The 72089-nt window shown below is 38.3% G+C and overlaps 4 protein-coding genes across 14 annotated transcripts in view; 1 reads left to right on the top strand and 3 right to left on the bottom strand.

The window, feature by feature from the left end:
- The window catches only part of LOC103706618 (succinate--CoA ligase [ADP-forming] subunit alpha, mitochondrial), an 11880-nt gene extending 4404 nt beyond the window's left edge, over window positions 1–7476 (bottom strand). Inside the window, exons 1-4 of the mRNA XM_008790770.3 lie at window positions 7122–7476; window positions 5356–5565; window positions 4177–4347; window positions 3970–4093 (exon numbers count right to left, since the gene is read on the bottom strand). Of these exons, the coding sequence (XP_008788992.2) occupies window positions 3970–4093; window positions 4177–4347; window positions 5356–5565; window positions 7122–7364 (748 nt within the window). The 5' untranslated portion in view covers window positions 7365–7476. The remainder of the gene's footprint in view (window positions 1–3969; window positions 4094–4176; window positions 4348–5355; window positions 5566–7121) is intronic.
- A 12462-nt stretch (window positions 7477–19938) lies between these two features.
- On the bottom strand, window positions 19939–28923 carry LOC103706627 (acyl-coenzyme A oxidase 4, peroxisomal-like). 2 transcript variants are annotated; one of them, XM_008790792.4, is made up of 13 exons: window positions 28702–28915; window positions 27129–27233; window positions 26196–26302; window positions 24732–24809; window positions 24534–24657; window positions 24334–24407; window positions 24198–24257; window positions 23939–24048; window positions 23579–23738; window positions 22600–22676; window positions 22363–22534; window positions 22170–22262; window positions 19939–20718 (listed from the first exon to the last, which is right to left on the bottom strand). In XM_008790792.4, exons 1-13 carry the CDS (start codon window positions 28724–28726, stop codon window positions 20587–20589), a joined length of 1317 nt encoding a protein of 438 aa, XP_008789014.2. In that variant the 5' UTR covers window positions 28727–28915; the 3' UTR covers window positions 19939–20586. The 2 variants fall into 2 exon arrangements, with proteins under 2 accessions (XP_008789014.2, XP_026660477.2); XM_026804676.2 differs by lacking the exon at window positions 19939–20718 and adding an exon at window positions 20726–21266 and having other exon boundaries at window positions 28702–28923.
- Window positions 28924–38046: 9123 nt separating this feature from the next.
- Window positions 38047–61349, bottom strand: LOC103706638 (arginine--tRNA ligase, cytoplasmic-like). 9 transcript variants are annotated; one of them, XM_039116222.1, is made up of 21 exons: window positions 60987–61349; window positions 60863–60919; window positions 59719–59762; window positions 58761–58842; window positions 54722–54841; window positions 52310–52446; window positions 51977–52052; window positions 51711–51812; window positions 51406–51621; window positions 50501–50581; window positions 48235–48318; window positions 47931–48035; window positions 46363–46541; window positions 44378–44462; window positions 43918–44119; window positions 43651–43720; window positions 43094–43163; window positions 42406–42495; window positions 42206–42274; window positions 39152–39250; window positions 38047–38325 (listed from the first exon to the last, which is right to left on the bottom strand). In XM_039116222.1, exons 1-21 carry the CDS (start codon window positions 61332–61334, stop codon window positions 38215–38217), a joined length of 2427 nt encoding a protein of 808 aa, XP_038972150.1. In that variant the 5' UTR covers window positions 61335–61349; the 3' UTR covers window positions 38047–38214. The 9 variants fall into 9 exon arrangements, with proteins under 9 accessions (XP_038972150.1, XP_038972156.1, XP_038972158.1 ...); XM_039116228.1 differs by having other exon boundaries at window positions 54722–54837; window positions 60987–61193; XM_039116230.1 differs by lacking the exon at window positions 60987–61349 and adding an exon at window positions 60615–60682 and having other exon boundaries at window positions 60863–60952.
- A 5307-nt stretch (window positions 61350–66656) lies between these two features.
- The window catches only part of LOC103706674 (serine/threonine-protein phosphatase PP2A-2 catalytic subunit-like), an 11521-nt gene continuing 6088 nt past the window's right edge, over window positions 66657–72089 (top strand). The window contains exons 1-4 of one of the 2 annotated variants that reach the window (XM_039116220.1): window positions 66658–66998; window positions 70244–70300; window positions 71778–71861; window positions 72034–72089. The exon at window positions 72034–72089 is cut by the window's right edge and continues 16 nt beyond it. In XM_039116220.1, coding sequence (XP_038972148.1) covers window positions 66906–66998; window positions 70244–70300; window positions 71778–71861; window positions 72034–72089 — 290 coding nt within the window. In that variant the 5' untranslated portion in view covers window positions 66658–66905. Of the gene's footprint in view, window positions 66999–70243; window positions 70301–71777; window positions 71862–72033 lie in introns of both variants that reach the window. The other variant, XM_039116221.1, reaches the window with a different exon arrangement.

Below are 72089 nucleotides of genomic sequence, written 5' to 3'. Positions count from 1 at the left end.
TTGTTCAGATGTTGGCAATACATCATCAAGCACATGCTGGGAAAAAAAGCTTAGCAAATAGGGCAGAAAATTCATTGAAACAATAATGTTTTAGCAATCTTTTATAAAACTATGGCAGCACAATGATCGAGCAGGATTAAAACCAGTAGAACGCAAAGGCATGTAAATGAACATTTGTTTCTGTGTCCATGTCCATAATTAAGAAAGTCATTACAAGTGCAAGAATAAAGAAACCCATACCATTAAACATTAATCACTGGAGGGCTTAAAACATAGAGGAAAATAAGACGACAACATTGATATATTATCATTCTTTGTAAGGGAAGTTAGCATGTTCTTATGATGACAGCTTAATAAATCAAACTAGCAGAAGCCTCTGGACACATTCAAACTCCAGAACTTCATGAAGTGCGAAAGCCATATTAGCCTTCATATCCACCTCGATGTAACAAGACTTGCAATATCATCAGTCAAGAACATCGAAAAATGAAACAATGATGACAAACATTCTCTTTAAGGGCAAATTAAAATCCAGCATGCAGTGCAAAAACAAGTTGATCAAGCATTGTGCTTGGATGGATAGGTTCTGTAGTCCAATAAACATTGCAAAAAGCAAACGTAGTTGAAGTTGGATATGATGGCCATTTAGCATAAACATAAACAATGACTCCTACAATTATGTAGATAGGCCAGATGTTGGAAATGAAGGAAAAAAATTGGAGTTGTTCAAGCAACTTATAGTAAGTAGAGCAATCATGCAGGTCATTTCTAGTCAGTGTGGTTTAAGAAAATGCTCAGCCTTGAATTCAATTTGAATTCAAATACATCAATAAACATACAAACCCATGCCAACCAGTTTAGTTCCAGCTCAAGTCTAGGTCAACTTGGACAGGGTTAAAAGACTCAGGCTCTGTTTGGTTCCCATATAGACTAGAATAAAGTTTACAGTTGAAGCTTTATTCAATAACTAAAATATATCCTGCGAGATGTGCGAGATGCAGCTTTTTTTTCTTTTTTCCAAGTATTCTTGAAAATATAGAATAGATATAATAGAATAGATAATAGAATACAATAGATATAAGAGCCAAGTTATTTTCTAAAATAAATTTTTAATATTAGTATTATGATATGTTATCGTTATACAAAATTCTAATAGTATATGTATCTCTATCAATATAGTAAAATAAACCCGCATGATGCATGGGATGTAGTTTTTTCTACTTCTTCCAACTATTCTTGAAATGCAATATATAATAGATATAATAGAATATATAATAGAAATAGAATACAATATAATAGATAAAAAGCCAAGTTATTCTATAAAATAATTTTTTGATATTAGTATTAGATAATAGTATATTATAAAATAATAAGAACATGATCCAACTTGCATATAATAAGAAACAGAAAAGTATTGCATCTAGGGGATATGTAAATGCAATATTGCAGGGTCATTAGTGTTTGTACTTTCACTTAAAATCCTGATCATAAAAATGCCATAGAAATTTATAAAACATTAGTGTAATCTCATGACCTACATGGGATATGGCAGGGTACATTTAATAAATATGGTTGCTAATAATACAATTAATTTCTATATTTAATATTATTGATGAAAAGCTTTTATTTAAAATGATTTAATATGATATTATATTGTTATATTGTGACAGAAAAAATGTATTAAATAAAAGCTCTATTTATTATCCAAAATAAAGAGCTTTGTTAATAACGCTATTGATATGGACGTACACGTGGCGAATGGAAAACTTTGCATAAGTAGAGCATCCATTTTAGTATATATATATTAGATGAGGGACATTTTTGGATTTTAAAAAAAATAAGATGCACCTTTTCAGTACTTATTTGGCTTTACCAATGTTAAAACTTCTCTTTATTCTTGCCGGGGTGAGGGGTTGGGGGTAGGGTGGGTGCAGGTGGGGGGAAAGGGCTGAACAGTTTTACCTAGTTAACGAGAAATGAGTACCTTTTTGGGAAAAAGTTATTCAAATATCCTAGTTAAAATTATTTGGGAACCAAATGGGGCCTTAAACTATCATAAAATAATTGGAAAAAATTTATAATAGTAATAACTATGTCCACCTAAACTGTAGCACCTTCACAACCGCCTTAGTCCCCAGTTCTCTCCCTTCTAAATAGGAGATGTATCCCTAAAATAATGGAATAAGCATCTCAAATACTCTTGAACTGACTAAATAAGATATAAGGAAAAAGATCATTTGCGAAAACAAAGCCAAATGAAGAACAATTAAATGGTTTAGAAAAAAGGACCTCAGTGCAATAAGCAGGCCCTTCACTACCATTAATATGAAAGCCCGAACTACACAAAAGCTTCTTTTACTGGAACAACCACTAGCTACAGACCATATCAATTCTCTAGGCTACATAGGAAAGCGTCCTTCAGTTTAAAACTTCACGCATATTTTCTTTTTGAACCTATTTGAATGAGATGCAGCTCCCTTAGTTCTCTAATAGGTTTTCAACTCATATATAAGGGGCAATGTTCTATAAGGCGGACAGTGGACACAAAGCAACCAGGGGTATTCATGGCATGAAGTTGATGATTGGCACCATATACCCAAGGCAGGCTACTGAGACATTAACATTTGTTATCCTACTAAGTACCTAATAGTCAATATGTCACATGATCTTCATGCATAAAGATAACAAAAAGAACCATCAATGACAAACCTATGAAACATGACAGGAATGAACAATGAACATATAGGTGCATGATTTGATGCAACATCATCGACCTGACATTATAACATCATCTCAACATCCCACAAACTAATATATCACCATCCACCAAACATAACAACATTATTTACAAAATAATGATGTGCATAATCATACAAAAATGACAGAATAAAAATTCAACAGTCACATAAGACCAACTACAGAATTTAAAAAAAAAAAATCCATGATCAGATAACATTGTCCACCAAATGGGGATAACTAGATGGTGTTGATTCCAACTAGTTATCTTTTTATTTCTGATGCATATTTGCATTCTTTATCTTAGCTTTTAGATAGTCTCCCCTTGCGTTCTTTGCTTCAGCCCTTGCTAAAGCCCATCAAAGCCAGATTATCAAATGATACCTCAAACCATCACTTCTTGCACAGAACCCCCAATGACAGTCACTTTGTAGCTCACTTTAAATCAAAAATTGGATCTACCTAGAAAATAATGACAAAATTCCATTTCAGTCCAGCAAACAAAAAACCCAAGAAACCTTGTATTCAAAACCTTTTGCTATCCCTGCATGCAACCAAGACCCAAAGGTGGAGACTGAAACATGCAATGCCTCACTAACAATTCAGAACCTCACCAGAACTAAAACAAAAACAAATACCAGTCTACTCCCATCCAAATCAAGCAAAGACTAGCCTGGTTAATCCAGAATTCCAGATGATCCACTAAAATCATTTCTAACCTAATTTGCCGCTAATCTGGGTTGAACATCCGAAGATATTATGATTAGAAAAGCAAGTGTACAGTATACTGTTCAGGAAGCATCAGGTACTGATGGACACAATGGTGTATCCTGTTAAAGATAAATATAATGTCCCAAACTACCTGTTCACACCCACCCATACAGATAACGGCAGCACTACCTGTTCAACCATCAGATGTAGGTCGAGTGGTTTTGAGGACCCAGCCAGCTCTCACCTGGACTGAACTATTCAGTTGCTATTTCAGCTTGAAGCCAGTTCATCAGCCAGTCCAATGATAACTTTTAAATGAAGGAACATAACCCTTTTATGTATTTAATATTAAGCAGGCACCTTCCCATCAATGTGATGAAAGAAGCATCATTTTAATATGCAAACAAAGGGAAATAATGTAAATATGATGGACAGCTTAACCAAACAACAGTATGGTGCTCGGATGGTTGAAAAAATAGATAGATGTATACAGGATAAACTTCAGAGTTGCAAATAGATAACCTTCGGTTTGAGGATCTTCAAGGAACCTAGTTATGCAATCAACAAAATTTGTCCCATTGAAAGGGTCGCCCCCAATACCTACACAAGTTGACTGTCCTAGACCAACAACAGTTGTTTGAAAAACCTGTCATCGAAATATAAAAAAATAATTAGCTCATATAAACCTATCCTAGATGTTTAACATATTGAGATAAGCAAAGGTCATACCGCTTCATAGGTTAGGGTACCAGATCGAGATACAATCCCTACACGCCCTGGCTTGTGGATATACCCAGGCATTATTCCAATTTTGCATTCTCCAGGCTTGATAATGCCAGGGCAGTTTGGCCCGATAAGTCGCGTTTTTGATTGCTTGTTAAGAGCAGCCTTCACCCGAACCTGATACCCAAAAGGTCACTATACAGGCTATATACAAGAAACAGAAACTTGCAATACATATAATTTATGCACATCTTAATGTGCAGAGGCTGCAATGCTCATGTTATCGAGTTTTACATCTTAATGTGATTGCAGTTGGATTAATTTGATCATTAATTAAATTAAGAGATCTGAGTCATCATATATCCCTCAAATTAGCTACATATATAAGAACAGATCTTGTAACTAAAAAGGAAAAAGGTGTAAAAATTATATAGAGTTAATGACAAGTACAAAACCCATGTGCACAAGTGTGCTGATACAACATATGTGCACACCAATGCAGTAAAACTAAATATCTGCAACATGTTGTGTTTACGTTCACGCACTTGTAACAGACCAATCATATGAAGTGATTATTTGCCAATGATATATTTCTGAACTATATGGCCTGAGAAAAAAAACAGCATAAACATGCACTAGAAAATTAAAATTTCCACTCAAGTACTGTCTTAGTTTGACTATATCGTTATCCATCCCAGTCATGAAGTAAAAATGCTAACATCTATGATTTATGAAAATGCAATAGGACATCATGCAGTAATCTTTGGAATGCAGATAAGATCAAGCTCTTATCATCAAAGAAACTCAAAATAAAGAACACGTCATAATTGGAGCTGATTGTGGTGTGACAAATGAAGGAAAAGATAAAAATGGAAAATTGTTTATTCAGGAGGAACGTTTTCCATTCAGTTAAAAGGACGTCAGCAGGTGCTCATTTGAAAACTCCAAAAAGGTTGCATGAAAATTTTCATGATATTGCAAATTAATTCTCCCATGTATGCCTCCCATATATGTAAAAACCTCTTGCAGATTTATATACTTCATGTATTATGCATGTTTCCTCTTACTTTTTGGGAAAAAAAGAAAAAAGTATGAACCATAGTAAAATAGAAAACGTGAAAAACATTCCTCCTGATTCTGTTAGACAAAAAAAAAAGAAAGAAGGTAAGAAGAATGCTCCCTTACCATGTCATGCTGTGGAATTCCTTCGGTGATGCACACAACGAGATCTAATTCAGCTTCCATCGCCTCCAATATTGCAGCAGCAGCAAAAGGCGGAGGAACATAAATAACTGATGCATTAGCTTTTGTCTCAGCCTTTGCTTCTGCTACTGTGTTGAACACTGGAAGACCCAAGTGTTCAGTTCCACCTTTCTTAGGTGTCACTCCACCAACCTGTTATAAGTATATAGAAAAATATCTCAAACTGAACTATACTACCATCCCAGCAATCAAACAAGGACTTTATAAACTATTATCTATGGTGCAAATGTTTTGGAATTTTATAATAAATACACAGAGCAAAAAATCGTTGGTACTGAGCTACTAAAACAGCAGCAAAAAAAGGATGGAGTGCACAAAGATCAATTTCTTCAATCATCTTAAAGTTCACCTCTTTTCAGCCAATCAGGATCCTTTGCTAAGTGCACATTAACTTAGAATTCATTAGTAAGATGAATTGAAAACTTATGCTACCATGCACAAATTCTAACCAGTAAAAGAAGTAATGCAGCGACTGGGTTACAGGGGAATTCCTAAAGGAGTTCTTGTCTCATGAGAATATAAATCAGGACCTTGGAGAAGAAGAGCTCAACCTACAGCAGAATGTAAACATTTAGGGGCTGTTTGGATGCCAAAGCGGATTATCCACAGATTACCCATCACATGATGGAATTGTTCACCTGAAATGTGGCACAAAAAAGAGGAAGTCTCAAAGAATCTTCCCGCGATCCTTCAATCCTGATTTTTCTCAGATAAAATAAATCACTTCTCAAATGGTTTGCTTGGGATAAAAAAATCTGAATAAATGTTTCCATTGGAAGGACTGACCCCTCCAGCTGCCACTCTCCCCTTCTTCTTTCTTATCTGCAAAAGTGTCTCCAACTTAATCTCTGCCAGAAGATCTTATGGGTCTGATAAGATCTTCCAGCATTTAAACAGGCAAGCAGAATTTGATACATTGTGAGGCGCAAAGGAGGCCAGGGATGGAGACTAGAATTATGGACCTCTCTCCTAATTCAAATAACCTTCCTTGATATCATTGATTTTTTTTTCTTTCCTTAATTATGATATCTAAATATAAAGCATGGAGAAGAACAGTTTTGTTGACTTCCATGACATTAATAAAGAGGAATTGGAAATGTGACGCTGCTACTGGAGGTCCCAAGCCCAGATGAAAGGGAGGAACGGTGAAGTTAAGCTGACCTATTCTGTTGCATCATGTAACTTAATACAAATGAATATGAGAATGAAGGATTTGAGCCAACTCCAAAACCATTGGGAAAGGGCTTGATTACTATGATTATCGTGACAACCCATCCCATCTGTAACCAACTGAAAAAAATAACATTGTATTCTTACTCTCACTAGCAGCCTAAATTCCTATACACAAAAGATAAACAGTAAAATCACTGCCAGACATCATTTATCAACTGCAAAATAAATCAATAGAGAGATTCAACGGCGAGCAGCTGCAATGTCGGAATGCTCCCCACGTTGATCTACAGCGAAAATTACCAAAATATTATGACATCCACCTCTAAACAAATAAATCACAACAACCCATCTCGGAAATAAAATTGGAGAGGAAATCATATGAAGCAAATCACTGAAACTTTGAAACCAACCCGCGATCGGACCCATCAAAAAAGGCAAGAACCATTAAAGAAGATTTATAGGTAAAATAACTTCCACGAATCGACGAGGAAATAGAGGGAGAGGAAGGGGCGAACCATCTTGGTGCCATACTCGATGGCCTGCTCGGTGTGGAAGGTGCCGTTCTTGCCGGTAATCCCCTGGCATATGACGCGGGTGTTCTTGTCCACAAAAACGGCGGGCGGCGGGGGCGCCGCCGCCGCCGCCGCCGCCAAGTGGCGGCGGGACTGGGAGGAGAGAGAAGAGGAGACGGAGGGCTTGGGCTGGGAAACGAGCTTGGAGGCGAGGGATCCGACCAGCTTCACGGCCTGGCGAGACATGGCTGGGTGCTGTTTCGCCCCCGTAAAGCGCCGCTAAGCCCCCCTCTTCTTTGGAGTTCTCACTTCTTTTCTCGAGATCAAAATTTGTAACGCGTACCGGTCGCAAGGAACATAGTTGCCGTTGTGTACTCATATTAGCGTTATATAGGGTCTTATATGTAAGTATGCATGGTTTGCCGGCACGAGACTTGTTCTTCACATTTTTACAACCGACTCCTCTCCCATTTTTATTATTACAAAGATACCGCCACCAGGGGACGTTTACCGGCTTGGCGGCTTCTGATTTCCGAAACTCTTTTTGATACGTACATTTAACCATAAACCCCTATCTTAGTATAAATATCACATAAATCCCTTTTTTAAAACCACCGCTACGACCAATGCTGTTAATAATTTTATCTTCCAGTAATTTGATCAGATTCGAATTGTCCATGTTGCAATTGCAGAGCAGAACACCTTACAGACTGCTGATTCCGTTGAAAGCTTTTCTCTCAACGTTGAAGGAGAACTATAATAATTCTACGCTCAGTCATATGCTAATCCTCTACACTTACATTGCTTATGAGATTTGGAGGGCTATAAATAAATGTGTCCAAGGTTGTTCTGTTACCTGTTTAACAGATTTAACTCAAGCAAAAGGATATACTGCTGCAATTAGTTCATCCGTAAACCAAGGGCCAACGGGGATATGGGTTTCTCACTATGCCACCCATTCTTTGAAGATTAATTTCACATGAAAACCCCCGACTGATGGTGTCTTTGATATCAACTTTGATGGCAGCATATCTGAGAAGGACAGGAGCAGAGGTGCTTCGTCGACCGGAACATGCAATTAATTGCTTTCGGTGCGAAGCTTGCGACGGAGCTCAGAGCAGCACGGGAGAGATTAGTATTTTTTTTTATTCATCTTCAAGATTAGCTAGAATGCTGTGGCACTAATATCCCTTCTTGGTATCTATAGTTTGACCATTCAGGCCGATCTCTTCAGTACCCCACATTTTTTTCTGAAAAGGCAATAGTGTTTTGATCGTGTGATCTCACACATCACTCATCCTACTTGTAATCATGCAACGTTTTATGGAAGTCTTGTAAAAACTCAGGCCTCGCCCAAAATACCTAGCCGGAAGGTATTATTTAGGTTAAGGATTTAATTCCATTCAAATTTAATCACAAACACCACAATCGACCCATGGTCAACCCTAATAGATCCGTGCTGCAGTGTCTCTTAGTCCACATAAATTATGAGTCGAATCTGCTCTGATACTATTTGTAACAACTCAAGATCTTATCCAAAATAGCTAGTCGGAAGATATTATTTGGATTCTTTAATCTTGTATAAGTACTCAAGATCTACTCAGCAAATAACCGATATGGGATTAAATACACGCTCGCACGATCCTCATAAGTCTCTTGCTAGTTGTCCTCCTAGTTTTAAGGATAGCCGATGATTTTGGGTGTAGCTACACCAGGACTATATAATGTGTGGTTGTCATCTACATCAAGAGACCAATACTAGCTTGTTATGTGATCATTCATCTGTGGGAAATATAAACTATGGTGCGAGAAATTACTAAATAAAACACATAGGGGGTGGAAGATGTCAACCAAGGCAGAATCTTGGGCCTCCTCAATCATTGTGTTGAAGCATCACTTGTCTTGTCATTCCAAGACTATGAGGACAGGATGATGGCATCATGGAAAGAGGAAAATCATGGTTAGATCGCTTTATGCAAGATTAAGGTGGTTAGAGCATTGAATGTTAAAAAAGCATTGCAACCTTATATTGTAATTGTCCTGCATGGTCTAAATGACTAGCAAACATATGGTCATGGGGCTAATAAAGCAACATGAAAGAGATAGGCCCTAGGTATTTTAGACTAACATAAGACAAATACATAGCATGCTCCTATAGCTACTTTCTCTAGCATGGAATGGACAGGAAAAACCTAATGTTATTTTACAATTCAATTATTGATCTCCTTTTCATGAAAAAGGAAAGAAAAACCGACATTTTGATATGTGATGGATAAATAGCATGGCAAAAATTCACCCAACTAGAAAACCCAACCCGACCCTGCCCTATTTGGGCTGGGGTTCGGTCAAGTTTTATATTATTATTATTACTACTACTACTACTTAGGCCCTGTTTGGGGGAGCTTTTGGAGGGTCAGAAAGCACTTTCTGGCCCTCCAAAAATACTTTTAAATTAAAAACTGTGTTTGGTAAATTTTTCAAAAAGCTGTTTCAGCTTTTGCGGGAAGCTGAAAACAGCTTTTGGGAGGAAGCTCCAATTTGGAGCTTTTGGGAGGAAGCTGTTTCAGCTTTTTTGGAAAGCTGTATTTTTGACAAAAATGCCAATATTAAAATAACATAATTACATAGTTTGTCCCTTTATAAACCTAAAAATCTGCTGGAGCCAAGAACCCTAGCCGTCAGACTCCCTTTCGTAAGAAAATGTATTTTTCTTTTCAATTTTTGTATGCATCTCTTCAACCACATTTTAGAAGAAAAAAATTTTAATCTTTTTCCATACCTTCCAAAATCAATCTATTGTTTTTTTTTATCATCAACCTCGCGGCCCACGCTGAGATCCTCCTCGAGCGTGGACCACGAAGAAGAGCCCTTGGACCGCGGAAAATTATTTTATGAGAAATTATAAAAAATTATTATGGGAAATTATTTTATACTAATAATTATAATATTTTATACCTTTATTTTTGTGTGATACTATAAATATAATATCATATTATATTATATCATAATACATTAATATGCTATGTTAAATAATTTAATATTATGTTATATTATGAAAAATTAATTTATACTAATAATTATAATATTTTATACCTTTATTTTTGTATTATACTATAAATATAATATCATATTATATTATATCATAATACATTAATATGTTATGTTAAATAATTTAATATTATGTTATATTATGGAAAAATTAATTTATACTAATAATTATAATATTTTATAACTTAATTATTATATTATACTATAAATATTATATTATATTACATTACATTATAATACATTAATATGTTATTTTAAATAATTTAATATTATGTTATATTATGAAAAATTAATTTATAATAATAATTATAATTTTTATACCTTTATTATTGTATTATACTATAAATATTGTATTATATTACATTACATTATAATACATTAATATGTTATTTTAAATAATTTAATATTATGTTATATTATGAGAAATTAATTTATACTAATAATTATAATATTTTATACTTTTATTATTGTATTATATTATAAATATAATATATATTACATTATATCATAATACATTAATATGTTATGTTAAATAATTTAATATTATGTTATATTACCAAATATTAATTTACTCTAATAATTATATTACTATTATGCTATATTAACATAATATTATTTTATATTACAATAATATTATACTATATCGTATATTTATGTATTAATTTATGTTATGTTTTATTATGTTGTGTTGTATAATACTATGCAATGTCCTTTATGGTAATTTTGTCATATAAAAGTACTTTCTCAGTTTGTTTACCAAACACAAAATAAAGTACCACAGCACTTTACGAATGTAGTTATCAAACAGCAAACAGCTTTTTATAACAGCTCTACTTCCGACAGCTCTACTTCCAACAGCTCTACTGCCAACAGCTCCCCCAAACAGGGCCTTAGAGTGGAGAATGATCAATATTTTATAATCTAAAAACTCTTAATTGATCAATTATGGATAAAAGCTTTGACTTGACTCTCGTTGTGAGGATAAAATTCTTTCTAGATTGAAATAATTTAGGTTGGGCTACATCATGATTTGGATTTTTTTCTGGTGACTCGTCTTTGTGGATGCTAATTGTTCAAATCATTTTACAAATTAGTTAGTAAGAATTGTAGATAACAGATTTGGTAGGCTATTTTAAGTTTATTAAGCACTGAATATTGTAGAATAAATTAGGTTAGGGTTGAATGGATGGACTAAAATGACCCATGAGTGAGTATGAATTGAGAGGTTTTGACCTAATATTGGTTCTGCTTATATATGGTTCAAGGTTTTATATATCAATTATCCTTACTTTTGATAAGACATAACCTATTGCCATCTATACCGATAAATAAACAAAAAGAATTGTTGAACCATTCCCATCATATTGCTGGAGGTGAAAAGTGCATGAAGATGATCGAGATACTGCTCATACTTATGCTTGCATGTACTATTTTTGGCTTTGTAACTAAGCATATTGTTCTCCATATTTAGCGTACAATGTGTGTTAGCTTTTTTCCCTGCACATGTAGCATAATATATGATGGGAGGCAAAATGGATCGTCCTACTCTGGTATGGAGTCACCCAATTCCGGCCGAGCAGACCTCAGAGCCGAGCAGGCCAAAGAGGCTCCCTTGACCAAAGGTACAACAACATTCCGGTCCAAGGTTTGGGGCGCCCTGCAGTGTCGACCGCGAGCTGAAGAGGCTCCCGCGACTGCAAGCAACGACGCCTCACCAAGAGTCGAGCAGACCTCAGTCCCGCCAATAGCCAGGCCGACCTCAGCCTGCCAAAGGCTGAATCGATCTTAAGGAGGAGGTCAGGCCGACCTCAGCCCGCCAAAGGCCGAACCGACCTTAAGGAGGAGGCCAGGCCAACCTCAGCTCACCAAATGCCGAGCTGACCTCCACTAGAGGCCAAAGTCGACCTCGCCAAGCACACGTCGCGGCCTCCAAGCCTATCCGACCTCGCTCGCAATCGAACCTGAGCGCACGCCCACGCCCGCATACATAGCCGAACATTCCAGCCTGGCCAGCCCCTTACTTGCTGGCCACGCCATGACGTGCCAACCAAGGGCTACACCTACCAAGGGTCACATTCCACCGCATCTGCCAACACGCTATCTCTAGCTATTGGCCAGCTGATCACATCTCAGCCCGAGATTTCAGATAACAGAAGGCACCGTCAGCCTAAAAAAAGAGGGTAGGGAAGGCCCTTAGTAAGCTTGACAAGTTTTTACAGGCCATTATAAGCTATTTTAAGGTACAAAAGGCCATCTAAGCCACTCAGAAACTTCTCCAAAAGTTCGGCTAACTTAGCCATCAGAGGGCTTTCACCGAAATCCCTGGACAAGGCTTTGTGCAGGTACCCCGGCATGCGGAAGGTGGCCTTCTTTCTCCATCCTGGCCGACGTCTTCTCGTCTTCTTCCGGCATGGTCACCCTTAGGCCAGTTTTCAACCACAACATTTGGTGCTAGAGGAAGGGCCTGAGTCGTGATCATGATGCTAAGGAGTCGAGGAGCTTCTAACGCATCGAGGCACCAGGTACCAACTCCCAAAAACTCACTCCAAAGCCCGCCCCCTGCGGCACCGGCAGATCAAACCCCTCAAGTCCCGCCAAAGCAGTTCAGTCTGCTCGTCCAACAAGTCCAGTCACTCACTGTGGCCATCCAAGACCTGCAGCAGGCAAGAGCCCAGCCTGCGCCCCCTCCTTACAGGCGCGAGTCCATAGGACGGCACTCGCGATGCCATTCCCCTGCCAAGCAGCACGATGGCCGACGAAGGGGAGCGTTGCCACTACCGAAACTTCCGCCGAGCTCGATCCCCAAGCTCGGAGGGCTTATCACATAGCCATTGCCCAAGAGCCTGTGCCGAAGTTTAAAGCCCTAAGCTCGGGAACAACCATCAAAGATGGGGTCCGCCCCAATCCGAGCTCGATCCAAAAAAAGAAGAGGCTTCTGGATAGTCTCAGATCTTACATCTCGATAGCTCCTCGACCTCGGGGGGCAGCAGCGTAGGCCACTCCCTTGCCAACCGAGAAGGAATCTACAGGAGCCACCAAGCCAACAATGACGCCCCGGAGCCAAGTTCGGGGCGCCTAGCAGTGTCGACCACAAACCCAAGGGATTCCTCGACCACAGGTATCTACAACGATGGAATCAACAATGCGCCCCAGAGCTGAGCTCGGGGCACCCTGTAGTGTCGACCACAAGCCCAAGGGTTCCCTCGACCATAGGTATCTACGGCGACAGAATCTACAATGACGCCCCTAAGCCGAGCTCAGGGCGCCCTACAGTGTCGACCGTGAGCCCAAGAGGCTTCCTCGTCTGCAGGTATCTACGACAATAAAATCTACAATGATGCCCCTGAGCCGAGCTCGGGGCGCCCTGCAGTATCGACCACGAGCCCAAGGACTCCCTCGACCGTCGGTATCTACGACGACAGAATTTACAGTGACGTCCCGGAGCCGAGCTTAGGGCACTCTGCAGTGTCAACCGCAAGCCGAAGAGGCTCCCTCAACTGCAGATATTTACGACGACGAAATCTACAATGACACCCCAGAGCCAAGCTCGGGGCGCCCTGCAGTGTTGACCGCGAGCCCAAGAGGCTCCTTCGACCGTGGGTATCTACGACAATGGAATCTACAATGACTCCCCTTAGCCGAGCTCGGGGAGCCCTGCAGTGTCAACTACAAGCCCAAGGGCTCCCTCAACTGTAGGTATCTACAACGATGAAATCTGCAATGACGCCTTGGAGCCGAGCTCGGGACACCCTGCAGTGCCGACTGCGAGCTCAAAAGCCTCCCTCGACCGCAGGTATCTACGACGACATAAACTACAATGACACTCCGGAGCCGAGCTCGGGGCACCCTGCAATGTCGACCGCGAGCCCAAGAGCCTCCCTCGACCGCAGGTATCTACGACAACATAAACTACAATGACACTCCGGAGCTGAGCTCGGGGCGCCCTGTAGTGTCGACCGCGAGCCTAAGAAGCTCACTCGACTGTAGATATCTATGACGACTGAATCTACAATGATGTCCCAAAGCTGAGCTCGGAACGCCCTACGATGTCGACCGCACGCCCAAGGGCTCACTCGACTGCAGGTATCTATGATGACTGAATCTACAATGACGCCCCAAAGCCAAGCTCGGAGCGCCCTGCAATGTCGACTACGCGCCTAAAGGCTTCCTCGACCGCAGGTATCTACGACAACGGAATCTACAATGATGCACTTGAGCCAAGCTCAGGGCGCCCTGCAATGTCGACCATGAGCCCAAGAGGCTCCCTCGACCACATGTATCTACGACGACAGAATCTACAATGACGTGCCTGAGGCGAGCTCAGCATGCCCTATAGTGTCGACCACGAGCCCAAGAGGCTCCTTCGACCGTAGGTATCTACAACGACGGAATCTACAATGACACCCCTGAGCCGAGCTCGAGCCCTGCAGTGCCGACCATGAGCCTAAGGGCTTCCTCGACCGCAGGTATCTACGATGACAGATTCTACAATGACACCCCAAAGCCGAGCTTGGGGTGCCCTGCAATGTCGACCGCGAGCCCAAGAGGCACCCTCGACCGTAGGGTCTATGACAACGGAATCTACAATGACGCCCCGGAGCCGAGCTCAGGGTGCTCTGCAATGTCGACCGCGAGCCCAAGGGCTCCCTCGACCGCAGGTATCTACAATGATGGAATCTACAATGACGCCCCTGAGCCGAGCTTGGGGCGCCTTGCAGTGTCGACCGTGAGCCTAAGGGCTCCCTCGACCGCAGGTATCTACAACGACGGAATCTACAATGATGCCCCCAGCCTGAGCTCGGGGCGCTCTGCTGCACCGACCGCAAGCCGAAGAGTCTCCCTCGACCCCAAAAAAACTTAAGAGCACCTCGACCTTAATCCGCACGCGCCAAATTAAAGCCTAAAAAGATCTACAAGGTCAAAAGACATCAAAATCTACGACGACCCTCTACTGAAAAGATACCCTGGTAAACTACAATGAAAGTTAAATAGGGTTCCGAGCTCAGAAGCCCGAAGCAGACCTGATGTCCGACCTCAGCGCCTAAAGTGCGCGAACGAACGAACTTGGAAGCAGTGAGCTCTTTATCGACTTGCAAGACTATTCTAAATCCAAGTTGGAAGCAAATGCCAAGCGCAAAAATCCAAGACATGAAGCAAGACAAGCTCAAGCACACAGAGAAAAAGTGTACTTGGAGAAAAAGTATGCTTTATTGACGTTAAAAGGCCAAGTACAAAAGATACAAACCTTGAGGTCGGTTTGAATAAAAAACAGGTCAACTACAAAAAGACCTAAGTAGCCTGCTTTACAAAAATGGCAAAAAAAGGAAAAGAAAGTAGGAGGTAAAGCTCAGGCGACATGCGTAGTCTAGGGCCCGACCTCTGCAGTAGCCCCAACTCCTACCTCAGCAGAGGCCTCAGGAGCATCCCCGTCCACGTCGGTGATGAGCTCGCGCAACTCAGCAAGCTCGCCCACTTCAGCCGTGATCGCAGACTTGGCGGCTCCAGCCAGAAGCGGACGAAGGCCGCTGAAGTCGACTAGCAGAGTCGCTGTGCTTGATCGCGTCAGTTCTCGAAACTCCGGATCAGGCCATCAGTGGCCTCCTCCACCAGCTTTTCCAGATATGCCTTGGATTGGCAGTAATTCTGAATGGCCTCCCAGACCTGCTCCTCGGTCAACCTAGCGAGCTGCTTGGCTTTGTACTTCTGGCCGGCTAGTGCAGCCTCAAGCTCAGAAATCGACCTTCGACGGTTTGAAGCGCCGAACGAGCTTGGTCGCGCTCAAGCTCCACCTCCTAAATCCGGGTGAGCCCGACCACGATCTGAGCTTCGGTTGTCTTCACCCTCTCCTTGGCCTCTTGCTGTCGTTGCTTGGCAGCCGTCGCCTGGGCCTCGACCTCCTGCTTCTATCGCTCGATGGCCTCAACCTTTGACCGAGACGACCTCTCCCAGTCCCGGTAGTTGGACGCGGCGGTTACCAACATGCCAATCACATGAAGGTGCTGACACAAGAAACAAAACATTAGCCGAGGTCGAGCATTTGGAAAAATATAAAAGTAAGAGTATGACATTACTCACCAGGACGCTAGTAGAATATGCTTGAGCAACGAAGCCCTCGAACCCCAGTTGCTCCAGCTGTTCTCGGTCGGCTAGAAGCGTGGCACCACGAAAGACCTCGCGAGCAACGTCGCTAGATTCGAGGGCCAAATCGCCCTTGAATAGTTGATTCCTAGGTAGGAATGGTGTCCTCCCGGGCTCGGAGGGAGCGGGGATAGCTCTCAAGGAGCTCGAGGCCCCAGAAGAAGTTGGGACCCTAGAAGGAGCCGGGACCCCAAGTCAACTCCTAGGCTCAAGACACGATCTCCGCAATCGGATGACCTTACGGGCCCTCTGAATATCGCCGCCAGGCGCTGCGATTGCTTGTTCCATCGCAGCCCCCCTTGAGCCACTTCTTCAATCGGCGGGAGCAGCTCGGCTTCAGGAGCGGGCTCACCCCACATGGCACCAAAGGAAGAATCGACTCTTCGACCTCGGCTCAGGCCGAGCTCCACCCAAGGCGGCCGCCCTCTTATTATATTTGGCCATCATGGTCTCGTCGCTAAAGATCATTCCAGCAATTTCTGACAGTAGGAACCTCAATGAAAATCAAGTATGAGAAAAAGAAAAAGAAAGAAAAATGACTTCGTCATCCTTACCCTCGAGATGAGCCGAACACAGGCCGATGTTTACTAAGGCCTCCTCAGTGAGCAACTCGAAAAGCTTCAGATTTCCTCCCAGCCTAAGCAGCCTGTCCAGAATCCCCTGCTCGGACTATGATAACTTGGGGGCTTTATTGTTCGCCGTGGTCAATGGCGAGCCCCAGGTCGGATCAAACTCTCACGACCGTTCGGAAGTCAAGAAGAAAAATTTATCTTCCACCCATGAATAGAGGAAGGAGCACCTCGAAAGAGTATGCGGCCTCTTCGAAAAGAAAAGTACCACCACCCTTTGTCTGCAGGGCTAGCTTTCAACACAAAGCAAGCCCGAAAGACATTTACCGAGGTGGGAAAATCGTGAGCGAGGCAAAGAGAAAGGAAGCCGATGATCATTCTACAAGAATTCGAAGCGAGGCGATAAGTCGCTAGAAGCTCGTTCATGAACCCGTGAAGAGAAAACCTCAGTCCGGCTCGGAGTGCCTCCACATACACCCCGATCTGACCTTAAGGAGGATCAGTGAGTCGATCCCCAGGCCCCAAAAGCTCAAGAGTGAACTCAAGCAGAAAGAAAAACTGGGCCCGAACCAAGCCTAGCTGCTCTTCGGTCAAAGTTGAGCTAATTTCGCTCGGACTGTGGTCCACTCCGAGCTCGGCCTCCCCCGCACCCGAAGAAGCCCGAACCTGGGATGGACCCACACTAAGCACAGGAGCTCTCACAGGCGAGCCCATTGCAATCAAGGACTTCGGCTTGCTTAAGGAGAACCAAAGGAAAGAAAAGAAAAGGAGGAGAAGGCAAAGGAAAAGAAGAAGATAGAAAAAGGTAATAACCCTCCGAACGACTGAAAGGAAAAAAAGGCACCTATCCGAGACTTCACCAGAAAAGACAACCAGAAAAGGGGCACTGATAATTGATCCTTTGCATACCAGCTCTGCAGATCCATCAACAGCTCTGCAGATCCAGAGGTCATCATGATGGCCGCCTTGGAGAACGGGGCATTGATAATTGATTCTTCGCATACCATCAAATAACGCCTTGAATGGGAGCACGCACACAACGCATTGAAGAGCTCCCCCAATCACTTCTGCTAGAAATGACGTGACAGCTTGAAGCTCGGCTCAAGAAGCTCGGCCTAAAATCGATTAGCTCTAAAGATAAGAGAGGTGCACCCCACACGGCATATAAACCTTCACAGACATGTGGCTGTAGCACAAGACGATCCACAGCTCGGTTACTTTCTTCGCTCAAGCCAAAGAACGACTCGAACTCGAAAGTCGAAGGGCAAATGATGGGAAGCAAAATGGATCGTCCCACACCGGCATGGAGTCACCCAATTCCGGCCAAGCAGACCTTAGAGCCGAGCGGACCAAAGAGGCTCCCTCGACCAAAGGTACAATGACATCTCGGTCCGAGCTCCGGGGCACCCTGCAGTGTCAACCACGAGCCGATGAGGCTCCCTCGACTGCAGGCAACGACGCCCCATCAAGTGTCGAGCAGACCTCGATCTCGCCAAGAGCCAGGCCGACCTCGATCAGAGGCCAGGCCGACCTCAGCCCGCCAAAGGCCAAACCGACCTCAAGGGGGAGGCCAGGCCGACCTCAGCTCACCAAACGCTGAGCCGGCCTCCACTAGAGGCCAGAGCCGACCTTGCCAAGCACACGTCGCAGCCTCTAAGCCTGCCCGACTTTGCCTGCAGTCGAACCTGCGCGCACGCCCACGCCGGCACACATGGCCGAACACTCTAGCTTGGCCAGCTCCTTGCTTGTTGGCCATGCCATGACGCACCAACCAAAGGCCATACCCTGCCACACCTGCCAAGGGTCACATTCCACCGCATCTGCCAACACGCTATCTCCAACTATTGGCCAGCCGATCACATCTCAGCCCGAGATTTCAGGTAACAGCCGTCACTCTCGCCTTATAAAAAGGGGGTAGGAAAGGCCCTCGGTAAGCTTGACAAGTTTTTACAGGCCGTTATAAGCTATTTTAAGCTACAAGAGGCCATCTAAGCTACTCAGAAACCTCTACAAAAATTCGGCTAACTTAGCCATCGGAGGGCCTTCGCCGGAATCCCCAGACAAGGATTCGTGCAGGTACCCCGACACGCGGGGGGTGACCTTCTTTCTCCATCCCAGCCGGCGTCTCCTCGACTTCTTCCGACGTGGTCACCCTCAGGCCAGATTTCAACCACAACAATTTATATTTCATTTTTCAAACGAAAAAAAAAATATATGCAGCCTTTCATGAAGGAAAAACTTGTTTGCAATGATTTTGTCAAATTACTATATGTGTGTTCGGATCAATACAATTAACCATATCATATTAGTCACCTAGTATTTTATGGCATTGGAAAAAGGCCACATTCTCCGGTGGCAAATCCAATAGAGTAGACAAACATAGAGAGAGATAGATGCATAGATAGATGGATAAATAGAGGAAGAGGGGGGGCGGGGTGGGCGGGCGGAGAGGATAACACTATATCATGTAGTATTTACCATGTTCACCTAGATCAATTAGGTTGCAGACACTAGTATTGAGGTTTTCCTCTATTGTGCATGTCATACATAAATGCTTTATAGAGAAAAATGGACTTACATTCACTTTTAGATTTGTGGGACTCAATCTTAAAATTAAAAATCAATATGCCCATGTGTACATCGGTGCATCATCCACCTTCCATCTAATGGTTGATGATGAAGTAGATCTCATTCTTGTTTAAATGCGATATTCAAAGTTTCAAGCATTCATGGCTATGGAGGCGTCCATCTCGAAAATTTTGTGCTGTCACAATAGATATAAGCTAGTAATTTGACTGTAAATCACTGTAAAGACAAAGTAAAAGTTAGAAGAGGGCAAAAGTACCAATACATTGGCAAAGACTCCTGATAATTGCGTGGAAGGATGGAGGGGCGAGTGAGGTTTAGATGCATCTGGACTAATAACACAAATTGCACTTGTATGTGGGCTATAAACGTGCGTTTCATGATCTCAATTCACCGATCATTTATATCTTATAAAAATTTAATCAAACAGATAAGAATGAACTAATTGGTACCCAGGCATGTCTAGTAGTCAACGGTTGTAGAATAAAAAAAACACTATAATATCATTATTTACGTTGCATTATGTTACATTCCTTAGAAAAGGCACTCCTCGTCATGACCCCTAATCGCCTACAAATCCAGCAGAAAAAAAACCAACTCTTCGACCCTGGAAAGTGCTCGCCTATCTGGAGATCCGTTTACCAAGACCTGGAGTACTTCTCCAGTCAATTTATCTCGACGTCGGGGAACGGTAATTCCATTTCACTGGTTGATGATCCTTTTGAAGCCAACTGGGATAAGGCAGCTCCAAAGGCTTTAGATTTATGGCCTCGCAGAAAAAATTGGAACACGGAGGTGCTATCCCAGCCAAATATTACAATTCCGTGCTGTCCATTTTGAGCTTTATTTACATTTCATAGCCAAATATTATGCAGTCTTAAACCATTACAAACGATATGTGACACCCATCAGAATCACCCATTGATACAATAAATTCTAACATAACATAGGTTTTGGGCTGATCTTATTCACGCAACACTATCCTGTTGTTGTTGAACCCAGTTGCACTTAGAATCTTTCAGTAGCCATCATCAATTCTATGGTCCATGCCCCATATTATATCCAGTATGCTCTGATCGCAGGATTTTAACTGAAATTAAGGCTTGTATGCGCTTATTCCACTGAAATTAAAGGCGACTTGCCTTTCCCAACACAGCAGGTTTGAAGCTTGCAATCCCTGTGATTTCTCTAGCTGTCACCAAACTGTTGATATCATAGGTGCCTTCATATGAGAAAACGGGCTCCATATCACAGAATGCCTGAAATCACAAGATTATAGGAATCGGACAACGTTCAGACTTCAGGTATCATGCACCTTCGCCCTATCTTGATTAATAACATAGTGTCGATGAAAGAACAATTTCTAGACAGCAAATGTTGAACACAAACTGTCAAGAATCACTCTCTCCTTGGGGCACTTGAGGTTCCACATAAAAGACTACATGGCTTGTTAATTTTGTTCAATTCACCGCAAACCTGAAACTAACACTAAAATGCAGCACAGATGCAAAGACATAATCTTACTACTAATGAATTTGACAAATCAAATTGCTTGGTACCACATGAAGATTCATTGAAGTCTGCAAGCAGATGTTTACCAGACTTCACAGACCTGAGTAAATTCCATAATTTGGATTTCAATACCTGAAGTTTTATCTCCCCGTAGACATTGGAAGAAGAAAGATCAGGATCGTTGTGGCAACAAAAGGAGTTGCACATGTGTTGTTGGATAGATGGCCAGGAACCAACTAAAATTTTAAGAGAGTAGTCCATGTATAGATTTAAAAAGCCTCCACATGTGAAATTCCTTCCCATGAATTTATCCTCAACTGCTTTGCTAAAGGCTTAATCAACCACAAGGACAATAAAAAAACCATGCATAGCAAGATTCTATGAGTTGACGAGAAAGCTGGGACTTCACACAAAGAATAACTAACTAGAACATGATGAACTTGATCTCAATTAGACTTGTAGTCTGCCCATACAACTGGTCCATTTGTCACAAAACTCCATTCCTATCTCTTTTATCCAATGATTAGTCCATATCATCTGATAATGAGTGCTATATGGTATGGATTCATAAACAATCATCCCTTCAAAGGAGAACAATATGTAGCTTAGTAATTTGACCCGGTATAATTTCTGCACTATTTTCCTTTAAGTTGTTTTTTGTAAAAGAAAAATGAAAGGATCATATTTCATTGAGCACCGCCCTAAGGAACTAAACAGCAAACAAAAGAATGGATAAACATAATTCCAAATCATATCTTTAAAATGGAATGCCAATACGTCGTAGGAGCAAATGGAGAGAAAGAATCATTAAGATGTTTATGTATATGGGACAAGACTTACTGGTTATGAAATTTTTGCAATTAAAAAACTACGTTCCTCAGAAGAAGAAAAAAATATAGATAATTATATCTAATTTAGAATATTTTTGTTTTCCAAAAAGTATGTGCCATCCTAGGATAAGGGGATAACAGGATAAGAAGGCACTTAATGGGTAAGTTTATATAATGTTAAAAAGGTTTCGTGATGTTCAAAATTTTCCCAGATTACTCCTTCAACTTAAGGGATTTCATGCACTTAATTTCCCTGAGCATGCAGATATCGAAAGTAGAAGCTATATTAATTGGTGCAAACCAATGATGACATAAGATTCAGAATTGGAGGGGGGGAAAAGAAAACTATAGACAAGAATCTGCTGTACCTTTGCCACTAGAAAATCAGTCAAGATTCCATTGCCACCAAGTAATTCTCGACCAAGAGAGACAGTCTCCCTCGCCTTCAAGGAAGTCCATGCCTGAAGAACAAAAGTGCATGATTGCAGTGACCGATTGCTATGGAAATTGGTCCTATTAACAAAATGACAACCAAAAAGAAGTGCCTTGATCATACGCAACCTTTCCCAAGCTAGCATGACCTGGAGTCATCTTTCCAGATTCGTACAATTTGCATAAGCGCCAACCAACGAGAAGCATTGCTTGAATATTACCTAGCATGCGCACAAGCTTCTCTTGGTTAATCTGAAATGCCGCCAATGGAACTCCGAATTGCTTCCTCTCCTTTAGGTACCTATGCCATCTGATCTCTTAGAACATGCATACAAGATATGCAGATAGCAATTGAATTTGTTATACCTGTGGCACATGTCAAATACACCCATTGATATGCCAATAGGTTGCCATGCGACCATAACACGTGAAACAGCAAGGACCTGCTTCAAGCAGGCAGAAATATAAGTGCTCCACGTAGTGAAAATTATGTGTTCGTATTGAAAGTGCAATTGCTATTTTTGAGCATATAAAAAGGAGCACAAGGGTGACATACATGGAGAGCAAGAGAAAATGTTATGTAAGGAAAAGGTGGGGACAAGCAATTTCAGCACAGACAACATTGATGTTGACCAGCTCTAAATCATAAAATACATCACCTACTAAAATTCTTGATTTTCCGCCATATATATTCGGTAGCTCGTGCCCCTTTTTTGTAGATATGAAGTTCACCTTCCTAGAGTGCAAATCATTTGATCATTTTGATTAAAAGCGAAAACAAGAATACTGGTATGTCAGAGCAGATTCTGATCAGTCATCATGCAAAACTCATCCATATTTGGTTTAATGTTGATAGCAGAATCCAGTTTGTCTTGAAGCCTATCCTATGACTACCAAATCTCACTCCATGAAATTGGAAAAGAGCTAGCAAAGAACTCAACTCCACCCAGATTTGTTACAAAAGGCAAATCTGCTGCTTTGATCAACTCAGGCATCAAAGCTTACTACCTATTACCTGAAAGTTCTGAATAAGGCCTCATTTATATGTAAAAAAAAAAATGAGTAATGAAGGAGAAGCAAATAGATTTTTTTTTTTTTAACAAGTCTATGAAGAACAAGAATTTATTTTCAATTCAGGTATGAGTTAAATCATAATACTCAACTCAACTCAACTAAGCGTTACCCCCAAACTAGTTAGGGCTAGCTACATGAATCCTTTTCCTCCATTCCACTTGATTTAGGACCATATTTTCTGAGAGGCATTAAGATACTCAGTCTATTCTTACTCCTCCATACCATTATTGATCAACCAAAACAAGCCAAAAGATAAAACATGGACCAGTACCTTGTTTGTATCCTGGAAAGAATTAACACCTGGCAACCTGTCTTCATCAGGAACAAAAACTTTCTTAAAGAGAATATCACAATTCTGAACAATCCTCAGACCAATTTTATTTTCCATTTTTGTAGCCCTCAATCCAGGGGCATCTTTCTTCACAATGAACCTGGAAACAATAAAAAAAAGCTAGAAGCATTTCGCCAAAATAAATCTGGCATCTTAAAGTGTTTCAGTTTCTTAATACCAGGATAATGAGTTTGCACTCCAAATTTTTTTTGCACAAGCACTAATTCAAAAGCTCCATAATTGCACTGCAAATGCACTCACATACAATTAAGAATATAGAGAAAGTACAGTACAATTTACCCATTTATCTGGTATGTGCTTGTGTTTCTAGCAAAAACAACTAACACATCAGCAAAAGTACTGTTTGCTATCCAACGCTTTTGGCCATCTATTATCCAACCTCCTGCAACCTGTTCCACCACAATATTTGACATACCATAAATACCATGCAAGTGAAACTGAGCGCTTAAGGAACGATAGCAATTTGCAAGTATTTAGTAAACGATCATATGTGGTATAAGATGGTATAACTAATTGATACAATACTTAAGTAGCAAACCTTTGTTGCCATGGTTCTTAAAGAGCCTGCATCACTTCCATAGTCTGGCTCAGTCAAAGCCTGTGATATATAACTTGATTAATGAAAAACCATACTGATTCTCACTGAACATATCAAATATGTATTTTACACTTACCCAACAAGCAACAGTATGCAACTGAGCTAGTGATGGTAAGTATTTCTGTTTTTGTGCCTCCGACCCACACAGTGCTATTCTTGACAAAAAGGAACAAGATATGCAAAGAAAAAACTCAGTTTTCAAAAATCTGTTTCTCAGCATTCTCATGAAATTAACAAGTGGCCATAAAATCTGGACATATCAACTGGAATTTTTACCAATTGTAAGCATGGCCGTGCAAGAATGCACCAAAATAAAGGTTGAACAGCTTGCATCTACTCTGGCAATTTCTGCTGTAGCAATAGCACTTCCAGTAATAGAGAGCCCCGGGCATCCATAGCCCTGTTAAGAACAATGTCTAAAATGCCTCTTTGCACGGTTTTAAACCTCAGTCAAGGATGAATATGGAACAGTACCTTTATAGTTCCTCCAGCAACACTCAAGGCAGCAAGCTTAGGAATTACATGAAAAGGAAACTCTGCCTTCTCCCAATACTAAGGAACAAAGTTTGTACCAATCACATATATGGAAGCACCAACTCCAGAAACAGGTGTCTTACATTGAAGAGCTTAGATATTGAGATAAACAAATAAGCAAGAAATACTAATATAGCAAACAACAAAAGTAAACTAGCACTCATAGTTGATCTAGTCTACATCACCTGAAACTGAAGCTTGCATAAAGGTGTCAAAGCGGCAAATTTTAGGTTACTTTAATATGCATAATACATCAAGAGCTCCATTCAATAAACTAAGCAAAGTGCTAATGAAGTGAAAAGTTAGGCAAATTTTAGGTGTAGGAAGAAGAATGCCAAGACCACATAACTTATGTTTGGGCTTATTATGCATACCTGGAAAAAAAAAAAAAGCATTACATAAGTTTTACATATAAAGTAGAAAACCCTCATGATATAACTTAACAGAGTGAAATACCCTTCTCTACAAGATACAAGATAAAACTAAACTAAGCGAAATAATACATGTCAAAAGAATTTAAACAGACAACCAGTTGCACCCAATTCAAGAATTCTCAACTACACTTGGTAGCATCTTTTCATAGTAGTCATCAGTATCATTCTTGGTCTCCTACTGATCTTTTAAGCTCTTCTAGAAGATATCATTATAATTTTCGCAACTCATGGACTAACTGAATGTTTACAAGAAAATTATGTTCACAACCTGGCGACCACCTTAGTTGGATGAGGAAGGAAAAAAAGCAATCAGCATCAGCAAAATATGATTGTTGATGCATCACTACATGTCTACAAGCTGAATTCAGTGATCTTGCAAAACACTATATCACAATCTTTTTCCTGTTTGATGTTTGGAGCACCAAGGTTATTAAAATGACAGTTAACATTTGACGCACTAACAGCTTGAGGTAGTTCAGAGTGCTGGATATTTTTTTCTTTTTTGCAGATTTTCCATGGGAATGGCTATGATATTTGAGATAATGGGAATTCCTTCAATGAGGTGCTTTCAGTTATTCACAGAATGAATAACCTAATAGAATCACTTTTGAACTGTTCTTGAAAGTTCACAGGCTAAATAAAGGAGTTTCAAAAAGATTGAACCGTGCTATAATTATATTTCAAACAATGCATGTGATTTGAGCAGATTGATTTACAGAAACAACAAAAATTCTGTATCTTAATACTACCATGAATTACTATATCTGGATTCAGAAAAGCAGGTTGTATGGATGACATTCAAATCTGTGTGCATATGCACTTATGTAGATAGTGTGAAAGCAATAGCCTTGCTGAAGGAAGAAAACATTAGAAATTGAAATATCTCCAGCATATAAGTTATGATGAATGGTGTCCAAGGCAAAAAGCATTTGGTATTTAGAAAAAAAATGCATGAAAAGAAAAAATCTACCGGCGCTATTATGGGAGCTACTTCTTTTTCCATGACCTCTCGGACTTTTCTTTGCAAAGCCTTTTCTTCAGGGCTTAACAGATCATCAAATTGGTAATAATCTGATGCTGCAAATGACAGAATGAAAATTCAATATGCTAGCAGAAGTTAAATAAGAAAGGGTTGGGGGGGGGGGGGGGTGCAGGGGGGAGATTTTTTTAACAGATTCAATCTGTTTCAGGTCCAATAACAACAAACATTTCGCCCAATTTAATAGGGCTTTATTCCGACCAAAATAGGATGTCCACGACAGGTCATAGCATGGTATTTAATTTGGAATCTCCAACAATATACATATGTAGGATAACTAGTTCTTTTCTGAAAGTGATCTCCAGTAATTTGAGAATCTTGGTAGTGCAGGTTATGCAGCCTCCTTCAATTCCCCCTCCATCCCTCTCAAATGAGTTGAAGGCTCAAATTGCATTTCTTATATACAGATAAGAGTTTGTACAAATATATAACAGAATCCAGACAGGCCTTCTTAATGGATCAGCTAAATAACACAATGGACCCCTACATGCAATTGTCAATATTGATGCATTATTAAATCTCATGGAATCTTCATCAATAGTCCGAAACATTGCTAGAGGCAAGGCAGACAATATTGTAGGTAACAACACCTACACAAAAAAAGACCCTATGCCTACCATTTCATAGGGTAAAGATATTCACAAAAAAGTTTCAACTTTTGAACTTGACCATGAAATGCACTTTGAATTTCATGGGAGCATCTTAAGCAATAGGACTTAACTTTCATGTAGGATTCACAAAGAAATACTGAACAGCAGAACGAGAGTCATGCGAAAGCCCATATATCAATTATTTTGTGCTGATGATGGAGCAGATCTTAATTGTCAGTAATTAGCGTAAGCTATTGATAATTACAAATCTTACCCGATGGAGGAAAAATTGATGCAGGTGTTGCCTGAGGAAATGCAGCAGAGATGTCTAGTGCTGGCAATCCAATACGTGAACTCATAACTTCCTTCGAACAACTACCTGATGTGTGAGTGAAAAAACTCTTCATTTGACTGATTAAACATGGATCAGTAACTTGATCATTCAAATATTTATATCATGCAACAATATCATAGCTCTACCGCCAAATTGAGCATCATGGATTAGACTTTTCCATAAAAAGAAACATAGTGATACCAAACAAATAATCACATGACAGCTAGCTATAATGTTCTAAAATCTAACACGATGCAGCATGCATGATGTTATAACATTTTCTGTCAAAAGATTGAAAAGGTCATGTTCATGACCGCACACAGGAATCACTTGACGTTTGCACACAGGATAACCATGTGCATCAAGCAGCTTGTCCCATTTGTTTGTATCTCGAGAATAAATTTATAAAAAGTTGTCTCTTTGATAGGAAAGGTGAGCTAATTAAGGTTAAATTGAATTTAGATAAACAATGAAAGGGCAATTTCTTTAAATTTGAAAAGGCACAGATATATATTTGCGGTAGAGATGTGTCTACTATTTTCTCTTTCTTGTTCCCTCTCTAACAAGTATAACCGCCAACTCTATAGCATTCCTTTGAATGCCAATTAGTAGACACCACTCAATCACCTATTTCACTTTTATTGAAAGAAATCAAGCAATTCTCAGAAAACCAAGATACCTAGTGCCAAAGCAATCCCTTTCATAAGCAGTTTGAGCCTTCCATTAATAAACCTCAAATAAGAACACTTGCAGTCCTGCTTCGGACTTTCACCACATGACTTTCCCTTTAACTTGCCCCAGGATTTCTTCATAATAGGGTGAGGAATGCTATAACAGGATTTCTTTATAATGGGACAATTTAAGTAAGACAGCTGATGTGCAATGACTTTTGCATCAGCAGGATATTAGCTGGGTGGACAAAACTTACATTTTGATATCACGTACGAGCCTAGATAGTGCCATGCTGATGCAAGAAAAGTAACACCACATCCCAAAAAGTGTTCCACCAAGAATTCTCCTTTTCTTATCAATCATCTTTGCCAATGTTTTGGTGAAATCCATCTTAGTACTTGATAAACCAGGACACAAGAATACAAACGGTTCCTCAAGTCCATTTAGTTTTGCTTTGACTTGAAAAGCAAGAAGTTGTCACTGTTTTTTCATCATTGCGACGATGTTTCCCACATGAAGAAACTTTGTCTTCGATAAAAATCGATTCTTTTACATGTTTTTTCCTTCTCAAAAACCCATTAAGCTCGTCTCCTTCGACAAAGACCACTTTCCCCCAATTAAGTAACGTACTCTTATAATTCTAAAGTACAAAACTCTCAGAAATCACACTGTTTCTAAATACATCAAAGATGGAACTTCCATTTCCCTATTAAACGATCTGCACCTGCCGACTAAATTATTTACAGCATCGAATCAAAGTCACAAGCAAAATCGAAATGAAGGCCAACGCATCACGGGATGAACAGAGGAATACGTCATATGAAATTAAAGAACGCCAAACCTTGGTTTGAAGTAGAGGCGGCCATGACTGGAGCTCGGAGGATGGATCGAAGATCAAGATCTCCCCTGGGGCTTAGTTAGATAGGAGGAGGAGGAGAAGGGGGAGAGAGAGAGAGAGGCTCGTGGAAGGATTTAAGAAACGGTGGGGCTGGACGAGGCACAGAGTTTGTGGATGCGGGAGGGTGCGATGACGACACCAAACATGGGCGACGTCTCCACGGGCTCCAATTTCTCGCTAGATTCGATGAGACTCTAGTTTACATGTCAACAGACTCGGTCAATTGAAAAAAGAAAAAAAAAAAAGCTTCAACTTCATCTAAAGCTTGTTAAGTCAATTAATACGGGGCACTTTGTACTTCGTAATAATAAATATGAGATGCACCAGCTTCTATTTTTTAATTATATTTAAATTATAATATAACACTTTGATAAATTATAATAAATAAAAAAATTAAATAGATGTATATTGGTTGTACATCAAATAATTAACTTTAATTACAGCCGAGCAGAAACCTAAACATTAAAACTAGCATTCACATAAAAAAAAATCTGCATTAAAAAAATCTTAACAAAGAAATATATGTAAGATATGATTTTTTAATTATTTTTTATAATATATTATAGAGACATAATAAATTATAATAAATATAAAATTTTAATAGCTAAGATTTTATAAATGAATTTTGATGACGAAGTAGAAACTTCCATCATTGGTGCCAACTTGATTAATATCACCATCTATATGGAGAATGGAGAGCACAATCTTTCCTACAAAAATTATTGTTATTAATGTTGACACCAATAATATTGACCCATATAACGTGCTTTTTTTATTTAATATGCAATTCGTGCTAGTGACGTGCTCTTCCATTATTAAAGTTTATTGCATAATGTATATTAGAAATTTAGCTATTGAAGCAGAAAGGAGACAGCTGAGTTAAAAGACAGTGCTAATAGTATATAAATTTCTTGCCATTCCAACGCCCTTGGTTATACCACTCAGCAAAAACAAATCTACAGGCGTTCCATCTGAATGGTCGCATGACTGATGTTACACTCCCTCCTGATATATCCTGTCGCCTCATCAAGTATGCGATCAGCGCCTGCCTCTGGTGCGCTTGTTACATGGCAAGCTAGCAGGTCCTTTCCCATGGTGATGGCCCATATGTGAAGCTCGTGGATGGCAACCACACCATCCATCTTGCACAGCCCCTTCTCAATCCTTGTTGCATCAATCTCCCAGGGGGTGCTCTCCATAAGGACCTCCAGGATGTGCCCTAGCATCTTGACTGTAGTCAACAGTGTTAAACTCTTATCAGGTAGTTTCCATAATGGATATAAACTAATTAGAGATAAATCTTTAATAGTATTAAACTCTTATTAGGTGATTCCATGATAGATAGAAATTAATTAGAGATAAATCTTAAAGATAAAGATCCAAATCCCTAATCTAGGGCTATAAATAAGCATGTGGATTCATCATAGAAGCACTAGATCTCCTCTATCTTTCGTAGGTTTCTTTCTCTTCAGGTTAGTAAAAATTTATTTGTTTATTATTAATCCGCTGCATGGTATTCCTACTAGTGGTGTCAGAGCCTACCTCTGGCTCATGTTGTTTGGCATACCAATAGAACTGTGTTTCGGAAAAACTAGAAAAAACAACCACCGGCGGCTATTGTTTTTTTTTCAAAAAAAAGGCTATGTTATTTAAGCATGTGTAGATGTTCTGCGATCTGGGACTAAACCCACTTCTCTTAAAGCCCTTTACCCGCTTAGAATAGAAGAGGGGAGAGGAGGCAGCCATGGCCGCCGCCGCCCACGGCTGCCATGGCCACCGCCTCCCTGGCAGCCGCTGCGGCCCGCCCCCCCCCCCCCCCGGGCGAGCCGGCGGCTATGGTCGCCGCCGCCTACGTCTGCCATGGCCGACGGCGGAAGGGGAAAAGGGGAGAGAAGGCCACGGCCGCCGCCGAGGCGTCGTGGCCTCCTCTCCCGGTGGCCGGAATGCCCACTGGCCAGGCGCGACCATGGATCTCCATCGGGCCGTGCCACCACAAAAAAAAGGGGGAAAAGGAGGAAGGTACGGCGGCGGAAGCCAGCGTGTTCTGGGGAGAAGGCGGCCGCCACCACCGTAAGGGGAGAAAGGGGTTGCCGGTTTGGCCCTTCTCTTCCCTTTCGATCGGAAAGATGAAGAAGCGGGTTTGGGTTTCGGGTTTTGGAGTCCGACGCAAATTCCCAATCCGATTGCATAAAAAAAAAGGTTAAGAGGTTTCGGATTTCCAGGTTTCCCACCCGCAACCCGAATCTGTTTAGCTTAAATTGTGCCTTTTGCAGTGAACCCCTAACAGTATGTTAATTCAAAAAAGGGGCTTCCGAAATTTATAGTTAATCCGCAAAAGAAAATTGGATTACATAAAGGTCCGTAAAATATTTAATAGATCCCTGACAGTACGTTTTTTACAAAAAGGGTCTTCAACATTTGATCTCCAGAAGTAAGTTTATTACATACAGGTCCTTAAATATATTTATTTGGTCCCTGTACTCAAATTTCATAACAGAATAGTACACTAATAATTATATATTTCTCCCTATAATGAATTGTATTGCATAAATAACCAATTTAGATGTTTTTTTTGATAAATTATGATTATTTTAAATTGTTCATATTTTCATGATCAATGGTCATACATGCATAAGACAAGCTAAAGCATCTTCTATAAAAAAAGACATAAAGTTGATTAAATTTTTACATATTTGTGGTGACGAACCTAAGGCTGCAAATGGGTCGGGTCGATCTATAATCCGACCCGACGTGATCTGCGTAGACCCGATCCAACCTGAATTGTAGGACCACGGGTCCAAGTTGGGTTCTAAAATTGGATCCGAATTCTTTTTTGGGTCGGGTCAGGATTTACCGATCTGACCCGACCAGAATGGATCCAGAGAGAGAGAGAGAGAGAGAGAGAGGGGGGGGGAGCAAAAAAAGAGTTTTTTTTTTTATGTATGGGCCTTGGTACTGTTGCCTGTTGGTCGTTTTTAAGGGCTCGTTTGGTTCGCGGGAAAAGAAGGGGGGAAAGTGTGGTCAACGGGAAAGTAATGAAATGCCTCTTGTTTGGTTGGAGTTTTCAAAGGAGAGAGAAGGGAAAGTTGTATTCCCATGGGAATGTGATTCCCACATTTAATGGGAAAGTCTTTCCCATGAGAAACATGGGAAAGTTACTTTCCCATGAGGCGGGAATCGCTCCATTTTTACTTTTTTCCAAAAAGTCCCTTCAGCATTAAAGAAGCATTAAAGAGGCATTAAAAACCTAATTTTTATTAAGGGCATAATAGGAATTATATATAACTTTCCTAGGAAAGTGGATGGCCAACCAAACATAAGCATCTTGGAAATTTGTCACTTTCCCATGGTCAACCAAACATGCCAAAAGTACTTTCCTAGGCATCCTCTTCCTAGGAATTTGTTTTCCAGGAATCATATTCCTAGGAAGGAAAATGCTTCCCGCGAACCAAACGAGCCCTAAGTGAATTTATGGCGGGTTTTCAAGGCAGACAAGGAAGGAGATATGGGTTTCTTAGGAGGTTGTTAGCTTGCTCCCTAAGGGATGGGAAATTCTAGCCAACGAGGAGAGAAAGCTTTGCACCAAAAAAAAAAACAAGAAGAAGAAGGAGGAGGAGGAGGAGGAGGAGTAGGAGGAGGAGGAAAAGCCCTAAGGGGAGGAGGGTTCAAGCGTGGAAGGATAGCAACAAGCATAGGTTCACAGAATCCAAAGGAACCTCGGCCCGTCAGCATTCTCTCTCGATCTATTACATTGTTGATACCTCTGGTGTCTCCGTAGCTGGCTTTTTTTTTTCTGTTTTTTGGTTTTTGTTTCTTTTAACTTGTGAAGGAAGAAAGAGAGGGAACACTGAACTAAATATGGGTCATGTGCCAGTTTTCTGCAATGGAATTGGATTTTGGAAGGTCTGGGATTTTTTTTTGTCCTCCTGAGAGGGGAGCAGCGAGACACCAAGTTCCGTCCAATCGGTCGTATAGATAAAAAATAGTGTGATATGAAATTTGGCTTGTAGACCGACTTAGTTTGTAAGTCATGGGCCATCCGTTCTGCCCTGAAGGTCAATTGCAAGTCTTTCAAGTCATGGGATCAACCAGCACCCTATAATTATGACATGACCAAATTAGATTTGCCCAAATTCTTTCCCAAGAGCACAAAGAAAGTGGATCCGAGTCGGATCCGGATCCAACCCGATCCGACCCAGATCCGGACAAAAAACTGAATTGGGTCGAGGTCACTTAGGACCCGACCCGACCCAACCTGATTTTCAACTGGGTCAGGTCTGGGTCCAAAATTAGGACCCGAACAAAAAATCGGATCGGGGTCACTCAGGACCCGACCCGACCCATTTGCACCCCTAAACGAGCCAAAGCATTCCATAAATTTTTGAATGCATTAATTTAGTCAATAAAAGGTCTTTTATCACCATATCATGAAATTGAACACTTACATCATACATAATGAGCCGGCCCCAAAGGAGAGTCATTATACAAGATTAATAATAGGATAAAATAATGTTATTAGTATGATATTTATGATGAAATCTTGTTGTCTAAAGGTCTTGAATTCTTTATTAATATTGAACAATATCTAGTGAAATTATCCATTGAATAACGGTGTCTAAGAAAAACTTGTCAAAAAGGCCTACGTGCCTAAGAAAGGCTGATACTTAAATGAGCCTAGTACACCACCACCGATCTGGAGCTGATCTGACTGTTATTCTTTGGATTTTTCAACTAGACATCTAAAGTTCATTAACTATCATACTTAATGCATTAGTTTTATCATAAAGGGATAAATCATGTAAAGTTATTATTTGGGATAATTAAGATGAATTATAATAATTCATATAAAGTATTTATCTCATTAAAGCTTTATTTTGATACCATTTTTAAAGAAAAAGTCATGATAATTTGAGAGTAGCCACAACATCTTAAATTATTGTGACGTGTAATTTTGGATTACATTCAAAATGGTGGGACAAATTAAGAAATTAAACGGTATCTAATATTGCAATTAAGTTAATGAAATAATTATTATGCCCACAGAAAAAAAATTATTTTATTATCTTAATTGGAATAAGATAGTGAATTCATCACTAAAATGAAAATTTTCTATGTCCACAGATAATGAAAATTTCTTATTTTTAGTGTGTAATATTTACTAGTCTTATTAATAAAGTTTAAGTGAATTCAATGTATGTTACAACCTTTGCCCACAAGAAGGTTTGAATTTACTTTAATTTTGAAATGTTTTATAGCATAATATGTTCTTGGTTTTTACAGTTGTTCCTACTACGTTTTTAAGTACTGAATCATTTAGGGTTCCATTATTGAGTGGTGATAATTATTCTGACTGGAAAAATAAAATTTTGTTGACTTTGGGATGCATGGACCTTGATTTGGCGTTTCGTTGGATGAACCACCCGTCCTCATGGAATCAAGTTCGCCAATTGATAAGACTTCTTAAGAATGGTGGGAGTGATCTAATCGCTTAAGTTTGATGCTCATTAAGTCTCATATCAGTAAGGGCATCAGGGGTTCGATCCCTGATTGCCATAAAGCAAAGGATTTTATGAAGGCTATAGAAGAGCAGTTTATCAGCTCTGATAAGGCATTGGCTAGCACCCTGATGTAAAGACTTTCAGACATGAGGCATAATAGTTCTAAAAGTGTGCATGAACACATTATGGAGATACGTGACATTGCTGCTCGACTCAAAGATTTAGAGATAGAGATTTCAGAGTCATTTTTGGTACATTTCATTTTGAACTCCCTTCCTAAGGAATATGGTCCTTTTAAAATTTCCTATAGCACACATAAGGAAAAATGGTCAATCAATGAACTCCTGACCATGTGTGTTTAAGAGGAAAAGAGATTAAAACATAAGACTCTTGAAGTTGCTAATTTGGCATCTGAAGGCAAAGGAAAAGCTCATAAAGAACAAGGTGTTCTTAAAAGAAAGAATGCTAAAGTATCTTCCAAACATGAAGGCAATGAGGTTGAATGCTTCTTTTGCAAAAAAAATGGACACGTGAAGAAAGATTGTACCAAATACAGAATGTGGCTTGAAAAGAAAGGTAATCTATTATCTCTTGTATATTATGAGTCTAATTTTGTTAATATTTTCAATAATACATGGTGAATTGATTCTGGTACTACAATTCGCATTGCCGATATCATACAGGGCTTCCTCTCCCTAAGGAAACCAATGACAAATGAATGATGCATCTATTCGGAAAATAGGATGAGTTCACCAGTCGAAGGAGTTGAAACATTTAGATTAGTTTTGCATTCTGGTTATGTTTTGGATTTAAAAAGAACTTTTTATATTCCATCCTTTCCTAGAAATTTGATTTCTGTTTTAAGATTATTGCCATTTGGTTATGAATTCAATTTTAGTAATGAGAAATTTGTTTTGATAAAAAAACAATGATGTTGTTGGTGATGGTTTTCAGACGGATGGATTATTCAAAATTAATTTAGATCCTTCATATGAAACTAATTTTTCAAACATGCATGATGAAATTGGCATAAAGAGGAACATTATTAAGGAGAACTCCTCGTTATTGTGACATATCTTAATGGCAAGAATAAAGAAGTTAGTAAATAAAGGGGTACTAGATATTCTTGATTTTACCGACTTTGGTACTTGTGTGGATTGCATAAAGAGAGAGCAAACCAACAAGACCACTAAAGGAGCCAAAAGGAGTTCTGAGACTCTTCAGATAATATATACAGATTTTTGTGGACTATTTACCCCATCTTGCCTGGATGGTCAGAGATATTTTATCTCATTCATTAATAACCATACTCGGTATATGTATCTCTATCTTTTATATGATAAGGCTGAGGCACTTAATGCTTTCAAAACATATGAAGCAGAGGTAGAGGAACAAACCAAAAAGAAAATTAAAATTATAAGGTCAGACAGGGGTGGAGAGTATTATGGAAGGTACATGGAATTTGGACAGATGCCTGGGCCATTTGCTATATTTCTTAAAGAAGAGGGCATAATTGCTCAATATTTAATGCTAGAAACGTCACATGAAAATGGTGTGACAGAAAGAAGGAATCATACGCTGATGGACATGGTAAGGAGCATGCTTAGTCATTCGAATATCCCTATCAAGCTATGAAGTGAAGCTTTAAAAAGCACTATATATGTACTAAATAGGGTTCCATCTAAAGCTATTTCTAAGACTCTTTTTGAGTTGTGGAAAGGATGGAAACCAAGTTCACATATAGGGTTGTCCAGTTGAGATGAGGATTTATAATCCACACATAAAGAAATTAGACCCCAGAACGGTTAGCGATTTCTTTATTAGGTATGCTGAAAACTCCGAGAGATTCAAGTTCTATTGTCCCGCACACATATCTACAATCGTTGAAGCTAGAAATACTAAATTTCTTAAGGATCATGAGTCTAGTAACAGTAGTTTTTCTCGAACCATATTGTTTGAGAAAATAAAGAAACCAATTGATGAACCAAGTAGAGAATCAATTGAAAATATAGTTGTTGTTCAAAATCCAGTTCCAAATATAATTAAAAAACAACCAATTCAAGAGCAACCATACCTTGAGGAACAAACTCATACGGAACCTCTTATTGAACCAAGACGATCCTCAAGAATAAGGAGACCAGCAATATCTAATGACTACCTTGTATACCTTCAAGAATCTGACTTTAATGTTGGACCTCAAGTTGATCCTATTTCGTTTTCAGAAGCCATAACAGAGGATCATTCCTCTCTATGGCTTGATGCCATGAAGAAAGAAATGGAATCAATGGCAAAAATCAAGTCTGGGATCTCGTTGAGTTACCACAAGAAGCAAAAGCCAATTGTTGTAAATGGGTCTTTAAGACTAAAAAGGACTCCTCTGCAACAAGAGCTAAATTACCCAGGAAAACAATTTGACAGTGTTGGAGATAGCTCGGTTAAGTTCTCCAGGTATTTTTTATAAAGACAATCAGTTCGTTATCAATTTTTTTGCATATTTTTTGATTTAGTAAAAAAAAACTATTCTGAATTTGTTATGACCAAAGTACCACTCATCATGTCATCTAAGGGTGTGGATAGGAGAGGAGAGTGGGATGAAACTATATAACAACACATATCAAATAGAATACACAAAAAAGATGACTTAAAAGAGAATACACAAAAAAGATGGTGAAACTATATAACAACACATATCAAATAGAATACACAAAAAAGATGACTTAAAAGAGAATAATAGGAGAAAGACTACCTATTTAGCACCGCCAGTGACTTCCACCATCATCCATTACTGTTGACAACCTCCGCTACCATCCACCATCAGTTGCCGCCACCATCACTTACCATCGTTGGCAATCTCCACTAATATTCAGACCATCAATTTTTACTACCACCTATTACCACCAATAATCTTCATTACTACCCACTACCATCAACCAATCTCCACTATTGTCCTCCATCATCTATAATCTCTACCGCTTGTCATCATTATTTTCTCATAGATTAGCATTTACCAACTAAATAGAAGAAAAGTCTTATCCACCTAAAAGATGGATAAATCATTTTTCCATCAGCCAAAAAAAATAACTTTTTTATTTATACCCTTAATCCTATCATAATAATATAATATATGATATATAATATAATATAATTTAGATTATATATAATCATATTTATATAATAACAGGTATTATGAAAAATATGATTTGTCTGAACAACTCATCCAGTAAAATAGTAATATAAAAGAACAAGAATAATAAATTATGAAGCTATTTTTCAATCTATAAAATAATATAAATAAATATTTTTCTGTCTGAAATATTGTCCGAATATTTATCCAAAAAAAATATAAATTTCTGAATAATTTTTTTTCCTTAAGAACGGGCCTTCAAATTTTAGGGCATAACCCCTCTCTCTCTCTCTCTCTCTCTCTCTCTCTCTCTCTCTCATTCTCTTTGGTCTGTCCAAACTCCAGAAGTATGAAAGTATGAAGTATCAAACTTGGATCTCGTTAGGTTCAGCAGCTTCCTAAGCGAACTCCAGGAATAGTAAAAGCTAATTTGCTCACCCACCAAGCATTTGATCTCGGCTCCACGTCGAGTACTTTTACAGACAAACGAAAGGAAGCACTCTCTCTTTAGCTGCCAGCTCCGCATAGCAACATCGAGTCATCCCGAATCCCGCTGCCGAAAAAAAAAAAAAACTTTTTTTCTTTTCCCCTTTTTTTCCCGTGAGTTTTCTGATCCAACGTGCAAGAGGGAAACACAAGGAGGAACGGGCCAAGTCCTTGTGACACTTCAAAAGAACTGCACAACTACAAAATGATTGCAATTTCGAAAATAAAATACTTGTTATCTTGCATAAAATCACTCTTGTGGATGGCTACAAAAAATTGTATAGCCCATGGATATCAATATATTGAACTCGGACCTTTATCTAACTGACAGCCGATAAATAAACAATGTCATATTTTGTAAACAGGTGTAATTCCAAGAAGATAAAAGCACTTCCTCATGACCACAGCCGTTGCCTCACATAACAACAATCTGCTTGTTTCTTCGGCTGAACCAACCACCTGCCAATTACCACAACTCAGCTATTACGAAGAATACTTGTTAGCAACAAATAATATTCTTAACATGCACAATGAGTCTCACTTTTTATCCTAAAGTACACAATAGGGGGAACTAGGGCCTTACCAATAGAATCAGTTACTAGTACTCTTAATCTTTTTTTCTAAGAATTCTTTCTATTATAGGAAATAAAAAATATTCTAAAGAAACATTTTAGTTAATATTTTTTAGGCCAGCCAACGATACAATCTGAATCAATCTGACATAAATGTATGGATAACTTCATGACTTCTCCCTGTTTTTACCATCTTTCAGCTGCAATCAATCTTACATTCTCTTCACCATTGTCTCTGCTTAAGTTTCATTCTTACCGTTGATCACCTTCTTCCCATCCCGTTAAATCCCTACTCTGTCTGTAAAGAGATCATCAAGGTTTACAAGAGGGATGGTACCTTCCACAAATAGCTCACAGATAAAGCATTGTTCCTCCAAGTAGTCCTCGCACACCAAAAATATCTTCACTAATATTTTGATCACGAGTACAACGTTGCATCTAAACGAATGCTGAGGTGGATACTTTGGTTGGATAGAGGAATAGATGTATCATCATTTTAGATATACCTAGGGTGATCCTATTTTTTGCTTATATTCAACAAGAAAGATTTGTTCAAGTGCGACAGGAAAGCTGAAGCTTTCCTTTGCTATTTCATCAAAAAAATAAACAAATATGTTCTAATGACTTGAGGGGAAGTGAATTGCATGAATAAAAACAATAATTGGAATCATTACTGCATGCATGTTACAAACAGCAGACAGAAGTAAACATACCGGACATCTGCTATAAAATCCTGTGAATTTTTCAGATAAGTTGTACAGGTACTCGCACAAAATATTTGGTAGGAGATTGGTGCAAGCCTCTTCAACAACCTGCAATAAAGTAAATAATGGCATATTTGCAACCATCAGAAGCTGAAATATCATCCCATAGTCATAACAATGGAACATTGAAGAAGCAAGTTAAACAAGCACATTATGAAGGGCTAAATCCATGACTGCAGCATCAAATTTGGACATTATGGTATCATTTAATAAATATGGAGTACCATTTAAAAGATCGTATATACCAGCAGTAATAAGAAAATGGAATTCAAAAAAGATTTAATCATGGTAATGGTTTTAAGAGAGTTCATGAGAAAGGCTTTGTTTAAACATTGATTTACAAGATTTATCACCTCTATAATGAATAGACATTGGACATTATATGGTGTACTCCTTCAGCCAGAAAGGAAAAGAGTGCATGGGCAAGTGAAAGAAAGGTGATTTATGAACTCCACTGATCATGAACTGTTTCTAGTCTATAATTTCAAACAGTTCAAAAATGGTTAGAGAAAATGGCATCTTTCAATTTTCAAATTCCTGTGTAAATTTTAGCAAACTGAGACCAGCTATTGCACGATGGTAAATTTGGTGCAGTCAATATGTTTATCATACACAGACAGACAAGTGTACAGATACTCATTATAAAACAACCCTGACTGCATCGATGTTAGTCACGCATGCACAATCCGACACAAATGGCTCTGTTTTATGCAGAGGTGGAGCCCGCACTTTGCTTAAGGGAAATCAATAATTTTCCCTTTCTCCTCCCTGGAGGCCTCAAAGAATTAGACATTGTCACTAGGTTGTAGAAGAATTAGACATTGTCACTAGGTTGTAGAAGAATTTGTACAAATAACAGTATGGAGAGATGTTTTTAAATGAGAGGTCACTTCCACACAGATACCATTTGAAGTTTCTTTCTAGCTCCACAAGTGGTTGCCGGGCCTCAGTAGGGTTGCAACTTGGGCTGTTGGGTTGAATAGAAGGCTAACCCAAATCAACACAACCAAATCTGTGCTTGGGATTTCTCTAAGCCCAATCCAATCCCATGTAAGCTAAATTTAGGTCAGGTTGGGCTAGAGGATTTAGAGGATTTTTTAAGCTGGGAGCTCCGTCCGGTCTCCTATTCCCAAATGGAAGAGGCAAGAAATCCATTGCTGGCCAGAATTCCAGGATTTTTTTTAAGAAAAAATGGCACAATCTACCATGTAATCTAGAATTTTCCCAATATATTGTGCAAAGCTAGAAGCAAGATCTCTTTTCCCTATGGGATAATGGACGAAACAAGATCTCTCCATTTCCTCCTCAAGAACACCTACAAACTGGACCATTCTGTCTGCCTCATAAAACATATTTTTCTCTCTATATATGGATATATTCTTTCCTGTTCATATCATGCTCTTCAATGAGATTAATAGCCATCCATCTTCATACCATGTGCATTGTATGTGCCAAACATCACCATGAAGGGAAATATGATCTTATATCTGAAGCTTAAATATGCATACAAGTCCTACTCAGAGAGCCATGAAGGCTGGCTTCGCACGGCTGGCCTCCAAAGCGACCCCACCCACCACGAGAAAAAAAACATGGAAAGAACTCCAAAAAGGAAAATAACACATACTCTCCACTTCAGACACAAACAATGGGTTGGAATCAAATATCACGATTGCATGCGACGCATAGGCAACTAGGTAAAAATCTAAATTATAGTCAGTAAGATTGCAAGAGATTGATCTAGCCAACAGTATCATTGATCAGACTGGATTTGTAAAATAAAAATATATAAGAATTATCTATTTTATAGAGAATTTGTAAGAAAAATTATATATCGATGTAAGATTATGTTACATGTATTGATATTTTTAAATATTTTAAACAACAAAGTTTTGATAATATCCATAGAATAAACTGAAATATTTCTTTTCTATCATAGCAAAAAGATTGATTTTTACAAAGAATTAATAAAAAACATATAAAATACGTTGCTTTTATGATGTGAACAAGTTTTAAATATGTATAATAAAACATTATAACAAAAGAAATGAATGTTCTCTCAGCTGCTTGAAATAAAAATTTCTTGAAAGAGAATTTTAACTGGCAATGCTATTCCCTCAATCATGTAAAGTACAATAGTCATTGCATCAACTTTCGCCACAAATTATTAATCATGATTGCCTAACACAGGCTAGAACACTGCACATAATGAAACAAAGCCTGATGTTTTCCACTCCATCCTAGAAGTGTCCATGCTCATTTTCACCCTACCATAATATGGACAATTCACCCGTCATAAAGCCCCTTTTGTTTACTTATGTTGCTCATACTGCTCATGGACTAATTGAACTATTTCTCTCACCAAACTGTGTCGTAAAGGTATATCTCCAATCAATATAAGGCTTAAAAGCCACCTGTTCCTTTGCATCAGTGCAACCATAAAAACAGAGCTCCTTTTCTTTTGGTTGTAAACTACATTGGCCCTAAATAATACTCGAAAATATTTCCTGGCTTCAAAAATTATTAACCAATCATGTGAGATAAAATTTAGGTTTACTTATGCAAGGCTCAAATAGAGAGGGGGTCCCAATTCTTGAGGCTCCTGCCACAACAGGGTCTAGAAAAGGTGAAAAATACGCAGCCTAACCCATGTGTAGAAAGGTTATTTATGTGTTTCAAACCCATGACACGTAGGTCAATGGCGTCATCTTACTGTTGCACCAAGACCTGCACTCATATCTCAAATAAAAATGATATCTGATATTTTATTATATATCATCAACAAACAATATATCTAAAAAAGAAAAATAACTAAAAGTATATATACGACTTAAATATTATAATTACATGGAAAGGCACTTAATAGGTCAAAATTTAAGGTTCTCCCAACTATTTTGGTTCATTTAAAGATAAACAATGGCATCTAAAAAGACAATAAGAACTGATGAAATTATAGGGACTGAAAAACAATATATCATTTCATTCACACGTCCATACTATTTGTACCTCTGCAAATTTAATGAGATGAAGTCCCAAGATACGCTCATCTGGTTCACCCAGCACAATATTTCCTGTCTGCAAACACCAGTATACGCCTAAGAAAACATTGCAAGATATACGGCATATCAAAAGCATCTGCCGTTACAGTTTTAAAGGATGAGGGAGCAGCAATAGTTACTATTTCACAAGTTTAACAGAAGACTTACTTTCTTTAGCTCTTCTACATCTCTACCAGATTTCCTTATAATGGAACAAATGCGTGCATGTGCATACAAGAGATAAACAGCAGTATTTCCCTGCTCAAGGATGAAAATGGTAGGTAAACGATTAGTCAAGAAAGAAGAAGGTAATTTCCCACAAGCATTAAATTTAATAGTTATCTGCTTCATAAACCAAGGACCATATACTCATTGGAATACACAATAACAAAGAAATAGGCAAATTATTTATAAGATCAAAAAGCGGGAGCAAGTTCAGAGAAGCACAGGAATCCACAGAAAAGAATGTGGCGCTGGGTGGATGTTTGACAGTAAGATCGCATGCAACAGAGAGAGAGAGAGAGAGAGAGAGAGAGAGAGAGAGAGTGAGTGAGAGTGAGTGCCCACATGGCATTTCAGTATATTGGTATATTTTCAGAAGTTCTTAGTGTAGAAGATCATGAAGACAGCACATACACATGGACAAACTGCTTCTTGCCAGGAAACGAGTGTATATAGAATATTTTACACTGAAATACATTAGATCTTCTATGTAATGTAATGAGCACACAGCCACCACCCATAGGAATCAAATATAATAACCATCAACCGACAGATGAGAAAGTCGAGAAAAAAAAATCCAATGTTATCTAAATTACCTGCCCAAATGATCAAAAATATGAAGATAATACTGTACCTTATCATTTAGCATCTGATCAAAACTAAATGTATAATTAGTCAGCCGATTGTTCTTCAGATCTGCATATCTGTTTCGAGATGAAATTGCACTAATATCAAGATGTGAAGATAATTCAAGCCAACAGGAATTGAGATGCACTGTCTGTTAAACTTTGCTCATCAACCCAAAATACTATAGCCAACTGAAAAAAGAATTGGTAAAGCACTAGTTTCTAAATCTTGTTTTCCCAGCCAAAAAGAAATATCCTTTCATATCAAAAAAAATGGTAATAAGGAGAATCCGCATCTAGCATCATGACTGAAAAACAAGTCTGTGATATTTCCATTAACAAAGCAATTTGCTTACCAACTGAAGGTTTAAGATGCTTTATAGAGATTGTGTTCAAAGCTTAGAGACAACTTGCAAGAGTGCATATTCATATACTAAACAGGTATAAGTGCAGCAACTGAGAAAACACGTTGAGTAGCAACGTGTAAAACCTTTGCCAGCAGGATTATCTATCTATAGAGGACAATTGAAGCTAGATGTGCAAAGACAAGTTCTAGAGAGCATACTTGACAGCGCCATAGCCAATTGCTTCAGCAGTTTTCTCAAGCTCCTCGTCCGTCCATTCTGCAATTTTACCTGATCCAAGGTAATGAATTGTTATATACCACTCATATATAACTTGTAAAATAATTCCAACATGCTTTGATCGTACTTGATTAAGCATCCAAGAAAAGGATGGTTCATACTGGTAAGAACTAACTGAATTTCAAGGATTCGTAAAAAAAAGCCAAATAATAAGCCAAACTGAAGAATAAGCCAGGCTATCTTAATACCATTCTCCTTGAGACGCTTCTGAAGTTCAGTTTTACTGCGACTTTTAGCTTCATCGAGTAACTCTACCAATCGAACAACTTCTGAGCTGCGAGTTCGAAAGCGCTTGCCATCTGATCCAAGAACAAGACCAAACCCAACGTGGCTTGCTTTAGGATATAAATTTCCATTGGAATCTGGAAGCCAACCAGCTCGTCTAGCAGCCTGAAATACAGGATTACAGCATAAGCATTATGACAACCATTCATTTTAGTTTATCAGGAAAAAGTAATATAATCTTTACTACATAACTAAAATGAAACTTAAAGTTCATATCTAAGCATTAAAAGTAGACAGCTCACTGAGGATACTTACCAGTACTAAGCTGCAAGTGAGGAGAATAAAAAGATGATAAATTATATTACTAAGATGGATAAAAAGATATTATCATTGGCTACAGAATAATGAATTCATGATACTCACACTGAAAAACATATCAAAGTGCTGTGACTGACCAACATCTGTTACATATATTATCCAATTTGCTTTCTCAATGTTAAGACGATACCTTCAAAAGGTTAGAAAGCAATGTCAAATAGCCATCTTGACCATACATACAACTTCAGATGCACATCATGAATCAGATGAAAACTAGAAAGTTGAATGAAATAAAATAGACGTGTCATTTTCATGTAAAAGCATTAAAAAGATGGAGCATCAGTAGAATAAAAAAATGTCGATCCATGATAATTCAGCTAAAATGGACAAATCACAATTGAAATTCACCAAGGAATTAAAGCAATCCAGTCAGATATGTTACAATAATATCTGGCAGAAATTAACATGAATCAGCAAACAAACAGATGCACAAGTTAAAAAACAATCACAAGTACTCCACAAGTTATACTGCGCAAGAACTATCATTCTAGAAAGATAGTGGTTAACAAATAGACACATGCATTAGGTAGGAACCAAAAATAGTGCCAGAATCTAGATTATCACCAAAAGCTAAACACCTATGCATTTCAACTACCAAAAAACATCTATGCATCTATACTACAAAATATAAAGAGAGAATTATAGTACCTGGAAAAAGGATATGACCAGCAAATTACCAATTTAAAAATTCACCCTTCTCTTCCCCACCCCAAACAAAATAAACGGGACAAATAAGAAAAAGAAAGAACCTCACCAACCAAAATGTCTAAAATAACAAACACCCAGAAAGGCCAAATCCAGAGAAAAAAATCCTAAATGGACGTCAAAGGGTTGGCTGCACAAAAGTCCCTGTCTGAAAGCAAAAGGGGCCTTAATACAAATCAGTTTTGTGCACCATGGCTATTTAAAAGGATCATTAAGCACTACAATCTAAATAGGAGCCTTGAGATAAGGGAAAAAAATCCTTAGAATAACTTGAGTAAGATAAGAGTGGTGAGATTTGACTGAAATGGGATGACAAGAGCCCCAACAGAATATATGTCCAACAGGTACAAGTAAACTAAATTGAACTGAAGCAACGATGATGCTAATTTTCAACAACAGAGGAAATCCTGAGAGCCCTTCAAATCAGCTCGAGCACCACTGGTGGCTTGTGACCATGAGAGGCTAGAAATAGCAATCACAGTCACCATAGAGACAGGCAATGAACACTTTAAGTGCCAATAAAGCACTGATGACCAACACCATCATAAAATCATCCCCTAAACAACATTCAGAACCCTATAGTTCAGGCTAAATTTAATAATTTTCTTTCAACTGTTACAAAATAGGCGATTAGGTTTATGTGGCAATACGATGGAACTGGTGATGGTCTAACTTGGTGAAAACACAGCCACAAACTCAAATTACTCAACAAAGAAAATCACAAATAAGTAGTCAGCCTCTAATGACACGTCTTTGAGGTTTTCTTAAAGTTTGTAAGAAGAACCCTAGGCTCATTTACCATGCAACCAAAGGAATAAAAGTTGGAACAAATAAAAACCTACTACAGGTGTGCTATCTAAATAGGGATTCAAGCCCAAAACTTGCATTTGCAGAAAACCTGTGCCCCATGAAAAATGCAGCATGCTTAAGGAAGCATGCACAGAGAACAAGACTGATGCAAGATCTTCATATGAAAGTCATATAAAGAATAAAGAATTTATATAAACAGCAAACTAAACATGTCTCTCACAATGTTTAATAGGATGCATACTACTAGACCTGCCCTAACAATACTAAGTGGAATCATATGATGCTCAAAAATATGTATACTAAACAAGTACGAGTAATACAGACAGAATTTATCAAGCGTCTATAACAATACTCATGGATACAGACATGATACATTGTTCTTTGGCTTGCTTGATACTCTAATCTTAATTATAAAAACATTATTCTAACAAACATCTAGCCATAGTTTATTAGGCTAAATAGGAAGAAGGGGTACAAACATAAAACAATTGTGACTGATTCTCAAACAAACTAACCAAAGAGCAGCTAAATCAGTTGAGGCATAGTTGTATCCTCCATCTCTCTTAACAACAATCAAAGGGATCTGATGTCCTTCAATGAATATCACACGTGCACCATCACTTTCCTCGATCAACCCTTTATTAGACAGTTCCTCCAAAACACCTGGAATATAAGGATTATAAAAGCTTTCCCCCTGACAAAGAAATTAACATCTTAGATGTTGCTCTACCAAATGAAGCATAGCATGGAATAACAGAGACAAAAAAGAATATAAACTTTTTACACGTCAATGACAGAACTGTTCTTATAAATGGGTCAGGTAACACTCATTTCGGCTCCTTAATAGTGTTAATGGGAAGGGGAGAAAACAATTGCTTCTTCAATTAAGCAGCGTGCCTGTAAAGGGTATGTTTGTCGTATTAGAACATCCAGGTAGCAAAAGTAAATGGCATCCTGATTAAGGTAGATGTTATTCATGCCAGCCTTGACGAGTATGTTTCTGATTTCAGAAGGGGAAAAATAAACCATCACTTCTATTTGAGTCTCCATGTATCTGACTTTATTTAATCAATTAAGCATGCATCTAGACATTATATTACCATATTTATAATGATGAATTTCATTTTTATGAAGCTTGCTACAAGCACAACATAATAAAACAAAAGAAACAAAAGATCTAAAAACAATCATGAGCATAAACTAAAAGACAAAACATGTCAAAATCCTGATGTGGGAAATCAATCAACAGGTACTCTTAAAAAACTCCAATTAATAGTTCAGGCTACACCAGTGGCTAGGTTTCTTGCAGCACTAAATATTCCTTCCAATTCATGTATCAGGTTTACATGTTTCTTTGCAATTTCTACAAAAAGACAAGGTAATTTTTGGAAAACAAAAGGCATCCTTCGAGTAAATATCTCCAAGGCCCCTCCAATATGGCAAGTCCGTCCAAAACATAAACTTGATCTTAAGATCACAAACTTCTTCATGTGAGCGTCACATATGCTCCAATTAGAAACCTATTGATCATATGCAAATAATCATGTCGAAATCCAAAAGCACAAATGTGGTCCAAACTCCAAACAACTCATAAATATCAATGCGCATACACAACAACCAATAATCATATTATCAATAACTATTTTTTGATATTTTTCATAATCAACTAAGCAAAATTTGAAAGCAAGCCAGAATTGCACAAAAAAAAAGCAAAAAATTCCTTAAGTTCAACGTAAGCAACATTAAATAAATGATTTTTTTGCATATCACACTCAGGATTTTATCAGGATTAGGTATAACATCTCCCCTTTTTCCTCTTTACAAATCCATACTAATAAACTCAAATTGTATATGCAACAGTCCCACTAAATGACATGGCCATCCACTCATCTGTTAGAGTTAACCTAACCACAGGGGATTCTTGCAAATACAATCAAGTTTATGTAGGTTGATTTGTATATAAGGATAAGAGGAGGTCTTATACATAATATTGATAAAATCCTGGGTGTGATATGCAAAATTCCTAAATAACAAGATACTTTCAAAAGACAAAGCCAAGTAGTTCATCTCTAATTAAATATACCTTTTCCTCCAAATGAACCCCAAGGCACTGATACACCAGGTCAAATTCCTTCCTGCTTATTTCACATATTTTTTTCCAAGCATCTCTATATCTGGCCTCCCCACCCTGTGATACAACAGATCAAGCAAATAAGAAGATAATTGCAATCAAATAAAGACAACAAACTCCAACGAATAATATTATTTTGTCATACAAAAATCCAAAATAGAAAGCTTCACAAAACAAATTGTGAAAATTGTAATGCCTTCTTATTAACTCATATGGCAAGCAGTATCATGTCGCATAGCAAAAGCAAAATGTTCACCTGCAATCGAACCACTGCCTTTTGTGCTTTTTCCATGAAAGTCGAATCATCATCAAACCTACGTTTTGATGCCTTATAAAATTCCTGACCATCCAACGAGAAGAACAATCAGAGGATTCATAAGTCAAGACTGTAAAATACAAACTTTTAAATTGCTCATTGATACAATGGCTGAGTATGCATCTTGTTATGCAAACCAGGCATTTGGGCCAACATTTGTATAACAAACAGTTTGCTTAATCATTGTAGGCTTCTAAAACTAGTTAAATATTTTTTGTTTCTCTAACAATAAGTTTTACAAGAAAAAGGTGGTGCAAGTGAAAAAATAAAAGAAAGCATATGTTTCCATTATTCCATGAATCACAAACTTGCACTATAAGAAAAATAACCTAAACTTGGACCCACTCTTTGGCATCACTAAGATTGCAAAAGGAATAAACCAACCCAATATTGAACCCCTGAGGACCTAAACTTGGACCTATTGGATCAAAACTAGCATGCACAAAAATTAACCAAGCAAGACTATAAGATTTGGGCACCAAATAATATTTGACACAACACAGTTGAAGTAGAAAAGGAAACAAAGTGGACATGCTATACTACCTCTCTCATTTGCCAACTGGACCAAGTTAACTGTGATACACCATGTGCAGTCATAAAATATTATTACTGTGCACAACAGAAAGGTATTATGTTATGAAGGGCAGACAACAAGAGTCTCTGCCAAGATGATGCTATACCATTTCTTTATGTATCTCTTGTTCTAAACAACTGGCCAACTTAAATCAGTCCATAAATAAAAGTGCCAAAATCAAAAATTAGCCCTAACTTTGTTCATCATTTAATGACCCTAAGTCTGGCAGCATACACATAACCAGTTTCAATTATTTACTGTATCCAGGCTTGATGATATTACAGGATCATTTGAAACATTTTGCAGGGCAGGCGGGGAGAGGGGAGGATGAGGGGGAGGATCTTCAAAGGTCCAATTTCTCTACAAGCTGCTTTCGGTGTACTCTGCATAATCAGGAAGTATAAACACCCAAGCACATCCAAGTAAAATTAGAAAGTTTCAACCAATTAACTTAGGTGAATCAGAATTAGTTCATATTTATCACCGGATGCAGCAAAAGAAGTTATTTTCTCAATCAAAATGCTTGGTAGAACAGATTCATAAAGCATAATATTCAGGGTATATACAGCAGCAAGTGATACCATATAATTTGGCTGATGAAGCAATTATAAAAATGGAATTAGCAGAGGCACACAGCATAGAACAAAGTGTCTTTTGTCCCTAATGATGCACTTAAATTTTATATAGAAACCATGCAGCATTAAGACATACACATTATTATTCTTCCATTGTACATGTATGATGCTCATGCAAAGACGAGTTGCTCTAAAAGTAGAAATGTGATGAACCAGCTCTCTAACTGCATGCCATAAATGCCATGGTACTAAAAAATGTCATGTAAGACATATAAGTCAGTAAATCACAGGGGTGACACCTACATTGCTAATATATGTAGTTTTACTATCCAGATTTTCAGCTACAAATTAAATCAGTTAAGCAAATCGAAACATTGATAAATATTTACTTAGAATGTTAATATGAACGGGCAGAGAAACAACACTCTTATATAGATCAAAGCTCATGCTAAAATACCAATCACAATGGTAGGTGTAAAACTCAGAAGGATGTCTTGAGAGAAGTGCTAACAGTAAGAATACTTAAAATTTTGTTATGAAAATAAAGTCTTCTTCTCTCAAAAAAAAAGGCCTTTTCACTTATCTCAATTTCTCGTATAAATGCAATAGAACTTTTTTAACATCATTATTAAACTAAATACACATATAAACTTTAAATGACTTCTAAATCTCCACTCAAGTATTAAAAAATTATGACATTAATGTGTAGTAACAATGGAACCTGAAGTGAAACTTCTCGATATGGTTATCATTATTGGTGGCTTTTATTAGAATACCTAAAATATAAAGGAAGCAGTGCAATATTCATGCAGTTTCACCATGACTAACATTCTACATCCTCTTAACTAGATTCAAAATTCACTTTCCTATTTCAACCAAAGCATGCATGCCACGGAAAGCATCACTCAGCTATTTCATGGATGTGCTCTAGAAGGTATACAGGTGTCTGAAGCAGTATATGATTTGAAGGCATGGCCAGATGTCCAGAACCACATAAAATAAAATTTCCTGTCAGAACATGAAACTATTATAAAATCCATATGACTTCCCAGCTCACCTGGAGATCACCTATGGCTTGCTCACCAGCTTCCTCCCAGTTTGGGAATTTATCGAATAAATGTTCAATCAACATGCCAAACTGTAGAAGATTAGATGGACAAATCAATCAGAACTATTACGATCTCATAGTTATGATTAGAAATGAATTAATGTGCGACAAATTGGTATTCATAAATCATGCTGACAAAATGACAAGAATAATCATGTTTTCTTACTGACAAAGTTAAGCAAAGAAAGTATCTCAAATATAGCTGATTTCAAGTATACACTTAAGGAACTATGTGTTTCCAAATATTTTATAGAAAACCAAATGACACACTAGAAGCTACAAAATGTATAACAGCACTTGATTTTGCCATATATTTTCCATGTCCCACAGTTTTTAAACAGCATGCACATAAGACATGCCAACCAAGTCTTCAATAAGATAGCACAACTTACTGTTCCATGAGTAGCAACTTACCAGATTATCCATGAAAATATGAATATTTTATATGTAGACAAAAAAAAAAGATTAAAAAGTCAAATGAATTGCAACAATGCAAAAACATCCAGTCTCGTGCTGATAATTAGATTGGTCAGTTTCACCACAAGGGTGAAGGCCTTGTTGAATTCAAGATACTTTATACAAATTGATTTTGCATGTGTAGTGAAATTATTTATTATAGGCAAGAAAAAAGGAATCAAAAAGAGTCCAGGATGAAGAACAAAAGAGATGAGAATTTGATTTGAGATTAAACAGTTGGTGCAAATATGGTATCATCATGGAACAAATGCATTTGCATCAGAGAGAGATGTCAATAAGATGGCAATGCAAGAGACCACTAATCAAAGATGTTTTTCAAATTAAAATACAAGAAGTTAATCTCCATGAATGATATACTGAATCTCAAAAAGGTTTACCTGTGTACCCCAGTCACCCACATGGTTTCGTCGAAGAACCTCGACATTTGAGAACTCCAACATGCGAGCAAGAGTATCACCAATTATCGTGGATCTTAAATGGCCCACATGCATTTCCTTCGCAATATTCGGTGATGAGAAGTCCACAACTGCCTTGGGAACTGATAGAATTGGTGCCCATGTCCCAATGCCACTTAACAGCATCTGTTGTATACTCTGTACTAAGAAACTTAGATTTATCAAGACAAGTAATAAAAGATAAAGGTCTAAATATATACACATTATTTCAAATTTGTCCTTCTAACCTGAGCTACCCATTTGTCCGACAAAACTATATTCACAAATCCAGGTCCTGCAACAGAGGTGGACTCAATAATATCTGATGGAGGAAGATTTCTTGCAATAGCCTGCAGAAATATAATATACAAAGAACTGAAACGAGAGCAGAACAACCAACACCAATATTAAAGGGGAAAAAAAGAAAAGAAAAGCTATATTATAGTCACATGATAAAACATAATCATTTTATAAGTCATATATGTTGATTCTGCTCAACAATATTAAGTAGCACCTGGCCAACAGAATTGGGATTTTTGAATTCTGTCGACTTTCCTTTTATTCTTGACCACAGCCCCATCGCATTATTGCTGCATCAGAGATAATAACAATTTACCATCATTTATTGATCAAAAGTAAACCCAGAGCATTAAACTGACAAATTCCATGTTACTTACAGCAATGATGCCACCGATGATGGGGCAGTAATTTTAATCATAACTAGTACAGTTAACAGTTAACTTGATCATTTCCTAATTAAATATTTTGTCAGATTAATCAAATAGAATGTCTTTAGTTTGAATGGCTGGATTTATATAGCGTGAAGATCAAAGGGTAAAAATTGTACCACTGATAGTCGCCAAACTTTGCCGTGCAAACTTCAACCAATGGCTCTATATTTGGCTCATCTGGGACTGTTGCACTAAGGGATGCTTTGAATAATCTTGACAGCTGCTGTTTGACACTTCCAGCTCTATCTCCACCCTGCCACATACATGACCAGCCAAGTGGAAAATCAATGTAAGCCATTGTCTTTAAAGGTGGTCTACAAGTAAACTTCCAAAATGAATTCAGAACTTCAAATATCTGCAAGGTTTCCCAACATGACCCATTAATCAAAAATTTAACAGCTATTATATGCAAAACTTGGCATCAGATGACAATAAGAAGCAATCAAAGTTGATCGCTTCGCAAAGTCTCTAAGAAAAGAATCAAGCTAACAGACAAAAAAAAAATGGGAAAATTATACATGCAGGCATTATGCATCATTCCCTCAGTTCTCATGCTTTCAAGCAGCCAATGTTCATTGCTTTGCAAAGTCTCTAAGAAAAGAATCAAGCTAACAGACAAATAATAGAAGTAGAAAAATTATATATGCTGGCTTTATGCATCATTCACTCAGTGTTCATGCTTTCAAGCAGCAATTTTGATCAAAGAATTAAAGCTCCATAATCTACAAATAAATCCAGGACATGCTCTGACTTGTAAATTGGAAATTTGAATGGAGACTTCTTAAAGACAGCTCCCATCAGATTAAATTAAACAAAATTAAAAGCAAGTTAATACAACTGACAACAATAAGTATGTAATTAGTCTCTAGTATACAATGATTAACAATGGGCTATTTTCTGAAAGCAAACAGGAAAACGAAACTAAAAGCTAACTGCAAAGCAACATAACAACTCTATGCATCAGCATGTTTTGCTGGCTGGCTCTTTCTTTCTTTTCCCTTGAGGGAAGTATCTAGTCTCTGAACAGATGCAGAAGAAATGAACAGCTTAAGCAAGGATTTTAGCAGGGAAAAAGAAAAACTGGCACGAGCGGTCTAGAATATGGTGCGTGCTTGCTTTTGTAAGAGACATTTTCCTCAAATTCACTCATAAATGAGTCTGTCAAGTCCTTGTGGCACAAAAAAAATTCCCAATTAAGCCCTCATAATATCTGGCTGCTTGTCCCTCATTCACTTATCATAGTTTCAATTCCAGGATTACGATTTAACCATTTATAGCCATTATTAGATAGAAATAACTCAACATTGAATCTTTATTGATGATTATAAGCAAATTAAAGGCTCCCAGCACAAAAGGATATTCTCCTTCCATAAGATTTAGAGACACAACTATACAAAGGCTTATTGTTTTCAACCTAGCTAAACAAAGTGTATATGATTTTTTTGGTTCTCTATTACTCATTTAATGAAAGAGTGTGTCATTTCCTTACCTTGACAAGCTAGTCTCTGATTCCTTCTTCGTTCAACAATAATTTAAGCAAATTACAAGTACAAAAAGATAAATACATAGGGAAAAATAACACTTTAAAACAGAAATACATTCTACTTATGGAACTCAGACCCTGCAATAACATGCAGCAGGTACTCTTGAATAAGGTTTATCCATGGTGGTCAATATTAGAAAAAATATTGAAGGGTCACAATCCAAAAATCATTCGGTTTGAAACTCACGAGTTCTAATTTATTCCAGATTTCTTGCAAAGGGGTTGCTACAACTGCCTATTTGAACACTTCAATCTTCTGGTGGTTTCCATGTTTTGCAGAAACAGAAATGTGTTCTGTCTATGTAAATCGGACCTTGTGATAACACATGGCAGGTACCCTCTAACCAGGTTTATCCATGGTGGTTAATATTAGAAAAATATTGAACGGTTATGATTCCAAAATCATTCAGTTCGAAGCTGACAAGTCCTAATTTATTCCAGATCTCTTGCAGAGGGGTTGCTACATCTGCCTACCTGAACACTTCAATCTCCTGGTGGTCTTTATGTTTTGATATAACATCCTCTTTAAAAAGCTTCATAACTCCCCCTTTGATTTTTTTTGTTTAATTTTCTTTTCCCCGATATTGGCTTTGTCTTACAGCATACTTTGTTTATTATTTTGCTGTTAGATGAAAGAACTGATCACATTTGAAGTAGATTCCTTTTTTTTCCAGTGAAACTAAAGCTGCAGGCGAATAATAACCCATACAAAGAAAAAATGGGAGTCCAAAAGAAACTGCTTCCGAAGAAAGTAGGAAGCTATCAATTTAAAGTCCTAAACTAGACCAAAATAAGCTATCAGTTATCCATGTTTTCTAAGTTCATCACCACCATATATCTGAGCTCGAACGCCCTTGGAAACAAAAGACCAAAAAAAAAGAAAACTTTTAAACCAAAAGTCATAAAAATAAAGTATGAAAATATCCTGGTTGAGCATTCAACCAGAAGAATCAAAATCAAGTCATGGTTGGCACAAATCACTCACATCTTTTGCTGCCTGCCCTTGCAAAGGAGCAGAACTGGAAGCGTCACCGCTCATGGCTAATGGCAATTCTGTCTTCTTTGTCGCAAGAAATCTCCTAGAAGGCGCCCTGTAGTAACCTGTCTAGTTCCACCAACAAAGCACCAAAAGAATCCAATTAAAACTCAAAAGCCAATCAATCTGGATCTTATTTCGGGAATTTAACAGTGAGAATCAAACGAGGGTCACTCCAAGGAAGATGACGCCAAAAGCAGCATTCTAACCAAAATTAACTCAAGAAAACCCCCACATTCCCTCTAATTTCTGAAAAAATTCCTCAAGAATCAGGCGAAGTAACAATAAAGATCAAGAAGACAAGACAGCAAAAGAAGAGGAAAAGAAGGGGAGTTTTCTTGGTGGAGAGGAGAAGAAAGAAGAGGGGAGAAGGTCGTTTTTACCGGAGGGAGCGAGGGGGCAACGGCGGCGGAGGGAATGGAAGGAACGGGATGCGGAAGGGAAAGAGTGGAGCGCTGCCGTCATCGTTTAATATACCCTGCCCACTCCTAATCCTAAATGGGTTTTGGGGGATTTCTGTGATTTATTACTAGGTTTCTCGGTTCTCTTGGTATCCAACTTATTAGGGCCATAATGTGCTCCTATTTTTATGTGGACCAAAATGTTCGAGTGCTGCTGGGCCCGATGATTTGAGAGGGACCCAATTGATGGATTCGACCCATCAGTATGGACAAGAAATGCAGCCCGGCCCAGGGACCAAGGGATTATATATGTGGTTGCGTCAAAAGTGAGTCATGTTTGGAAATAGAGTTAAGATTCTAGTAATCTAGGCTCTCATAAAAATCTAATTGTCCATGGAATTATATCTCAACGTGAATCAAATACTTGGATTTTTCTATGCTGCTTGACGCCAGTGATAAAAAAAGGAGGGGGGGGGGGGGGGAATAGTATTAAAAATATATCATAATTTAATGATATATATTATATTATAATAGATTACTAATCATATTATTATCCTATTATTATTAAAGGATAATTTTAAATTATGGTAGAAATATATTATTATTTTTTATATTTATATAATGAAAATATTTAATATATTACTCCTATTTACCTTATTTTCCTAATCAAAATAATTATTAGTATTAAAAAATCTATTATAAGTATAAATAAAAATATTAATTCTATAATGAAAAAGAACATATTTTTATAAGATTAATAATTTATAGGAGTAATAAATATATTTTTATAGAATGTATTAATAATTAATATATTGATAAATATATTAATATTTTATTATAATATATTTTATGTGATTAATAAATATATGATAAGGGCTACTAAAAATAGAATATGTGACAAAATTATGGAGCTATTATAGAAATTAGCATATTGACTTATATTTTTTATTCATAAGAATTAAAAACACATAAAAAATCCATCTAAGATATATCAGGGGTATTTGTGGTATTATGTAGTCGGTGATCTTGGATCTCCGTACCATACCAAACAAGTTACTCATGAATACCCGAAAATTTTTAATCACTAGACCATGGCCTACCAAACACATTGATCTTAGATCAATGGGAATCAAATCACCCCAGCATTCGGATCACTGGAGATCTTAGATCACCGAGGTGATCCTGTTGGGGTTACCAAACACCCCCTATAAGGCACAATCCTTTCCACTACTCAACCGATATGGGACTAAGTCCGGGGCTCCCTCTTCTCTCCAACTTCGGTCCACGCTCATTGCGCCATTTGTTAGAGCAGAAAAAGGAGTTGCGTCCCGACAAGAGGTATTGTCCACTTTAGAGAAGGACGCACGTGTGCGCCGCCTTTGAAGGCAATATTTTCCTCACGGTTTTGCTCTTTAAAAGGCGCCTCTCTAGGAAAAGGGGTATGCTCCTTATAAGGTACAATCCTTTCTACTACTCAACCGATGTGGGACTAAGTCCGGAGCCCCCTCTTCTCCCCAGCAGTAACGGCTCTCACATTATACACTTGGTGATAATTATGCCAATCGTGCAGTTATTGGCCAAGCAATCATAACTATTGCCGAGATCATGGCTACATGATTGATAGACATTAATCATCTTCCAACGAACGGTCTTTTAAGATGTGCGTGGTGCGTCTTTTCTGCTTGATCGGAGCGGGACCATACTTCTTCGGGCAATACCGAGGTTAATGTTCTCAGCCTCAGGAAGAGCGCTCCTGCAACCAGACTTGTGAAGTGGGACGGCTCGCGCCAAATATGATACACAAACTAGTTGGCCACCTATTCTTAGCAAGCCTGGATTATAGGCCTGTCCCAGGCTCAGGCTCGGCTCGAGGTTTTCAGACTCAGGCGGGTAAGATAGGCTTTCTCCTTTGATCAGGAAGCTGGTGTAGAGATCGGTCCGCTAGTTCACGCAAATTCGAAGAAGTTATCACAGACAAGCCACATGGACATGTGATTGGAGAAGTCAAACACCTGGTTTGCCAAGATTTCGTGATCCGCTACCGAACCTATTCCAATTCCCACAATCCAAGCGCTATATATAAAAAAAGAGTACCGAAAAAATAATTTGTCCTCCAAAAAGGGAAATATTGAATGAATAGATCGTAAATTCAAATTCTGAGATTTTGGTATTTACCCAAGGATAACTATAATGTCCTGAAGTTCTTTGTAACGTTGTGAAGTTTGCTTAACTCTTTGCGCAGTTTCATAATGTTCCTCACCAACGATTCGAGGTCGTAACATAGTTGACGTTGAATCGATGAATTTCATGAGCCGGATGGAGTATACGGAGCCTTCGATTCGGGGACTCCGTACTTCAACACCCTTTTGAGAATTTTGGATGGTCATGAGTGTTGACTAGAGAAGCTTGGGCTCGGGCTCAAGCTCAGGCTCTGGCTCAGACTCAGACTCGGGCTCGATACCAAGCTCTGTATTGGGCTCGAGCTCGGGCTTGCTTGGCAATGCAAAGGCTCGGGCTTGAGCTCGTAAAGTTCGTTTCAATTACGAGCTCAAGCCCGAGCCCGAGCTCAGGCTTGGGCTCGATAACAAGGATCCAGTATTATCTTTGTGCTCGGGCTCGGGCTCGATAACAAGGATCCAATATTATCTTTGTGAGCTCGGGCTCGATAACAAGGATCTAATATTATCTTTGTGCACGAGCAACTCAGCATCATATATGGCTTTCCAAAAGAAGGAATTTCAAAGCATGGAACAACATTTTTTTTCCGCATATATCACAAAAGCAAGCAAATACAGGGAGAGCATTTCTGTATGTCCCAACCATGCCACGGAAGGGATATAGCGTCAATTACAACACTTTTTGGCTGTGAAATTTGTTAGAAATCGAATCGTGATAACTTTGCTTACTGACCCTTTAATCTCATTCAAGTTCATTTGACGCAGAGGGCTTAAAATAGCAGCCATCCAGCGTTTGGATATTTACAATCCAAGAAGGAGAGATGTTGTTGGTCATTTAGATCAAGAAAAGATGGCAAAGCAGAACAACTAAAGAGTAAAGCAGATAGCTATTGCTTTAACATCCCCGTGCTCAATCAGGTTCGAATGAGCAAAATGAATTCAAACGGCCATACTCAAGTACTAGCAGACATAACTTTCAATCTGATACTGTAACATAAAATACATTCGAAAAGAATCTAGACGATTCGAGCATTGATCAAATAATGTGTCACTTTCATACCGCTCATACAACAATAAAGAAGCTCGGGTATTATACCAAAAACAAGAAGGTGCCTATAAGATAGTCCATCAAACTTTTTACAAGGGTAAGTAGCATTTGTCAAGGCAACAATTAAGTGCCATGATTAATCAAACAAATCACTCATTGGAAATATTTGCTGAATGTAGCAAATATAAAGTTCCCTTTGAAACCTATTAGATGTCAGGACTCAAATCCAAGTTGTCTGCAAGTCAAAATTTAAAGGCAGATGGCAAACCTGTAACTCGGCTATTTACCAAAACAAAATTCCAGTATCACTAGCAACCTACACAAACTGGTCAAGGAAATTACTCCACCAAACTGCTCATCACCTTAGCAAAAGAACATGTAGTTGCGCACATTGGGATGCAATTGTGGAAGTTCTGGAATGGCAGACAGTCCAGATGTGGTTCCCTGTTATGAGAATAATGAACCAACCAATTCATAAGTAATCACAATAAACATTGCGGGAAAAAAGAAGAAAATTAGGAAACAGCAAGCACGGTCACAGACAAAAAAGAAAAGAAAATGAAGGAGCTGTAATACCTATCTGACATTTCTTGAAAAACATAAACAACCAATCAGATTACATATTTAGTACATAAGCATGCCATACAAAGCCTATTCAAGGCCAAAACAAAACCACACAAAATAACAATCAATCTAAAACAATACCCCAAATCATATTTGGAACCCATCAAAATTTGGCATTGGAGTAGTTCATCATTAAAGATCAGTGCCATTGAGAAGAAGAATTTGTGCTCAAAGCAAGATAATGGAAGAAAAGCAGGAATAGCACAAAACAGACATAAGAAGCAAGGTCAGGTTTAAAGGATCAAACACTTAGTAATGAACCTGAGGATTTTTTTCATTTTGGAAAGAGAAACAAATTAAAATCGGATATCAGTTTGCAGTTTGTTTTTCATTTCATGATCCAGATTGATTTTGCTTAGGGTACTATTCACACATGCACACATTTGAAAGAGAAATTCACATCTAGTCGCCTACAGAATTATTGCCATGTTATAGGAACAAATGTATGAATAGTATAGAAAAATGGCATGCATATTCATTGAAATACAATGTTATATACAATGGCATGGACCTTGATAAACTTATTCTCTGAATTTAGAATGGATTTTAATTCCTTGAGTACAACAAAAAAAGGTGATACAGACAGAAATTGAAAACTTGTTCCATGAAAAATACTTACTCAGCAGTCCTAATGAGAATGAAAAGAAATTACAGAATTAAAAATAAATAAATGCAAGCAAAATAACAATGAAATACCTCTTTTCTCTTATCACGCTTCCTCTTGACCTCGTGAAAGGTATCTGAAAAGGCATTGCACTCGTTACCACCTAATTATACCAGATTTTGAGTAGCATACAGGCACAGACATACAAAGGCACATGCACACACACATGAACGCACGCATACAGAAATGCAGATGCACAAATATTTATACAAAAAAATGCATACATATAAGGTAAGGTGACAGCAAGAAAGCAAGAGAGAGAGAAAGGGGGGTGGGTGGGAGGGAAGGAGGGAATATAACACATGATTACCCACACATGTACACACAATAGTAAAAAGTCCCTTACAGACAAGAACATTGACTGACTGTATTCAGAGAATAAAAGGCAAAAGGGTAGATTATGTGAATAAAATTAAGAACAGAATAAGAGGTGCATAGATCAAGATATGCCTATCCATCACCACTTAGGTAACTTCACCTATTCCAAGATGACACTTTCATGACCTGAGTTAAATAGCAAATCTTAAAGAGATGAATCCCTAGACAATCTAAAATCTAATATATTTGATATAGCAATACTTTGTTCATCAACCAGTCGGGGGCAGCGGCAAGACACCCTTAGAAAAGTATAAGCACTATCAAATCCACAATTTACCTAACTAGTCCAGCAACTTCAACCAGTTCAAATTCATGAAGAAAAACGGTATATAAAACAGCCAGCAGTATTTGATCACAGCCATCAAACCAATGGCATATGCATAACAAAGCTGCACTGTTCATTCCATGGCACTGGAGTTAACAGATCTGCCATTGAAATCAGCTTACGCTAAACATCTCTAAACAGCCATTGATGTTAACAGGATTGGCTCTTGCCTATATAAAAAAGTATAATAAACTAAACAAAGATGAAGATGGATAGCTGACGAACACTGCTCGATGACCCAACTCCAAAAGGGTCTCGCTTTTCCTCCCAGACCACTAAGATCAGCCGCGATCCTATCAAGATCGAGACTTTCAGTATAAGCAGATAAAACCCTCGATAGACCAACAAAACATACGCACCAAAACCTCCAAATCTCGTTATGGAAAGTTGGAAACCGAAAATAAACGATAAAAAATGTGTTAAAAAAAGTGAAAAGGCATCAATCTCCTACAACCCCAGAAACACAAACATACCCACAGTTCTGATCTCTGTTCTCCGATTTCCCTTCTTCTTTCCAACAGCCAGCAAAGCTACGAAGATCGCAGAGGAGATGGAAAAGTTACTTCACTCCTGAGAAGAAGAAGAAGAAGAGATTACCTCAGCTAGGGCAGGGGATGAGCGACGAGTTCCGCGGGGAAAAGGCAGCTCAGCGCTGGAGGTGGTTTTGGAAGAGACAATGGCAGCACCGGAAAGAGAGGGGAGAGCGAAAGCTAGGGCAGACGGAGAAGGAGGTGGGGACTGGGGTCCGGGGAAGAAAGGTACTCGAAGGTGGGCAGCGCCGCAGCAAGTCGGGGAAGGAGGATGGTTGGAGCGGAGGGCCTTGACCCTTGGGTTGGAATCGTTGGATGAAGGGTTTCTAAGTGATTTCGACCGTCGGATCCCGAACTCATTTGGTCGACCGTCGGATCCAAACGGATGAGAATGAACTAATTGGCACCAAGACATGTCTAGTACTCAACGGTCGCAGGAGAAAAAAACAGTATAATATCATTATTTACGTTGCATATGTTACATTCGTTAGAAAACTCTCTCTCTCTCTCTCTCTCTCTCTCTCTCTCTCTCTCTCTCCCTCCCTCCTTTCTTTTTTTTTTCTCTTTTTTGTTCTTCTTTTTTTTTTTCACTCGAATCCGGACGATTCGGGTTATCTGGCGCGACCCGCTCCGATAACCCGCTAAGAGCCTGTCACGTGTAATGCATGTGCTTTCTTTTTTTTTCTTTTTTTTTTGACTGAGTGGGTTTGGGTTAACGGGCATGATTCGCTCCGTTAACCCAATATGTACCCGCTAGGTCTTCTCCTTCGCGGGTAGCTGCTGTCGGCCATGCCGGCTTGGGGCACGGCGGCAGTTGGAGATGGTGGGGCTCCTCTTTCGGATGTGACCACGGGCGGTGGTGACAGGGACGCAACCGGGGCTAAGCACATCCTCCTTGCTCGGGCATAGCCACAGTTGGTCGGTGGCTCGGGAAGGTCTTCGTCAGATCATGGGGCGCGTGGTTGAAGCTCTCGGCGGTGAACCTCGCGACGGCATTGGGGTGTCGGTCGAGGGATAGGGGGAAGGTATAAGGGTTGTCCATGGGAGGGAAGGATTTATATATATATATATGTGTGTGTGTGTGTGTGTGTGTGTGTGTGTGTGTGTGTGTGTGTGTGTGTGTGTTTTGGTGTTGCTTCCCTATGAGGCTTGTGCCCATGGGACAGCCACGATCCACAGTAACCCAGGAATCAACTTCTAGGAAGAAGGAACCATGGACAAGCAAGGCACGGAAAGGAAGAGGCTTCTTTCCGTAACTTGGCTGCTTCACGGCTCGAGAAGAGAGCTGTTCAGAACTGGATCCTAGGGCTTTAGCGACAGAGGCAAAGTCGGGCCTGATACCAAAGTTGATGCAGGACAACACAGAGAAGAGAATGAGAAGAAGGAAGAAGAGGAGAGGAGAGGAGGAAGAAGAATTAGACTTCGCACCTAGCCTGCTTAGGGTTTCACACACCAGAGCTAAGAAGAAAGAAATCACAATTTCATTCAATCATTCAATAACTCTAAACAAGTGCATGGACCCATATATATGGGGTCACAAAATAACAAAAAGACTCCTACAAATAAAAAATCTCATAAAAATCCTCAAATGATAATATAGGAACAAGCCACTAAAATAAAATAAAATAAAATAACATAAAATCAATCCAAAATAAAGTCGAACTAGCTGGACCCTCTGAATTGGCTGGATCCTATGATAATTGTAGATTTGAGTGCTGACTGATCTGGTACTGGTGTCCGCACCACCAATCCTAAATTGTTACCTGATCATTCATATATGGGAAATATAAACTATGGTGAGAGAAATTACTAAATAAAGCACATAGGGGGGGCAAGATGTCAACCAAGGGAGGACCTTGTGCCTCCTCAATCATTGGGTTGAAGCAGCACTCATCTTGTCATTCCAAGACTGTAAGGACAGGATGACGACATTATGGAGAGAGGAAAATCATGATTAGATCGCTTTATGCAAGATTAAGGTGGTTAGAGCATTGAATGTTAAAAAGGCATTGCAACCTTTTACTGTAATTGTCGTGCATGGTCTAAATGCCTAGCAAGGTCATGGGGCTAATAAAGCAACATAAAAGAGATAGGCCCTAGGTATTCTAGACTAACATAAGACAAATACATAGCATGCTCTTGTAGCTACTTTCTCTAGCATAGTATGGGCAGGGAAAACCTAATGTTATTTTACAATTCAATTATTGATCTCCTTTACATGAAAAAGAAAAAAAAAATCGACATCCATATATGTGATGGAGAAATAGCGTGGCAAAAATTGACCCAACTAAAAAACCCAACCCTACCCTACCCTATTTAGGCTAGGGTTGGGTCAAGTTTTATATTATTATTATTATTACTACTTAGAGCCGAGAATGATCAATATTTTGTAATCTAAAAACTCAAAATAGATCAATTATGGATAAAAGCTTTGACTTGCCTCTCGTTATGAGGATAAAGTTCTTTCTAGATTGAAATAATTTAGGTTGGGCTAGGTCATGATTTGGATTTTTTTTTCTTTTCTAATGACTAGTCTTTGTTGATGCTAATTGTTCAAATCATTTTGGAAATTAGTTGGTAAGAACGGTAGATAACAGATTTGGTAGGCTATTTTAGATTTATTAAGAATTGAATATTGCAAAATAAATTAGGTAGGGTTGAATGGATGGACAAAAATGACCCATGAGTAAGTATGAATCGAGAGGTTTTGACCTAATATTGAATCCACTTATATATGGTTCAAGGTTTTATATATTAATTATCCTTGCTTTTGAAAAGACATAACCTATTGCCATTTATACCAATAAATAAACAAAAGTTTTGTTGAACCATTCCCATCATATTGCTGGAGGTGAAAAGTGCATGAAGATGATCAAGATACTGTTCATACTTATGCTTGTATGTTCTATTTTTAGCTTTGTAACTAAGCATATTGTTCTCGATATTTAGTGTACAAGGTGTGTTAGCTTTTTTCCCTGCAAATGTAGCATAATTTATATTTCATTTTTCAAACAAAAAAAATATATGCACCCTTCCATGAAGGAAAATCTTGTTGCAATGATTTTGTCAAAATGCTATATGTGTGTTCAGATCAATACAATTAACCATATCATATTAGTCGCCTAGTATTTTATGGCATTGGGAAAAGGCCACATTCTTCGGTGGCAAATCCAATAGGGTAGACAAACATAGAGAGAGATAGATGAATAGATAGATAGATAGACAGAGAGAGAGAGAGAGATAAGTAGTATTTTATTTTTTACCATGTTTCACCTAGATCAATTAGGTTGAAGACACTAGTATTGAGGTTTTCCTCTATGTGCGTGTCATACATAAATGCTTTATAAAGAAAAATTACTTTTAGATTTGTATGACTCAATCTTAAAATTAAAAACCAATATGCCCACGTGCATATTGGTGCATCATCCACCTTCCATCTAATGGTTGATGATGAAGTAGATCTCATTCTCATTTAAATGCGACATTCAAAGTTTCGAGCATTCATGGCTATGGAGGCATCCATCTCGAAAAATTTGTGCTGTCACAATAGATATATGCTAGTAATTTGACTGTAAATGACTGTAATGACATGAACTAAAAGATAGAAGAGGGTGAAAATACCAATACATTGGCAAAGACTCCGGATGATTGCGCAGAAGGATAAAGAGGCGAGTGAAGTTTAGATGCATCTGGACTAATAACACATAAATTGCACTCGCATGTGGGCTATAAACGTGCGTTTCATGATCTCAATTCACCGATCATTTATATCTTATAAAAATTTAATCAAACAGATAAGAATGCAGTAATTGGTACCAAAACATGTCTAGTAGTCAACGGTTGCAGGAGAAAAAAATCACTATAATATCATTATTTACGTTGCATATATTACATTCCTTAGAAAAAGGCACTTCTCGTCATGACCCCAAATCGCCTACAAATCCAGCAGAGAAAAAACCAACTCTTCGTCTACTTGAAAATGATTGGCATTGAAGACATTTTACCAAGGACAAAACAAAATGACCTTTACCATCAATTTATTTAAAGATTATAAGTTACATGAATGCCTTGGATCTCTAAAAAGGCTTATGGTAATGTGACCAACTAGAAGTTTGCAACGTACGTAACTGTGTAGAGCTGACACATCACATGCCTTTCTTGTTTAGTTTGACGGCACACACACAAAACAAAATTGATGGGTCCTCCCAGATTCCCATCTTGTTTCGTTCAACATCTACTCCCCGTATATCCGCTAGGAACCAGAAGCAGCCTAAATCTCTGAAATCCAAGAGAAAATTTATGAAACTTCTTATTTTACCATATTTTTTCTAAAATCAATCTTAAAAAAAATGTCTAAAAATTAAACATCTTCCTTACTAATGGAGTCTTCGTGATTACCAAAAAATCCTAGCATCCCCTTTCTTTCTCATTTTCAGGATATAAATTTTACCAATATGCACTATATAGCCCCATAACACACAAATAAATTAATTATATAGCAAATTAATATATATTTTTAAATAAATTGATATATAATTTTAAGAATATAATATTATTCATTAGTATACAGTAGATATGTTCTTAATAAATTAATAATAAAATAAAAAATAAAATAAAAAATGTTTTATATTGTTTTGGGCTTGCGTTATGAGATTTTTTTGTTCAAAATGTTTGGAGGCAAAGAGAGTCCGAAACTGGTATATTGTCTAATATTGACTTATTTTTTTGCAAAAAAAATTAGTTTAATAATAATAGAGTCACATTACTTCCCTGGTGAACTATGGAAGGTGTTAGATATGATGTAAAATGTTTGTTTTTTTTTATGCTAAAAATGGATAATTCATATTACACGGGTACGAATACATCCAGCAAAATCTGCAAACAAAAGGTCTCAGAATGCCAACCTATAGGGCTCGTTTGGTTCGCAGGAAAAGGAGGGGGGAAAGTGTGGTCAACGGGAAAGTAATGAAATGCCTCTTGTTTGGTTGGAGTTTTCAAAGGAGAGAGATGGGAAAGTTGTATTCCCATGGGAATATGATTCCCACATTTCATGGAAAAGTCTTTCCCATGAGAAACATGGGAAAGTTACTTTCCCATGAGGTGGGAATCACTCCTTTTTTATTTTTTCCCAAAAAGACCCTTCAGCATTAAAGAAGCATTAAAGAGACATTAAAGACCTAATTTTTATTAAGGGCATAATAGGAATTATACATAACTTTCCTAGAAAAGTGGATGGTCAACCAAACATAAGCACTTTGGAAATTTGTCACTTTCCCATGGTTAACCAAACATGCCAAAAGTACTTTCCTAGGTATCCTCTTCCTAGGAATCTGATTCCTAGGAATCATATTCCTAGGAGGGAAAATACTTCCCGCGAACCAAACGAGCCCATAGGGTACTTTTTGAGTGGCTTCCAACATACACCACCATTTAGTCTGCTACCCCGTTTGCCTCATGATATACATGCATAATCTGAAAAGTAAATCCCTCCTTCACTATCAACCATGTATCACGGAGTAAAAAATGAACTCCTAAGCTTTTTTTCCCATGCACGAACAAACTTTAGAAAACCAACTAGTTTCCGTGACAATTACCGAGACAAACCAGTAATACATGGCACGTGCTGTTCGATGGGAGGCAGCGGATCCCGTCCAGGCTTTATTGTTATTTTATTTCTAATTTTGTTTCTGATCGATTTTCTCATCTCTCACATGAACGACACAAATAAAGTGGGCACGGGTGGAAAGGGCGAGGGTTCTCCTTTTCTTTCCTCCGGCTCCAGGACCGAGCGCTCCTCTCCTCTCCCTCTCTCCTCCCCTTCGTCATTGCTCGCCTTTGAAGCGCCGAGAGAGAGAGAGAGAGAGAGAGAGAGAGAGAGAGAGGGAGAGAGAGAGAGGAAACGAGAGGGGATTGAGATCGGGAAGCGGCGAAATCTAGGGTTAGGGTTTCGTTCCCCGCGGCTGCGTCGCGTGAGCTGGAGGCGAAGATGAGCGCGAATCCGGCGCCCGCGAGCTCCCATGGCAACCTTGACGAGCAGATTGCGCAGCTCATGCAGTGCAAGCCCCTCTCCGAACAAGAGGTTCTCTCTATCTCCGTATCTCCATGCTTAATCTGGAAAGGAATTCAGTTGGGTTCTTGTTTCCTGTATATTCCTTTAATTCTCGTTGTTGGTGCTCGAATCGGAGCGGCGTTTCGACCGATCAAGGCTGGTGCGAGTGTTTTCCGGCGGACAACGAGGTGTGTTTTGAGCGATCTGTGAAAAGATCACGTTTCGGGGGGCCGGGGTTTGTTTTTTAAGGGAGACTGGACTTTAAGAGGAGATCGGGCCTTTTTGCTTGGAATATATGGGCGGATGTGCTGGATCTTCTCAAATCTTTTGCCTTTATTGCAAGAGTTGGGTCGTAGAGTGAGATGGGATCTCATGATGCGGAAAAAGTGTTTCCGCTCGCTGGTATCTTACTTAGTTGCAGGATTTGGGTAAATCTCAGATTTTTTTCATTGTCGTGAGGTCTAATGGTTTTTATCAACACAAATGGTTCCCATCTTTTTGCATACTTTATGAGGATCCTGTGGAACGAGTGGAGCTATCACTGACCCGCAAAAAAGCGGAGGAGGATTCCTATGTTTAAACACCTAAAGTAGTTCTTCTCTTAAAATTAGTTATTATCTAAAGTACTCCGAGAGGTGTCGCACAACTCTTGGTGAAGTGTTTTTTTTTTCCTGAAACAACATAAAGTTGAATAGATATATATGTGTGTGTGTTTGTGTGTGTATGGATATATATGTGTAAATGCTTGTGCATGTGTGCTCATGCATTTGTGTAATGCACTAGATTGGAAGATATTTGCTCCAGTAGTACGAAACATATGCTATTTTCATGCCAAATTAGCACATGAAAACATCATATGAATTATACTATTCAAAGCACGATGATTCATGAATTACTTGTTCCATTTTCTGTTTTATTATAGTGACTGTTGCAATTATCCATATCTAATCCTATATATCTGGTTGCTAGTTTATCATAATAACTGCTTGGTTTTCTTATCTGCATAAACAAAAGGTTGTTTGAAATATTTAAGTATTACATGTAAAAGTAATACATGTATTTGCTTTCCAAAACTTACTGCCTTTACAAAGGAAAATGTTGCTATAAATATTAAGGAGTATTTGCGTAGAATTTGAAGATAAATAGGTGCCATATTAGTGGCATTGTGGTACCTTGGTATTTGCATATTGAACTTGCTGCATTCTTTCCACCCCTTGATTCCATTTTAATTAAGTTGCAAATACAACAGGATCCAAAGCCCCATGGTCCCATCTATAGGGCTTTATATGGACACTGAATATGCTGAAAAATCAATATTAATACCTGATTCATGCTTTTACTTTGTGGTATCTATCTGGGAACTCTCAAGCATCATTCGCTTATATATGAGTGGGTAATTGAAAAGAGAATTGGGGAGTTCATAGTTGGCTGATGTTAGATTCCAAACTGCAATTCTTTTTAATATGTTAGGTAATTTAATTATGGACACTTTAAGGAGCTTTCGACCTCCTTCCAATGCTGATAAGACCTTACACCAAAAGTTCATATGCTCTATCCAGCTGAAAGGGCCCCCGAATATTTCAAATAACTTTAGGTAGCTCTTCCAACCCATTTTTTTTCTCACCTACATGATGGCCCTTCTTTGCTTGGACTGGAGGATTCTGAGGTCCATAATCATATTTTGGCGACTTTTAATGTTTGGAATTCTTAAAACCTACTCCCATACAAGGATCCGAGGCTTTAGTCAACCTGCTTTATGCCACTCAATGTGCCTTCAAATTTCTCTAGCCTCTTAAGGTTTCCATTGGCAATTCCCAAGGACTTCATAAAACATTTGAAACATGGAAGTTGACTCCTACTCTGACTACCTTCAATTAAAACCTTGACGCCCCCCCCCCCCCCTTCAAAAAAAAAAAAGAAAAAAAAACTTGCGAAAAAAAGCCCACCCATCATCCCACAAAAGACGTTGTCTCCATCTGGATTTCTTAATGGTCTAAATAACCACCTTAAAATTGAGATCAATGAAACTACAAAATGAGCGCATCCTCCCTGTATGAGACTTATCTTTACAGATCTTATCTATGCAAGTACCTATGCTCTCTGCAACACTTTTCGTGCAAGTCTAGCATACATTGTCAAATTTTTCCAACACAAGCAAACCCATTTGAACTTGGATGCTTTCTCCTCCACTATAGCACAATCCTTAACAATCTATAATGAGCCATAGGTAGGGGAATCCTCCTCGTTATTCTTCTTCCATACCTCCTTGTTCCTAAACCCACTTGGTTATCCTTTTGCCTTATTTCTAGGATGCATGTCCTATCAACCTCTGTTTCCACTCGTTTAGCGGTTATATGATGTCTTACCACTGTACCATAAAGCACAAGACTTTCTTCAAAATATAGTTTGTGCTAGCAAATTTGAAACATTCCATGTGCGAAAATTTTTTCTTCCATGGGCAACAAACGTGTAGTTACTTGCACTGTACAATCTATCCCAAGCCCCAAAACATACTTTTTGGCCTATGACATTCATCTTACAATTCTCATAACCTCATTCCTTATTCTTGCCTCATCGTAAATACCTCTAGCTTTTTCATCACCACCCTTCATCACAAAAAGACTCTAGAAACCTAATTTCATCCATACACCCATACCAATTCATGAAAACATCCTCCCCATAATTTCGTGTTTGCTGACACCAACACCTGAATGCTTGACCACTATACCATGCGATATCTTTCATATAAGTGGAATTGGCCGAGTAAAATGGCTGAGGAAGAGAAAATTTTGGAGGGATTAGGTAGATGCCCTTAATTCAGCAATCTTGAGATTTGTTGGGATGTTACTACCCATCAAATAACAGTGATTTTCTTAATAAATATTAGAAGCTTAGGATCAGTTTTCATGCTAATCCTCCTTTCTTCCATGTCATCTCATGCTTTCTCATCAGGGTGGGAGAGAACCCCCAATATAATGTGTCTGGGCAACTAAACAGGACCTTAAAAAAAGTGAAATGCCATGTAATTTGTGTAAGAAACTCTCATTTCTTCTATGTCTTTCTTTTGCTGTCTTAGATTTTTTAAGAATATTTAAATTACTAAAAAAATGTCAGTTGACTTTTCATAATTGCTTTGTACTTAATTACACATTACATATCTGTTTTTAGCCATTTCACTCAAAGTGGTTGCTATTATTGAACCAGAATTCAAACTTTGTCACTTAGGATATAGACTTGAATTAGCTTTCAAATTTTCTAAAATCTCATTCATACAGGTTAGGGTTTTGTGTGAGAAGGCAAAAGAAATTCTGATGGAAGAAAGCAATGTTCAGGTAAGGCCTGCTTGTTTGATCAGTATGTTTTTTCAAAGTTTTCTTCGTGGTACACCGTATCATCCTGAACCGGATAGTACAGGACGTACCGTACCTTAATTTCAGATTTATTCTGTAAAATGAAATTTCAATAAAATCAAAAAAAAGTTCGTACTGGTTCAGTATCGCTATCTGGTACGGGTGCCGTACCGAGTGTCGGTATGCCAAAAAGATTTCATACCATATTAATATTGTGCTTGTGTGGCACCGGTACGGCGTCCGATACCGAGACGGCGAACTTTATTTTTCTTATTTGTTCATGTATTAACGAAGTAATTGATGTCAGATGCCCATTTGTGTAGATCATGTTTACTGTCAATATTCTTCACCTTTTGTAATTACCTTTTGCTTTTACTTATAGGGTTTAGGTATAAAAATTAGGTGAGACAATATGCAAGAATCATATTGTTGGATTTAAAGAGGAAGTTTGGATAAGGTTGAAAATACAAAATTTTCTGTTTTCTATCCATTTGTCGCACTTTCACGATGGGACAAATGTTTTGTCAGCTCATACACTTAAGTTTGTGATGTAATATCTCACTAAAGTGATGCTTCAGAAAAAAACTGTTAAAAAGTTCATGTTTATCTATTAACTTTTTAGCTTGCTTAGAATGATATGGCAACTTTGACTTTCTTGGTCAGTCTTTTCTAGGTTAAGTTATATTTTAGGCTCTAACATGGTTTTTAGGCAGTTGTACAATAGATTTTACACGATGACTATTCAGTTTTTTCTTTCCTGTTCTTTTTTGAGCCAACTCTGTGGCTTATGTTTATCTATCAGTATAGGAACAAAGGAATCTAACATGACTCTCCATCTCTGCTTTAACGGAATGGAATATACTTTCATAGTTATGCAATCTTTTTGTTTGTATTTTTTTGCAATCTTTTGATTGAGCCGCTTGCATCAAACTTCTGCATGGTACCAATGTGCCCATGATGAGGCATTTCCTTGGACATATTGAAAATGGCTGTTCTATTTTTGTTCCATTTTTGTTATTCCATTGAGAATGAAGTTTAAATTGACCTTGTGAGCTTGAATTGTATTATACTTATGTTCCATAGACTCAATGAAATTAGAGGCCAATATTTGATGGCTATACCATTTGCGATTGAGATGATCTTATGCGGAATGTTTCTTGTCAAACAATATTTCTTCTTCGAAAATATGTTGATCTCAATCATGATTCAATCTTCTATTTAGTGTTTATATGTAGGAAATGTTGTTTTTGCCTTTTTAAAAAATATTTGTTGAATTTTTAAGGTAAACAGTGTTCTATGCATGGATTTTAAACTTGAAAATTGATATGATTAGTTTTTCTTTTTAAGTTGTATAATTGATGATTCCACTTAATTGATGGAACTTTCAACCTCCCTGCAAACTTAAAATAAGCCCATTGCTTTCTTCGAAAACTAAGCTTTCAAACTTCCGGAACTGCAGCCTGTGAAAAGCCCTGTAACAATATGTGGTGACATTCATGGGCAATTTCATGATCTTGCAGAACTATTTCGAATTGGAGGGAAGGTACTACCCTCTTTCTCTCTCTCACTCTTTCTCAATCATGTTTCAACTGCATCAATTCTTAGCTATAAACCATTCTTTTTATAAACGGGTAAATTAAGCGCTCTCTTCAAATTCAGAAGTTAGAAATTCTCTGCAATATTTCTGACTATACCTGTTTTTTAAAATTATTTAGTGTCCAGATACGAATTACTTATTTATGGGTGATTACGTAGACCGTGGTTACTACTC

This window comes from Phoenix dactylifera, unplaced genomic scaffold (genome assembly GCF_009389715.1).
Source record: "Phoenix dactylifera cultivar Barhee BC4 unplaced genomic scaffold, palm_55x_up_171113_PBpolish2nd_filt_p 000076F, whole genome shotgun sequence".
Taxonomy (NCBI): Eukaryota; Viridiplantae; Streptophyta; class Magnoliopsida; order Arecales; family Arecaceae; genus Phoenix; species Phoenix dactylifera.
Note: the sequence above shows the minus strand (reverse complement) of the source record. Positions and strands in the feature narration are given on the sequence as shown.

Bases quoted from the DNA above. Each gene is read 5' to 3' on its own strand.
- LOC103706627 (XM_008790792.4), bottom strand. From the start codon at position 28,726: ATGGCCGCCTCTACTTCAAACCAAG. The intron at 27,234-28,701 runs GTTTGGCGTTCT...CTCACACATCAG, and splicing joins CGCCTCTACTTCAAACCAAG to GTAGTTGTTCGAAGGAAGTT. The intron at 24,258-24,333 runs GTAAGTGTAAAA...TATATATCACAG, and splicing joins TGCATACTGTTGCTTGTTGG to GCTTTGACTGAGCCAGACTA.
- LOC103706638 (XM_039116222.1), bottom strand. From the start codon at position 61,334: ATGTCTTGGTGCCAATTAGTTCATTCTCATCCGTTTGGATCCGACGGT. The intron at 51,622-51,710 runs GTTAGAAGGACA...TTCTTAGTACAG, and splicing joins CGGACAAATGGGTAGCTCAG to AGTATACAACAGATGCTGTT. The intron at 42,496-43,093 runs GTACAGTATTAT...ATCCTTGAGCAG, and splicing joins ATCAGATGCTAAATGATAAG to GGAAATACTGCTGTTTATCT.